Consider the following 71,519-nt stretch of genomic DNA (forward strand, 5'->3'; position numbering starts at 1 on the left):
GGATTTTACTAGAGAAGCCGATGGAGAAAACATAGGCCCTTAGCCCATTTCAAGAGACAAGAGAAACACTTACATGCATGAGCCCATTTTGTTATGTGGCCAAATATGGGCCACGGGCCTAATCTGTGAAGCATAAAAATATGCACTTTGAGTTCATTTCATGAAGTGAAGAAATATAAGCCATAAGTTCAACATGTGAAGTGAGAAAATAATGTGGGTTGTGAGAACCTTATTTATGTGATGTAAAGAAAATATAGGTTGTGAGTCCCTTTTGTGAAGTGAAGACAAAAATAATTGTATGAAAGTCAAGCAGCCGCCAAGGGCAGAAAAGGACTATATGTAATTAGAGAAATATACTATGTTTAAATCTGATTTATTGCATCTACATTGTTCTCAAGAAACTAAAATTTTTGTTGTGATGATAGAGGAAACCTCATAAAACTTTAGCTTCCTTCTTACTAGATGTCAACAAAACTACAAAAAGAAAATTATATTGTTATCTACTAGCTATTTCATTTTCCTTTCCTCTTTACTCTTCAAAGAATTAAACAAGGTTTTAAGCTTCAATTTGTTTCCTTGGTGGGGAATTAGTGATCCTGAAAACATGTTCCTCACCAGTACACTTATCTACTGCAACCACCCAACGGCTTCTTTTCTGGCCTCCATTACCATTAGCCACCATTCTAGTCACCAAAAGCCCCTCTCCAATGGGCAAAAAATGTGTCTTCAATTCAGACCACCAATAAGATCCCTTGTGGAGAGCATTGTACCCTACTATAAGTGCCTTCTTCTCATGCTTTGAACTCTTTTGTGCTGCTAAGAACACCCCCTTATGATCACTGACATCACAATCAATAAGCACAAAATCTGCTTCTTTATTATAATCATCTAACAAAAGGGTACATGCATCTCCTATGACAAACTCGACCCTGTTTGCATAGGAGCCTAGAGCATTCTTTGAAGCATGCAATTCATCAAGCTTGCTTAGAATGCATACAACATGGCCACCTGTTTGATGAGCTGCTGCTACTAATGCTAGAGTGGTTGATCCAGCAATGCTAGCACATACAATCACCATGAGTTTGGCATTGTTGCCAGCAGCAAGGGCAGATATGAATTCCGCCACATCAGGCTCCTTACCTCTTGTTCCCTATAAAAATAACACAAAAAAACTTGGTCATATATAAAGATAGAAAGCAAATTTTAATAAAAAGAATTAGAAAGAGAGATTAAATTATTATGGTTTGCTCTTTCTCACCATCTTTAGGGTGCGGAGATAGGCTTTTGTGGCATAATCAGCAGACCAACAAGACATCTTTTTTCTTTTACGTTTTGGAATCGGTATCTTTGAGATTTTTTTTTTTGGTGGTAGAAAAAGTTGTGATTGAGAGGTTGTGGGGCATTAGCTTTATATATAGAGGTTGTGGGGGCGGTGGGGCATGTGCCTTAGCCATTGATTTATTTGCATGGAAGCAACTGAGGAAGGTTTTAATTGAGAGAGGAGTAGATGAATGATTATTAAAATGTAACACCATACCTACTGGTTTGAAATTGTCATAAATATATTACCCCAAATTCCTAGTTGGGTTTAGTTACTTAATTGGACTGTTTTTAATGCAGAGGAAAAATTAATTTAGTTACCTTTTTAAGACTTTCTTTGGTATGAAGGAAAGTATATTCTTTCTCAACATAAAGGAAAGGAAGGTCTAATACAATAATACCTCCAATGAATATTAATTCCTTCGTAAAGAAGTAATACTAGTATCATGCTAGTGTAATTAAAAATATTCAATAATAAAATCATATATTATATTTAAAAAATGTGAATCTAACAAGGCATGATTGCACCAAAAGGATATTCTACTTAATTTCCACATTGTAGTGCCAAGTGGATATACTATATATTTAATTGCCACTGCTTTATCAAATTTTCGAATGGAAGTATTAGCTTAATTATTCTTATTAACTTTCTCTCCGTTGGTTATCAATTTTCTTTTTTGGAGAGACTTTTATGGCTGTTATCAACTTTTATATGAGATTTTAATTTTCAGGTTGTCCCCTCTACCCATTTTTCATTCATCAAAAAGAAAAAAAAAAATTACGAAACATGTGAAAGTAAAATATCTTCAAAGTACTTTATAACCGTAGTTTATTCCATAACAGATCTTTCCACAAAATCTTTACCACTTAAACTATTCTTCCTACCACAACAATGTGAATTATAATCCTAATTTATAAACTCAAATCAAATGATTAATATTTTACGAATTGCTTGTATATTATTCATAAATCTTCCGTGGTCTAGTTCTTACCTTCTTTAACATAGGCAACTCCATATCCATGGGCAACCATATCGATAATGAATTTTTCTTATACGGCTTTATTTTACATCGTTAAGAAGAGCGTTGGATGCTGATTTTATAAGTGTTTAACATTAAGCTATTTTGGGGTTTAAAGTTTTTATTTTGAGGTGGCCTTCAACTTACATATATAAAGTCTTCATTTATTTCTCTCTCGTCATTAAATATAGATATCATCATTTAGAATTGTAATTGTCTCACGCTAATAGTGGTCACACTCTTTACACGTGTATATCATATATAAAACGTATACACCATTGTTCACATTTTTCAAAAAAATGTCTACATGATGTATAAATAGTGTAAAGTATAATAATTTTCATAATAAGCTTCTATAAAAACACATTTGCTAAGCAATTCTTGGTTACTAGCTTCGGAGGTGCCTCTTGTTGTGCAAACTCAAAACACAATCTAATTCTTAAACCATATTGTTTTCTTTATACAGTAATTAAATCATTAATATAAAAACTAGCCGATAAAGTTTGGAAGCAATATTAATCAAACATGTCGCCAACTAGTCCCATGAAGGATCCTGCAATAGCCATAACGTTATTTTTCATGACCTTCTTAGATGCTACTGAAATTGTTATTTTAAGCAGTAAACAATAAGGTCATGAAAAATAACGTTATGGCTAAAGGGTGTAGAGATATATATATATATATATATATATTAAATTCTATTACAGAAAGATTTCTGGTTTCTACACAATTGCCAAAATATTCGCGTATTTAGCTGTGCTGTTCTCAACTAGGTAAACAATAAGGTACAGTATTAAAATGAAGGACGCATAAGGATAAAGGGTGTAGATATATTTGTGACATTTTTTGGGGACAAGCCAAATCATGCCAATGTTTATTTTGGTAAAAGGCCAACAATCTTAAATGCTACGATAAAACGAAGCGAATGTAGTGAAAACTTCATTTCCTTCTTATTTTCTTGATAGGAAAAGGAATAGAAGAACATTGTGAACATATTCTATTCTAATTTGTTTGGCTCAACTACCAACACAGAGATCTAATAAGTGGAATCACATTGCTCTCAATGCACTACATTGATTATTACAGCCGCCCTTTAATAATATAAGGTTTTTCTTGTCTCTCTTTCCCATTGGAAATATTGAAAACTAGGGGTTTCCTGTTCTGGTATTGTTTTCCTGTTTGTGGTTGTTGTTTCCTCTTAGATTGTGAGCAATTAATAATCGAAAAAATGGCGGGTAACTCTGCTTTTTCTGTGGGAGGAGCAATACAAGCTAGTAATTAAGGATACTCTTGGGGAAAATACATTGAAATAGGGGGCCTAATTGAAGTTCATTAATTGTGAGCTTAGTTTACACTCTAGTGAGTTGGTCTTAGTACGCTTTTGTGGGAAAGCTTACCTTGTTGGTTTAAGTGTAATAGATCTAGTAGTAGGACAATACTTTTACTTTTAAACTTTTTTCATAATTATGAATGTGCTTTGAACTATTCTAATCCGGGCTTAATATAAACTATAACAATTGTATTAATTTAAGTCCATATGAGAGTGGTGTGACCCCAATTATTACTTACCAATTTAACAAAATTGTTAAAATTAAATTGTTTTACATGGCTCATTTAAATATTTTGCCTTGTTTCCCTAAAAAAAGAAAAAGAAAAAAGAGTAATGCTATAAACATAAACTATTTTATAATACTTTTACAAACTGTTGATTTGACTTTACCATTTTGCAAATAGTTATTGTAAGTAAAAATGTGATATTAATGATGAGTCTATATTAGAACTAGTAAGAATTTACTATATCAACATTTGGTAAAAATGTCGTAAAATAGTTTTTGTTTGTAGTATTATTATAAAAAAAAATGCCTTGTGTCTTTGGCCCAATAAGAAATTATCACATTGATTATTTAGGTTAATTTGGATTTGGGCATATAGTCGGAAATTAGGCTTTAAATTTTGGCTTAATAAGGATTTGAAAACCTCTCATCTTATATTCCTTCATCCAACAAGAAGGAATTTCTTATCTTAAACTCTATATAACAAAGGACTGAAGGAGAGTTTTCTTTTCTTTTCTTTCTCCCTATAATGGAATTTCACTCGAGGCTTCTCAAGCCTTAACCAAAACTTCAAAGATAGCTTTTTCTCTTTCTTCCATGCTTAGTATGAAGAGGAAAGAATGGTATGGGAGAGGGAGAGGGAGAGGGAGAGGGAGAGGGTATGTAGAATGGTGAGTTAGTGAGATTTTTGGGGTGTTTTGTTGGTAGTTGTTTTTTTGGGGGGGGGGGGGGGAGGTAATTTCTGAGATTAGCTGTGATGGAAGTGTTTTTAAGGTAGCTATTTTGGAAGATTTTAAACGTAGGAGGGCTTTGGTGGCAATGGAGTTCTAAGAGTGAAGATGACTAGATGAGGTTTAAAGTTTGACAGTGGGTGAGAAATCCCTCGTCATGAAGGGGAAAAGGACTCAACACACTCAAGAAGGTAGAGGAACCATATAGGAAGAGAGCAGCTACATAATTTTTTAGGAATTTGGATAAATTTGGATCTAGTACAATAGCTAAGCAATTACCATATTGTTGGGAGAGGTAAACGTTGTCTAGTAGTCAAAAATGTTTGTGGTAGGCCTTTTTGCAACTTTGGTCTGGGTTTCCTCCTGTCGCGCTATGGCTCCATGGTTTTGGGTAGGAGAGTCAGGACCGGCTTGACTGCAACACACCCCAAACTAGCTTGTGCGCAAACTAAAGCCCCTTTGCTAGAACTTCAGTGACATGCCCATGGTAGAGGAAACTGTTACACAAGAGTTATGGCAAGCAGATATAATATAACAACAATAAAAGGAAATATGCTTACTGTCGGCCAAAATAGCAGGGAATACTAAATAAAATAAACGAAAGAGCGGTAGAACAATATAAATGCAGTATAAATAAGATGATGATAATACTAAAGGGAAATAACACCAATGCTTAATCGATAAAATGAAAGAAGGAATGGTTAGTCTTCCATGCTTGGTTGTCTTACGGAGTTAAGTCCAAGAAGGGAACCAATCTTCAATATGGGTAACCTCATAGGGGGATCCTGCCACGAAAATTACCCACTTTGAGAGAATGAGCCTAAATGGCTTATGCTCAAATTCCATAATCCTTACTAGAGGGTAGACTTTTAGAGGGAGAAAAGGGATTAGCCCATCGGTGCATGCCTACTATCACACTTTTGCCTACTCTGTTTTCTTTCTAAGTTTTCTACTCTGTTTTCTCTCTTTTTATTGTTCTCTTGCGGGGTTGTTATGTTCTCTCTTACCTTCCTGTTGTTCTTATTCCGTTGTTCCCCTTGTGCACGGTGGAGGACCCTTTTATACTGCTTCTCGTGATGGATTTTTACTATTTTACCCTTTGATTGCTTTTGTTTGGGTGTGGGTGTGGGTGTGGGTATGGGTGTGGGTGTCCTTCCAGACCACCCACTGGTCTGTCAGCTACTCAGCCAGCACCACTTACCTGTGCTGGTTGTGCCACGCACCATTACTAGACAAAGAGTCTTATTTTGTTTGCTTTCTCACTGTGGTATTCCCATCCGGATAAGGGTGGGCATTCTCTCTCACTATTCCTCATGGCATGCACCTAGTGATTCCAACTCATCTTTCCCACTTTTGGGTGGTATGTCATCCCAGCAGGACATTTCCCCCAAAAGAGTTTGAGCGGGAACCCCAGTATAGACTCTCCCTTTCTCCTCACTGCCAGACCATACCATCTCTTACCTCTGACTCATGATCCACCACTCTTGTATTGGCTAGGTACATGTTGGTGGTGCCTGAGCCTTGTGCGTGCTCCACTTCCATGTGTGTCCATGGCTTGTCTGCTGCTCATACGTTTGCCATGACTTGAAGGCTCGCCTGTACATTCTGCTGCTCGTTCTTGACCTCTTGTGGTGTGAATGGTTCTTTGAGCCTTTTGTTCTTTATGTCTTACTTCCTTCCTGGGCTGTGTCTTGCTTGATTATGGGCTATACCTTCTCTAATCCATTCTTTGCCCTTTTTGCGGATCCACTAACACTTCTGCCATGCCATTCTGTCATTCCTGTTGTGCTATGTTTGACCTATGCTTCTTGAGCCTCTTTTGAGCCTGTTGTATATTTTCTCTTTGCTTAATTCTAGTGGCATAATATTATCATTGGGCTAGTATTCATACTATTTCGGGCTTCGTTGGCCCATTCCATTGCTCCTGGGCTTCCTTGGCCCATCTCATTCTTTTGGGCATCCTTGGCCCATGCCAATTCTTTACTTCGATAGACCTTTGCTAAGTCTTTTAGGTTTCCCCGGCCCAAATTTCCATATCCTTTGCTTTTAGGGTTTATGGGCTTTCCATCAACCCCTTACTCACTTAATTCATTACTTCGGGCCTCTTTGACTCATTCTTGCTTGCTTTCTATTTCTCATAATGCCCATGAGTTTACTACTTCTCTAGGCTTCTTTAGGCCCGCTTGCTTTTTTTGAGGTCCATTTGCTATTTTCTAGGCCTATGATACATTATTCCTACTATTCGGGCTTAATGGTTTTCTTCTCAATTTACTAACTATTTTCCTCCCATATTGTTGGGCTTCTTCCTGCTATTAGGCCTCCTTGCTAAAGTGGGCATCAACATTCAGCCCCCTGAGCATATGAAGTGCTTCTGCAGTTCATATGCGAACAAAAAAGACTCTTCTGCTTCTCTCTATCTTTTCTTCTTCTTTTTTTCTTTTTCTTCGTGGGGTTTTTCAAACAATGGACCTCGATTTATTTTTTCTTTCTTTCTTACTATGAACAGTGTTGTCTCTTCGAATTTTTCAGTTTAGCAGTTATTCTGAAACACAACTTCTGCTTCATTAATTCCATGCCTTATCCGATGGGTGACCCATTGCATCCTTTCATGTCAGGGTTAATGACATTAGTACTTAAGGAGATTCCTTTCACATCACCGACACAAAACACTCTTTCCCTTTCCCTTTCCCTTTCCCTTTCTTCACCGCATCTTTTCCCTCAAACACTTTCACCCATTTACTCCGATTAATCATTCCACCATGACGTCGACGAAAGGCCAAGGTTCTTCCCCCCATAAGGGAAAAAAGATTGCCTCTGATGATCCTGCCACAAAAAACATAAGCGAAGAGGCTCCTCACTCCGAATCAGAACGTTCCGATGAGGAAGAAGGACGCTGCGACTTGGATAGTGAGTGCGCTCCTCTCATCGATCCTTGGTATGATATCCATGCCCATTTCCCGAAAGTGTTTGGCGAGTACTTGCCTCTGCTGTTGGGTCGTGTATGGCTTCCCCTTTGCCATCGCAATACAGAGATATCTTGGGCTCCGTTGGCTTCTTCAATCCCCGATCTTGTCATCCGCCAAGGTACTTCATTCCCTGTGCCCATTCTCTTTGAATATGGGTCGAATGCTACTTTGGGTTGGAAGGAATGGGTAGACGACGAGTTGTCCGACAAGAGCTTCATGATGGCGTTACAGCGGGTTAGCGTGTTAAAGGCCATTGTTTCATCACGTTGCTTGTCCAACTACAGGGACTTGTTCAATCTCCACCATTTGGTCCGTCGGTGGTACACTGCTACTTACACCTTCTTTCCTTCCTGCGGTGAGATCAACGTGACCTTGGAAGATATAGCAAACCAACTACTTTTGCCCATTCTTGGTGTTGTTGACCTCGGTATTTTGGAGCTCTCTTTGGAGGAGGAGGCCATGGAGGCTGAGTTGAGGAAGGGGATGAGTGGAAACACGAAGTTTTCACATTGGGTCGGGGCTTTTTCCAAGGTTTTCGTTGCTGCTCGTCGTGTGGCCTTCGTCACATTCTGACTCTGTAAGTTCATCTTTGGCTTTCATCCTCATTATGCTGTGAAGCCTTTGTATTTCTGATTAGTTATCAAGATATCTGCTGGGATGAGTCTGCCGTTGGCCACCATGTTCCTGGGTGATCTGTACGTGTAGTTAGATATTTTGCAGAGTGATGAGAAGCAGCGGGTTCTTGCCATATACTTACTAGTTCTGCCTATAGCACTATTTTGCAACATCTGTTATGGGAGCGTTGTGCTAGGCATTGGGCAAAGTGTAGGCATGTCCGCTTCACTAAGAAGAGGTATGTGTCCGAAGGTTATTACTGATTTCTGTGGGCAGTTTGCATCTGATTTTTCGTTGTCTTTCCGTTGGGTCGAATTAAAGCCATTTGGGCATCCTGTTGTTGAGTTCTTTGACAAGGGAGTTGGTTTTTGTTGGAGAGCATATAGGAGTTTTGGTACTGGTTATACATGTGTTGATTCTGTCATGAGTTCTTTTGTTGATGCTGCTGGGACTACCACCTCATTGATTGGTTTTGATGAGAGGGGTATTACATACTTGGCAGCCACCAATGTTGGGTGGTTGCCTTATTTGGCCGATGAGGGGATTCGGTTTATGCACTATTCTACTGATAGGGTGAGGAGGCAATTTGGGTTGGATCAAGACATTCTTGATGACTTTTCAGCTATTATGGAGTCTCTCACTTCTGTTCGGCCATTCCTACAACACAGTGCCTTTGAGTTTTGGAGCAAGCGTTTTACATCAGTCACCATTCCGAGTTCAAAGAGGGAGAGTATTTGTACTGCAGCTATGCACGGGTACTGGCAAGCCGTGATGATCTCATTTAAGCAGGAGTTGTTGGGCAACCGTGGGTTTTCTCTTATTCCTCCTGATGGCCTTCATGCAGTCATTTCTGCCAACCTTTGACTGCTTCTTCCCACCAAGTTTGTTGTGGCATATGCTAGGAAGTAAAGTCAGTCTGCTATATTTGAGTGGGATGCGGAGGAGAAGGGGTAGTTCTGGTATACTGTTGATTTCCCCATGGGTTGGGAGAAGAGAGTGAAGGTGACGAACCTTCCATACCCGCGAAGAAGGGCTCCGCGTCTTGGTCCGCCAAGCCTAAGACTGCCAAGAAGGTTGATGACTCCTTTGAGACTTATTCCGATATGTGTCCCCTTTGAAGGCGGCCTTCCTCTTATAGGTAATATAGTCTTGGAGAGTTCTCCTCCTCCTTTTGCTTGTACCCGTTCTAGCAGGCACCTTACTGCAAGCAAGTCTAGGCACGTTGCTCCGCGACCATCTGTTGATGCTCCTCCTTCTAGCAAGACCCGAGGCAGCAAGAGGAAGACATCTCCCCCTCCTTCGTCTACCATCACTGAGAAGAGAGTATGTTATCTCTAATTTTACTTCCTCTCTATTTTTCTTATTTATAGGGCTTTTCTGTGGCTAACCTTATATACATGTTTATTTATTTCTTCCTTTTGTCCCCCCCCCCTTTTTTTTTGCAGTCTAAGCACAAGGAGGATACTTCTGCCACCTGCCCCATATTGCTTAATGAGCTCGATGTGGAGGTATGTCTTTCTCTCCCGCCTTTTGCATGTGCTCTCATTGCCATGTGTCATCATGTGCCTTATTTCTCTCTCTCCTTTTCTTTTTGTGTGTGTGTATATATATATATATATATATATATATATATATATATATATATATGTATGCATCTCCACTTATCATGCGTTCCTTTCTCTCTATTTTTGTGTTCTTCAGGCTGAGCCCGAGACCATCTCCATCTATCACCCCACAACTGAGGAGGTTCCTATTGCCATTGGCACACCAATGAAGGGTTTCTTCGATGGGGCCGATGTGGTGGTTGAGGCCATGACTTTTGCTGCTCCTGCTACTACACAGGGGGTTCTTGACGAGACCTCTATCCCTTCCACTGAACCTGGACCTATGGTTCCCAGACCGAGAGGGTCAATAAGCCTGCTTCCATTCCTGTCAAGACTCATACTCCCTAGAAGGGAGTTACTCCTCCGGTTGCTTCCCAGACTGAGATTGCCTCCCCTGCTACACCTCTTGTTATCTTGACCAGCGATCCTTTTGTGGCTTTATCTCAGGCCGTGAAGGATAGCTCTTCTCTAATGGTTACTCCCTCATCCATTCCTAGCTCTGCCACTCGTGGGCTTGATGCAGACTTGTCTTCTAATGAGGGATTTGAGGAAGTTCTTAAGGATTCTGATGATGAGCCTACCATGAAGAAGAGGGTCTCTGATTCTGACGAGGAGGATAGTAATGAGCACGAGACCGAGGCTATGGGTACTTATCCCTTACACTTGTTAGGTTTTCTCTCCATCCTTTATCGTTGCCATCTTTTTTCTTTTTCTTTTATCGTTGCCATCTTTTTTCTTTTTCTTTTATCGTTGCCATCCTTTATAGCTGCATGACTTTCTAATGCAATCTTTATTTATTTTGCATCTTCATTCTTCTGATTACAAAAATTCCTGAAGAGCCTGAGACTGCAGTAGACACAACGATGCCTACAGCCCTCATTCCTACCACACCTGCAGCACCTATTTCTGCCACACCTACGGCACCTGTTTCTGCCACTCCTACAGCACCTGCTTCTGCCACACCTATAACACCTATTTCTGCCACACCCATAACCTCTATTTCTATGGGTCCTGCTATGTTTTCTTTCTTCCATCTCCTTCCTTATCTTTATTGCAAATTCGTTCCATTTATTTTTTATCCATTCCTTATACCGCGTTCCATATCTTCTTTTAGGTCCGATTCTTATTGCACCTTCTCAGTTTGAGGTGGGCAGCAGTTCTGCTACAGTTCCAGATACTGTGAGCGAGGTTATGGCCTTCTTCACTCGCTTTGACTAGCCCGAGGTTAATGATATTGATCCTGCAGACTTCTAGGGTGCTGGATCTCCTTATGTTGACTTTCGCGACTTCAAGGTTCCTGGAGAGTGTGCTTCTCATTTGGAGGTAGTCTATAAGAGTCGTGGGGACTTCATGCATGGATTTCTTCTTGGTCGTTCTGCAAGGGAGCATTTCTTGAAGTTGTTGGGGAGTGTGATGAATGACATTGGGCACAACTTCATCGATATTGTTTCCGTCAAGAGGATCTTGCAGTGGAGGGTTGCGGTCCAAGAGTTTATCAGAGTGGGCTTTGCTGTAGAGTTCATGTTGGACCACTGGTGTGAGATTGCCCAAGCCTTCTTCACGAGGAAGGTTCAGCCTGCTATGGATGCCATTGATACACACATTGAGGCTTTGAAGAAGGAGGTGGCAGACTTGGAAGGACGTCGCGAGTGCCTTCTTTTTAGTGTTGCTAGATCCAATCGTTTTGGAGATCAGACTCATTTCTGGACTTCGTTGAGATTATGTAGTTTCCCATTTGTTTCCTTTCCCTTATTTCCCTATCTAGCACACTTTTTATTTCTTATAGTACTTATTTAGCAAGTCTACCATGACTGTTATAGTTTGGGTTTGTAAACTTTAATACTACATTTGCTACTGCTTTTGCTACAAGTACTGCTATGACTATGATACAATGTGCTTTCTTTTGCTAATACTTCGTAGTTTTTTTTTTTTTTTTCATTACATTCTGAATAGAAGCATGCTACAATATCTTCTTGTGACATGGTCCCTTGGAGGAAAGGAAAAAAATGAAAATAAGCAACTAACTAAAAAAGAGACAACTACATAATGCTTTTCTTTCTCAAGCATAATATCGTTTTAGCCATTTGTCATTGATGGGGTCCATTAAATCCTTGCCATCCACCTGGGCCAATTGATAATACCCACTTGCGTGTGCTTCTCTTATCATAAGGGGTCCCTCCCATTTTGGTGATAACTTAAATGGTCCTGCCATACCTCGCCTGAGATGGTCTGTTGCCTTTAATACGAGTTGCCCTTTTGAAAACACTTTTTCTCTAGTTATCCTGCCATATGCTTCAATCATTCTTTGTCTGTATCTGCGGCTGAGTTCTTGAGCCTTTTCCCTTTTCTCGTCTAGCCCCTCTAGGTCTTCACACCTTTCTGCCGCAATAACTTCTTTCTTCTTTTCTTTTTTCCGCATTTGCATGACTCTCAAAGAGGGAGTCATTACTTCTGCTAGACTCATCACCTCTGTTTCGTAGACAAAAGAAAAGGGTGAAAACCCTGTGGCTAACTTTAGTGAGTTTTGGTAAGCCCAAAGGGCGTCTAGCAAGTGCGTCGCCAATCCCCTAGTGTATTCTTGGCTAATCTTGCTGATAATATTTATGAGGGTCTTATTTGTTGTCTTTGCCTGCCCATTCCCTTAAGGGTAATAGGGCGATGACCGGTGGTGTTGGATTTGGTAAAACTCTAGCATCTTTCTCACCTCGCTATTGACAAAGGGCGAGCCATTGTCGCTGATGATCCTGTGGGGTACTCCGAAGCTAACAATTATGTTTTCCTTGATAAAATTTGTCACTGTCCCCCTGTGGCCTTACGGAGTGGTATCACTTCTGCCCATTTGGTAAAATACTCCGTAGCCACTAGGATCTATATGTACCCACGCGATGATGGATTAACTAGTCCCACCAAATCAAGCCCCTAAGTGTGGAAGGGCTATGGTGTAACCATGCTATGTAAGTTCTGTAGGTGAATGTGAATTAAGTTGGCTTGTACTTGGCAGTTGTGACACTTCTTCACAAATTTTGTTGTGTCTTTTTTCATGGTGGGCCAGTAATAACCTATCTGTAGCAGGCATCTGTACAACTTTTTCTTTCCTTGGTGCTTTTCGCATTCTCCTACATGTATCTCCTTTATCATTTCCCTTGCTTCTTTGGGACCCAAATATCGTAACGGGTCTTCATCAAACCCTTTCTTGAAAAGGACTCCATCATGCAAAAGCTAGCGTGTTGCCAACCTTTTAAGCTTATACCTTTCACCATGTTTCTGCAGTAGGATGCCCTCTGCCAAGTACTGCACAAACAGGTTCCTCCAATCCTCACTAATGAAAACAACATAACTTTCCTCCCTTTTTGCTGTAAGCTGACAGGCCTTGCATTGGGTTTGAACTTGGTCAGCGTCCTTACCCATGCTTAGCCAATAGAAACCCGCCCTTTAGAGTCTGCAGTAAAGGCTGACTTCTCCGCAGAACCCACAAGTTCTGTTATGTACTTCCCTCAACTTTCTTTGGGCCTCCTCTTGCCCCACACATCTCGACAAGATTCCTCTTAGCATCCTGCGGTACAGTTCTCTTTTCACCAGGGCGTAATCTTTCAAATCCTTCAATTTTGCTGTGGGTGCCCGAGGACTGAAGGTGAAGTTGAAGAGTCGTAATGTGGGGTAGGAATGCCACGAGCTATGGGCCCGAATAGGAGGGTTGCTCGGGGAAGCGAAGAGATAAGTCAAAAGGACTCTGAGGCGTACCAAGTGGGAATCAGAGATCATGAGGGAAGTTTCTAATTTGAGGTAGCCTGTAGCCTCTGCATTGAATACTCTACATCTAACCTCTTGACCGCATTAAATGGTGGGCAACAGTTTTATCAGCTGTATTGATGAGGAAGTGACCTGAACATTGCAAGTCACAGCTAAGCAGACTCCTTCCACCACCTTCTTCATATTAAGAAAGGGATAAGTGTCATGAGAGGAGGCTGGTTAGAAAGGGATGGATGGTCAAGATGTGAAGTAGGGGAGAGTATATAAGGAAAAGAAGATTTTCAAAGAAGGGATTCAAAAAAAGAAAGAAAAGACCATTGAGAGAAGAACCTGAATAATATATTTCTCTATGTAGTTTTGGCCTTCTCGGGCAAGCCTGTATTAATACACTAACCTACATATTTTATGAAACGAGGCCTTTTTCCCTTATTCTCATCCTTGGGTTAAGCCCTCTCTCGTTGTTTGATTCCCTCTCTAACAAATTAATTGATTTGGGCCTAAGTTGAACCCTACAAGCTCACCATTCTAAGTGGGCTTGGGTTGATAGAATTTTTGGTCCTTACATCTGCCATATCTTCTTCTTTCACCAAGGCCTCCTTTACGGGAATCCTCCAATCTTCTTCACATCTTTCTTCTTGGAATCACTCCTTTAGCATATCAATAATGGACTCCTTCCGCTTGCTGACTTCTATCATGGTGTTCCTTCCTTTGAATGCTATTTGTGACCCCAATGTTGTCAATGCGTCTGTGTACCGATTTTCTCTCCTCAAAGTATGCTTTAAGTCAAATGTTGAGAATTTTTCCTCCATCTTCTAGGACATTGTCCTGTACGGGGCTAAGCTGGGCTCCTTCAAAGAGAAGCTTCCTTTGGTCTGGCAAACCACTAGGTTGGAGTCTCTTATCACTTTTAAATGCTTAACTCCCATTTCGAGGGCTATAGCTAGCCCAATAAGATAAGCCTTATATTCTGCGGTATTGTTTGAGCAAGGAAATTCCAATGTGAATGAGTGTTATGGCCTCGTCCCCTTCCTGATATCGGACTATTCCCGTGTCTCTTGAATGAGCAGTCAATGATTCGTCGATATAGTAGACTGGTTGCTCAACACCGCTTCCATCCTCTTGGGCGATCAATGCGCCTATTGAATACGAGCTAGTGGCTAAGTAGAGCAGTAGTGGCATTTTACGGATTGGGGCTTGCACTGTGGGAAAGTTCGTCATAATCTATTGTAACCTCTTGAAGGTTGTATGCTATGCTTTTCCCCATTCGAAACTTTGACCTTTCTTGAGTAACTTAATGAAGGCCAAAGTGATTGATGCTAAACGAAGGATAAACCTTTGAATGTATGAGACTTTCCCAAAAAAACTCTTCAGTTCTTTCACCGTAGCAAGCAGTTTCATGGTTGTTGTGACTGTGGCTTTGGCTAGGTCCACATCTATTCCCTTGCTGTGGACCAGGAAACCCAAAAATTTCCCAGAAGATACCCTAAAGGCACATTTGAGGGGATTCATTCTTAACTTGAAGGTCCGACACCTTTCAAACACCTTTCTCAATATTCGGACATGATCTTCTCTTCTTTTTGACTTCATAACTATGTCATCCATAGTCTTCTAGCTCTTAGTGCATCATGTCATGGAATATGACTGTCATGGTGCGTTGGTAGGTTGTGCCTGCATTTTTCAACCCGAAAGGCAACATAGTATAGTAGAAATTGTCTATGGGTGTCCTAAAAGCAATTTTCTCCGTGTCCTTCAGCGCCATTCGGATTTGATTGTATCCGCTGAACTCGTCCATGAATGAAAACATGGCGTTTCCTGCTGCAGAGTCTATCAACAAGTCCATGTTCGGCAACGGGAATTTATATTTTGGGCAAGCTCTATTGAGATTTCTGAAATCTACACAACACCTTATCTACTCATTTTTATTTTTTACTGGCACAATGTTGGACAACCAGCGTAGATGCTGGATAGGCTAAATGAAACCTACGGCCAGCAACTTCTGCACCTCCTTTACTATTTGCTCTTCAATGTCAGTGTGGAACACTCTGGCAGGCTAAGCCAAGGATCCACATTTAGCATATGCACCACTAGTCCGAGGTCCAACCCAGGTATCTCGCTATAATCCCACGCAAAAACATCCTTGAATTCTTTCAGCAAAGATATTAATTCTGACTTTTCTTCCTTTGATAATTTTGAACTAATTGAGAAGAGCCTTAGCTCCTATGGAGTAGTTCCTAGATCAACTTCTTCCAACCTTTCTTCTATTGCTACTTGCGTTTCCTAGTCTGCTGTAATTTCCTCCTCTTTCTCCATATTACTCCCTTCTTCCGAACTTTCTTGAGCCACGTAGCACACTGAGCTTTTATGTTGTGGTCCTTGTCTAGGGCCCTCTTATATATCATACGTGGGCACTACGCACCTTCATAACTTGTAAGACGATTTTGCCATCAAGGTCCAAACCCTGGCACATTGCAGTGCATCATTTGATTCCAAAGCGGGTACTTCTTTCCTTTTCTTCTTCTGCATCAATAGTCAACTTAGATCGGGCTCTGGGTTGTCTTGAACGTCTTCCCACCTAGGCACAAAGGTGCCTTGTGATTTTGACACTAATATTTCTCCCTGTGGCACCCACTCATCGTAGAACGTAGTCTCTACCAGATGAGCCTTCACTTGCTCAAAGAGCAATGGGTTCGCCGCTATTCGTATCATCCTGCCTTTCAACCTTCCGTTTATGCACTGATGATAAATGGATGGAACCAATTGGTGCTTGTGCAACCATGGTCTTCCCAATGGCACGTGGTACAAGACCTCCGTTTTCACCATGTGGAAGCAGGCCAAAGAGGCTATTCGTCCCACTTACAACCACAATTGAATGTGGCTTGTGGTGTATTCGCCTCTTCCCCCACATCTTGTTACTTCCATTGGGCATCCCTGAATCTTTCTTTCTGAAATTCTTGCTACTCGTAAGGTATTCAGCGGGACTAGGTTTACAAAAGCCTCCGTGCCCACCAATGCTCTCCTGATGGGGATTTGATTTATGGATGCTGCTAAGTAAATGGGCCTTCTATGATCCAAGTACCCTACTTCTATATCTTCATCACTGAAAGTGATCTCATTTGCCTCCTGTAAGAGGGCTCTATCATTTGTGACTTCTGCTGTCAAACATTTTATTCCTGCCCTAGAGGCAATGCCTACCAAGGCCTCTATAGCTATCCTTTGCTCATTTAGTGTGAGCCCTAACTGATCAAACAAGTTCTTGAACTTGGAACTTTTTTGCAAGGTGGTAATTGATGCGGCAAGCAGAACCAGCCTTTTCTTCTCATCTTTTCCTAGGTTTGCGCAAATGACGACCACTGCTACACCTTTCCCCTTGTGGTTTAGGAGCAGGTTTCTTTGTAATTCTGGCTGGGATAGCTCTAGAGTCCCTTTTTGATTCTTCGATGCACCAGTATTTTGCGGTAGGATATTGCACATAATTATGCAAACGGCAGAAACGCGGGTCTCTCCATTCTTCGGTGGGCTCTCCGGAAACTTAGTTAAGCTTAAAAACTCCATCTGCGCTCCATTTATCTAGGAGCACATCCAGCTCCTTTGGAGTATATGGTAGCGGCGGAGGAGTATCGTACTCCCTCCCATCGAACTGCCTATTTCTTTCATCAATGGATACTACCATAGCTTATTGAGTGTTTTTCTATTAGAACTTGGCCTCACTGATTGAGCGGTCTATTGGGCTTTTTGCAACAACTATGCAAACTAGGAGATTTCTAGGTTTTCCAGAACAGCTCTGTACTCCCTGATCATGTTTCCCATACAAATTTCTACTAACATCTTTTCTTCGTAATGGTCATTGCAATCAAGTGCTATGTCTCTGAACCTTTTGATGTATTCCATCAAATCTTCGCTGCTTCTTTGCTTGGTTGCTTGCAAAGTTGCGAGTGTCACTATTTCTTCTTCGTGAAATTATTTAGTACAAAATACGTCCACCATGTCATCCCATGTTGTGATTGATCTAGGTTTCAAACTGGTGTACGCACGGTCACTCAGTAATTTGGAAAATTCTCGAAGACACAGGTCCTCGTCTTGCTCACATGCTCGACGACTCTTCCTTTTCTGCCATCGTATTATGCAAAAACTTATGGCTCATACCTCTCGAGGAATGGCTTGCTGAGTATTCTTAGTGGGTAAGGAGGTCTTCTCGCGTAAAACCTCTCCTTAGGCGCTCTGGCCCTTTCTTGCTCTAGGAGCACTGCAACTTTGGCCATAGTCATAAAACGCTATTCTGTATTCTGCAAAGCACCTCCGCCTGGGGTCTCTTCTTTGTCTACTGCATGCTTTGGTTCATGCTGGCTTCCTTTTTCCTTCATCTTGTTTGCCTTCATTTGACGAATTTCTTCAATCATCTGCTACTGTGAATTTTGCAATAACCGCAACACTTCGATAAAAATGTTGGCCTTATCAGTGGGGGCCCTCTACTATTGCTGAGGTTCAGCCCTTGCTTTATTGACACCTTCCACTTGGTTGGGCTAGTGTTGGTGAGGCGTTGTTGGCCTTGACTCTACCTGTGAGGGCACAACACTCATGTTTTGTGTTGTTTTTTTTATCTAAGGAGCATAGCTTGCAAGGGCTTTTGTCTACTTTCCCTGTCTTTTTCCTAACTCCTTAGTGAAGTCGCCAATTTAAATGTGGTGAGCCTTTTTGCAACTTTGGTCTGGGCTTTCTCCTGTCGCATTATAGCCCAATGGTTCTAGGTAGGAGAGTCAGGACCAGCTTGACTGCAACACACCCTAAACTGGCTTGTGCACAAACTAAAACCCCTTTACTAGAACTTCGGTGACATGCCTATGGCAGAGGAAGCTGTTATACAAGAGCTATGGCAGGCAGGTATAATATAACAACAATAAAAGGAAATATGCTTACTGTTAGCCAGAAAAGCAAGGAATACTAAATGAAATAAACGAAAGAACGGTACAACAATATAAATGCAGTATAAATAAGATGATAATAATAAAAGGAAAATAACATCAATGCTTAATCGATAAAATGAAAGAAGGAATGGTCATTCTGCCATGCTTGGTTATCTTATGGAGTTAAGTCCAAGAGGGGAACCACTTCTTCAATGTGGGCAACCTCACAAGGGGGATCCTGCCACCCACTTTGAAAAAATGGGCCTAAATGGCTTATGCTCAAATCCTTTAATCTTTACTAGAGGGTAGGCTTTCAGAGGAAGAGAAGGGATTAGCCTATTTTCTCTCTTTTTGTTGTTCTCTTATGGGGTTGTTATGTTCTCTCCAGCCTTCCTGTTGTTCTTGTTCCGTTGTTCCCCCTGTGCATAGTGGAGGATCCTTTTATACTCCCTGTCGTAATGAGTTTTTACTATTTTATCCCTTAACTGCTTTTGTCTAGATGTGGGTGTCCTTTCAGACCACCCATTGGTCTGTCAACTGCCCAGCCAACACCACTTACCTGTGCTGGCCATGCCACACCCCATTACCAAACAAGGAGTCTTATTTTGTTTACTTGCTCACCGTGGCATTCCCATTCGGATAAGGGTGAGCATTCTCTCTCACTATCCCTTATGGCATGCACCTAGTAATTCCAACTCATCTTTCCCTCTTTTGGGTGGTATGTCATCTTAGCAGGACATTTCCCCCAAAAGAGTTTGAGCAAAAACCCCAGAATAGGCTCTCTCCTTCTCCCTACCGTCAGACCATAACCTCTCTTACCTCTAACCCATGACCCACCACTCCTGTATTGTCTGGGTACAGGTTAGTGGTGCCTAAGTTTTATGCGTGCTCCACTTTTATGTGTGCATGGCTTGTCTATTGCTCATGCATTTGTCATGACTTGAAGGCTCGTCTGTACATTCTACTACTCGTTCTTGACCTTTTGTGGCGTGAATGGTTTCCTAAGACTTCGTCCTTTATGTCTTACTTCCTTCTTGGGCCTTGCTTAATTATAGGTTTTTCCTTTTCTAATCCATTCTTTGCCCCTTCCGCGGATTCGCTAGCACTTTTGCCATGCCATTCTATCATTCCTATTATGCTATTGTTTGACCCATGCTAGCTGGGCCTCTTTTGGGCCAACTATATGCTTTTCCTTTGCCTAATTCCAGTGGCCCAGTATTATCATTGGGCTAGTATTCATGCTATTTTAGGCTTCCTTGGCCCATTCCATTGCTTCCGGACTCATTCTTTCGAGCATCCTCGGCCCATTTCCTTTCCTTGGACATTCTCGATCCATTCCAATTCTTTACTCCCATGGGTTTTTGCTAAGTCTTTTGAGCTTCCCCAACCCAAATTTTCATATCTTTTACTTTTGGAGTTTATAGGCTTTCCACCAACCCCTTACTCACTTGATTCATTACTTCGGGCCTCTTGGCCCATTCTTGTTTGCTTTTTATTTCTCATAATTCCCATGAGTTTACTACTTTTTCTGAGCTCCTTTAGGCCTGCTTACTTTCTTTGAAGCCCATTTGCTATTTTCTAGGCCTGTGATTCATTATTCTTGTCATTCAAGCTTAATGGTTTTCTTCTCAATTTACTAACTATTTTTCTACTATATTGTTGGGCTTCTTCCTACTATTGGGCCTCCTTGCCAAAGTAGACATCAACAATGTCAAAATTTAAAAGGTTAAAAAAAGTTCTTGATATAAGAGTCAAGATTAAAAATGAACTTTTCAACTTTCAATCTCAACCCTTAAAAGTGATATTGTATCAGATCTCAATTCCCATTTTACACAACTCAACTTGTCTAATAAAGGATAATCACTTGGCACAAAGAAAGTATGATCATTAGACACAACTCGATAATAATCTAATTCATAACCAATACCACCATATACATTGGTTTTCATCTAAAGTCAATCCCAGTAAAGGTAAGAATCAACTCAAAACAAAAGGAAAGATTGTTCTTTGCATGAACGCAAGCATGCACTTACACAGTTACAATTTCACAATGAATATTTTAGAACTTCAATATAAATCTTGTCACAAAAGTAAATTAACCAACAACTTTTAGACACGACTATTCTTACCCAAACACATCATTGCTAACACAATAACACAGGTAACATGCAGAAACACTGGGGGTGGTCAGCACAAAGTTCAACTCTCGTTTTTGTAGGTATGTATAAGTGAAACTAATCCAACATTACCTAGTAAAGCAATTTACTCTATATTGATTCTGACAACTTTTTTTGTTCTCCTTGCAGAAGAATTGCTTCTGGCTTCACTGTTCGGTCCTGTTCCTTCGGCTTTCCACGGCTGTTCTATGGATGGGAGGGCCCAACCTCCCCAAACATCTTTCTCCTGTTTGCGGCTACTAGAACCTAAAATATACAAAAAATTGTATCTCTGTAATATTTTACATCTTCATGCACCATACACATAAAATCTAAGAAGACTAAAAAAAGAAAGGGTTTTGGATGTGTTACTCTCTAATCTCCAGCTTTATATGCCTCAATATTCATGATACCAAATGGAATGCATGAGCACATAGTTTGGTTCGCAATTTTGCATAAAACACAAAATTACCGTGTAATAACCAAGAGTTTAGCATTCATCATTGGCTTTTATAATAGTTGTATCTTGTACCTAAAGATAATTAAAATAAACAAAAGGACCCTCAACATTACCGAAAATTATATCTTGCACCCGGCATATATGCCGGGTGTGAGACACAGGGGCGGGCCCCACAGTGTGTGGGGCCCGCCCCTGTGTGAGACACCCAGCATATATGCCGGGTGCAGGATATACCGCCTCCAACATTACACAGTGACAAGCATGCAGTCCTAGATTCCAGACAATTATGACCTCCTATGTTTCACAGTTTAGACAGCTTAAACTTTCTTGACATAAGTAGAAATAGGTCCTCTGGTGTATGCTACTACCCGAAAGCCCCCAATTGAAATGGAATTAATTTTGAATATACACTAGGGTAGAATCTAGTAGTAAAGACCGGTGGTTAAGACATACCAATGATTGCTGCTCCCAATTATTTTTATCAATCATCTATTTAAGTATGGCCAAGTTATTCAGAAGTACCTATAAAACTAAATGAAATTTTTTTACATTTCCAGCTATAATTACAATTAGTTGGGCTTAAAGGCTCAGTTAAATTGAGCCACATTTCCAGAACAGCACAGTAATGCATACCTGAAGCAACCTATTGAGGTGGATGACGGGTGAAAGTGTGATGCAATAAAAAATTAGAGTGATTAAAGACCTAAAAATTCCCTCTCCCTATAGCGTGTGTAATCAAACACTAGATTTCAAACAATGAAATCTCTAAAAAGCTTAGATTTTGTTTTGTGGCTATAAATATCATCTAACTGCAACAAATTTACAATGAGAAACAAAGACAATATTTACCTGCATTGCCATGCATATTAAATCCATATTCCCAGCCAGGAAAATTCCCCTTAACATTACCTTTCCATGCTTCTTCAAAACCAGCAAGCTCGTCTGAAATAAGCATCCAAACATTAGTCCTATGGCTGAACAATGGCATAAAACACAATCTGTCTCTAAATAATCATGAAAGATAGAAGGAACAAACCTTCATTTAAATTGTGTAAAGTTTGCAACGTATCCACCTTACCATCTGAATTAAGCTTCTTTGTAACCGAGTGACCCTGCATAAGCAATGCAACCATCTTAATCAACATGGCTACATTTCCATGTCTAATAATATAGAGACCATTTCCTTATGCTTTCATCCATCAACTTTTATCCACAAGGGCTTAAAGAAGGAAATTAAGTGACTGTGAACCACATGAGGTCAAGTTATATATTAAATGGATCAACTAAGGACAGTATGATAAAACATATATAGCTCAATCACATCTTGATCAAAAATTGTGCAGGTGAATGGTTGTTATAAATTTCAGGGAATTTATTCTTGGGTTTTAAATCTCCCAAGTCAAAATAATGAGAATATACATGTAGGGGAAAGAATAATTGAGGACCAAGTGCACTAACACACACTGCACCAGACACCAGCAATGGATAAAGGGATGGGTTATCCATTAGAAATATTCTCTTTTTATTTATCATTTATTCCAAAAGCTTGATGAACCTAAAATTGAGATTTTTGGAATAGAACTGTCGTAATCATGGTCCTCCAATTAACTGTGTAACCCCAGCTACCTTATCATGAATTCCTCTAGAGATCCTGTGTGAAGCTTGACCTGTTGTTCTATCTGCTTCCTTGGTTTCCTCAACCACCACCTGATTCAAAATCACAGCATTAAACCGAGAAATAAATAAATAAATAAAATAAACAGTGGATCAACTAGCCCTTCAAAAAGTTACTTACTCCATCAGCACCTGTCCGTGTAGTTCTTGTAGAAGAGTAATATGCTCCATCAACGCCACCATATGTGACTCTACGAGTCTGCATGCTGACCTTGCTGGCGTCCGAATGTGCTCCTTCAACCTTGTTACTGTCATTCCAAGAAGTCACACCCTTGCTCTTTGTCTCTACGAAATCTACCACAGCAGTCATTATCAATTAGTATTAAACAAAAAAAAAAAAAAAAAAAAATCCCAAGATAAAATAGAGAATTCACAATGTCCCAGTAAACAAAACAAATACGTTCAATTACCATCAGCATCATCATCATCTGGAAGCTCAACAGAAGGTTCAATGCCTGACCGGGAATGCTTTTGACGATCATCTTTCTCAGCCCCAGTGCCTGCATCTTCCTCATTCTGTTCCTCATCATCAGAGTTTAATTCTTCTATTGTTATTCCCTTGGCTCTATTGATCTGATCTTTACCATTGGCTGGATCACTTGAACCAAACATGCCAGAATCAAACAAACTTCCAAAGGGGCGAGTGAAAAAGGGATCATCAAACGGATCCCTATCTCCAAAAAGGCTCGGCATCATACTTCTACGGGATCCAAAGCCCTGGAAACCACCCAATAGGTCATCCGGCTGAAAGAAACTATCTTCACCTTCTCTTCCCCTCTGCATATCGTATTGTGCCAATGCCTCTAAAAAAAAAAAAACCAGAATAAGAAACAACTAACATTCAAAAAAAAACTCTGCCTTTCAAGTACAAATCTGCCTGGTTGGCAAACCAAGTTAAGAATTGGTGAAAAATAACATATTCTGTGCTAATTTCATTTCTAAAAAATTAACAAAACAATTTACCAATGCTTGCAATTTGTGGCATATTGACCTTGAATCAAGGGGTTATTGTTCATGGAAGAACAAAAATATGAGAGATATAGTATTAAAATAAAGAAAAATAATCAATTACAAATGATCATGAAACCAGCCAAATCAGGTGTTTGCAAAAAGAATGACTTTTCAATAAGCAGAATCTTTAAGATCGCCTTTTAAGCTCTATTTGATTTCTGAGACAGAGCTCTGAATTTTATTTATCATCAAACTGACAAAATCGAATGCTAAAGACAAAAATATTCAACATAAATAAACAAATGATTGTGCTATTATGCTAAGTTTCACTTTCACTGCTGAGAAAAAGTGTGAAAAAGAAAAGAATGATACAAGAACCCAACCCCAGATAATCAAAAGACATAATTGGCTGACACATCATCAACAAATGAGGATAACAAAAGTGATTATCAAAGTTAATTAATAAACTAACAAATCAAAAACAGCCAAATTCAAGAAACATTTTTTTTTATTACTGTACTACAGGTCCTTCTCTTTGTAACAAGCATTATATACAGAGACTTATGGAAATGTGTTATTGCTATGTTTGATAAAAAAAAATAACCGTGAGAGAAAACAGTAAGAAACAATGTTATCATCCAAAATCTACGTGATGCTCTCTATGGTAATTAGTAAGTTTCTCGAAAATGTAGGAAAAGAAAATAAGTTATGTTTTTGAATTCAAAGGAAGAAAGGAATTAAACTTACGAGAACCCAGCACTGCTACAGACACACGCACAGAGAGAGAGAGAGAGAGAGAGAGAGAGAGTTACCTTGGAAGACGATTGAATGAATGAATGAAGAATGTGAGAGAGAGAAGAAGGAACGAGAATGGCCTAGTTTCTGGTTTCTAGTTTGTTCTGATGAATGGGAAATGAAATGTATATATAGCTGTTGTTTTGAGAGTGGCAGAACGACACGTGTAGTCGAATCTTGACTTTCATAAGCTAGAATGTTCGGTTATATTTCTGTGTTTTTTTTTTTCCTTCTTCGGAGGCAATGTGGATTAGAAACTTCAAACATTATCGTATTTTCCTAATAAATAAATATATATATATATATTTTTAATAAAAAATTTTAAAAAAAATTCCTTTTTTAAGGTAACAAAAAAAAAATAGATACCTCATATTCAGATCTTTTATTTAACTATAAGAAAATTTATCAATTGAGCTATCTAGAATCTACTAGTATAAAATTATTATTCTGCCGCATATTATAAAATATGAACTAAAATTCTTTAGAGTTTTTGAGGAATTTTTGTTATCAAAATTTAAAAATGCTGTTGTCCATTTATTTTTAATTTGATTGAAAGGAGTTAAAATAATTGTTAAAATAATCCTAAAATTTATTTTTAGAAGATCCTAATATGAAAATTAGTATCTTTTTGTTTCAAAGTTAGGGGTTGATTTAGTAAATGATGTCCTTTTAGAAATTGATATTTTAAAGATTAAATTATTTTGAAAAAGGAAACAAATATTGTAGCTTAGCATTTTGTAAGCAAAACATCAAGATTTTTTTTGTTTATAAATAAAAAAAATAGTGATATTAAAATGTTATCCATTAAAACGTTATCCGACAACAAGGTACAAGTAGGCTAGCATTCTTCTAAAAATAGAGAAAAGAATAGAACTCATAATAAAAATAGAAAATAATAGAAAACCAACATGTTTTATGGCTACTCAATTTGGAATTACTTAAGGCTCTTTCTCTCTCTTAAAAACAAAGTAATAAGTGAATTAAAAGTTGTTCATTGTCCATCTTTGCCTACCTAAGATCATTTTGTGGCAACCAATGACTTTCTACACCAATGAAATCTTCAGAGTCACGTACCATTCACCCAATGATCCTAGCTAAGGCTATTCATGGGCCAGTCGAAATTAGATAGGTAGTAAACTCACCATTAAACCCAAACATTTCAGGTGGGGGAGAAACCTATTGCCTTTCAAACTAATTGAACCACTCAAGTTTTCAGAACAATGGTTGGATACAGTAGTTTTGATGGGTGGGGGTTAACAGTCGAATGACAAGGAAGATAGGTAAAGGAAGAAGGGAGGAAAAATGGAAGCTTGAGAGAGAGAGAGAAAGAGGTGTCAACAGTTGCAAATTTGTGAGACTCCAAAAGAAGGGAGGAAAAATGGAGGCTTGGAATGAGGGAGATGAACCACTAGAGGAAGGGTGAGGGTGGCGGTGGCAGTGGCGGAGGGAGATATATTGGCAACTCAAGCTTACCAACCGCCTGATAATGGTCTGGTTTGAAGGTTGAAAATCTGTGGGCAACTATCAATCTTGTCGAAACCATCATTTACTTACCATATGGTTGAGTACTGGGTCAAGTTGACTTATTTGAAAACATCATTTGTTCTCTACAGGAAACTTTAACAAACATTCACCAATAATGAAAATACTATCTTTAAAAAAAAAAAAAAAAAAAAAAAACCTCTTTCTCATTAAGCTCGATGCAAGTTGCTGAGTATGAATGCCATCAAAATACATTTCTGCCAGTGTCCACACATTTGAAAGAACTTATAACACATGGGTGTAAACGGCACAATCTTCATGCCATTAGCAACATCCATATATCAAAGAACAAAGGAAGCATAAATATGGTATGAAATTAGATATTTCACGAGAATGTAAAACAAGCATACACTGGAACGGCCATCTCTAACATGTGTTGAAGCCACTGACATTGATTCTATATTTCCAATCAACCATCATACCACCACATAAAAAACTTGCAGCCCTTATCTTTCTGTTCCCAAACTTCCCAAAAGATATGATAAAAAATATGAAATAAACATTATCTAACGTGTTGAAGCCACTGACATTGATTCGGCTGTCCTCGTGCTTTTCCTTCGATTGGCCCCCTTGATACAATTCTTTTCCTCTCCTCTTTCTCTTTACCCCCTTTGTTACACTACAACAAGATGCCCGTGGGAATGAATGTGTTAGGAGCCCGATTAGTTGTAAGCTGTCCAATTAATTAAGATGTTAAGGAACAGTTCGGGAGGCTCCATATCTATTGTTACAAGGGTGAATAGTGGATTTCTTGCGATACTGCACCAATGTTTCTTAGAACTCCTGGGAATCAAAGTCAGGCTTTGATGGATACTCAAGCCCCTGCAGTGCAGGCATCCGTCGAATATCTTCTTCCGAATAAGAAGGGATGAGCCAATATCGTTGGTCTGTCCCAAAAACCTAATGCACAAACAGAAAATTGAATGTTTAAGAGTAAAGTCATATGGTTCCTATTACATCAAAGAATAATATACAAATGCACTAAGAATCATTAGATGCCTAGGGTGATAATGGAACAAGAGGTGGTGAAGAAACAGAAGTACCCACATCCATCATCTTCAAATTTTGGAAGGAGGGTCCAAGATTAAGTTCTTACCATTAATTCCAAATTTTGACAGTACTTACCATGTGAGTTCATTTTAGAAAAATGCAAGTGTAAAGATGTATTATGCGTGACTATTAATACTACACCCCACTGTCCTATTTCTAAAGAAACATATCCTGATGCCATGTAATCACAGATTCATATCCCAAGGAAAATCATTATCATGTTTTGCTACAAGTCAATTACGCAAAGATTACATGAATTGGGAGTCTCTAAGAAGTTTGGCCATACTGTCAAAATTTTCCTGCTTTGAGGATTGTTGTCCTAATCATTTGGCAACTCAATTACTTCAATAACTAATGGGAAATTCCCTTTATTTTCCCCCTTTTAGAGGGTAGTAAGGCTGTCCTGTTTTTCCATTCATTCGTTCATAATCAATCCCAATATAATTCAGAAATTTCTGGCATTCAAAACATAGTAATTCTAACAAATATAACACATCAATGCTAGCTTTATAGTACTTAGAACTGTGAGTTACAACCAAATTTGAGAAGAAATTGCCATATAATTTAACATTTGATTAAGTTTTATGAAGATGTTAAACAGAATGTCAATATGTTGTAAACTGTACCAACCTGTTCAAAATTCCTCTTTCGACCAAGGTCATAGCGCCATTTTGGAGAGGTTTTCTTCTCATATGCCTGATCACATTGCAAAAAATCCATTAGCATCACAGTACACATCTGCTGCAGCCTCTCCTTAAGGAAGAGCATTGCTTAATAAGGGGCTTCAGAATGGTATCTTAGTACAATTTGTTTTTGATAAGAGAATAATTTATTAGAGAGAAGGATCACTCAAATGCAAGCGCCCTTAAAGAATTACAAATGGACTCTCATGAGGTCCAAAAATCAATAATACAACTACAAAGACACCAACCCCCACCACAACCCCCCCCCCCCACAACAAAAAATTGATGCACAATATTCAAGCATAGATCTCAAATAGCTATTTTTAATATCTTGCATAGATTGCTCTTTATTCTCAAAAGTCCAGCAATTCCTCTCTCTATTTATGGTCCACATAATGCAATGCAAAGTAGCTTGCCACACTATCCTGTTATGGTGATGTCCAACAACCCCTCTCCAAATAGTCAACAAATCAATTACCTAGCCTTGCATTACTCAAGGTACCATAAAAGCCTTGAATGCAAAAGACCACATCTCCCTAGCAATAGTAAACTGCAACAGCAAGTGCTATACTTCCCTTACACATTACACATCTATTAACAACCACTGACTTCCATTTAACAAGCTCTCAAAACAAAAACAAAACAAAAAACCCTTCTGTCCAACAAGTCTAGATTTCAAAACTGCTATCCAAACAAAAAAAGCTACCTGAAGTGGAACCTTGCTGCCCCAAACACCTTCCCAAGGGAATACAGAAAAAGGTGCACGTCACAAACATAAAGGACCAAACACTGAATTTCACCTTCTCATGGTTCTCATTTCTTTCTACAACCTATCCAGAGTAAAGCAAATCCATCAGATCATTCTCCCCTTCTAGCTCCCAATCATGGAAACCCCTAAGAAATCTATGGTTGCAACACCCACTTCTACCATCCTCTCCAAACATAATCAACGAATGCACAGATAGTCCTTCTCCACTGCAGTGGAATATAAGTCTACAAACAATATGTGTAAAGATTGATCTCCACACCATACATTATGCCAAAACTGGATTCTCCTGCCATTCCCCACCCTAATAGACACAAAATCAGAAAATCCATCCCAACCAGCCCAAATGCCTTTCCACGAGCTACAACCATGAGGTCTATTCATGATCACCGTAGACCAATCACCCCACTGCTCCCCATATTTAGCCTTCATGACACCATGCCAAAGTTGCTCTTGTTCAACAAAGGCCACACCATGTAATTAAGGTTTTTTCCAAATGCCCACAAGATCACTACTAAATGTGTAACTTTGCTCTAACAGCTTGACTAAGTCCATAGTCTTTTGGCATCTCCAGCAAGTAGCATAAAAGCACAGCCCAATTAAAAAATTAAAAGGGAAAAAGATTGTGTAATGTATCTATAAAGGTAAGGAAAATAAAGCACCTCAATTGTTGTGGTGTTGGCGGACACCAATGATATGTGCATGATCAGAAACCCCAAAACACTCAACGCAAAAGCTAGATTTAGGACTGCAAATAAAGCAAAAACAGTTAAATAGAAATACAGAGAATTAATTAAACAAGTCAGACATATAGGTTACTTAGACCTTACCAAAGGCAAGGAAAGTGGTCGCAAGGGTGCTAGGAGTTCCAGGTATTTCTCCATCACTAAAGAATGCTATAAAATGTGGAAGTAATGACAGTGTTACAAGACTTGTCTCGAGAAACGTGTAGAACTGCATTGACATTTTGCAAATGAAAAGTGATCAAATTCATATTTTTAATTAGAGTGTCAAGAAAACATGAGTCATGCAGTCACACAAACAAAATAAACATAACTTCAGATTTGTATTATTATTATATGAAAATGGCATTTTCCAAAGCTGAGCAAAAACCATTCAATTTTTTTTTTTTTTTTTTTTATTATTTTTTTTTATATATATATGTAGATTTTCCTATTAGTAATTACACATGCACCCAATTAACATCCTGTTGATAATCTTAGGGACCATGGAGTAGAGAAACATACCAAGAAAAGAAGGAAATACTTGTAATTTAGTGCCCCAACACAATTAACAACCCACACACAATGATGGTCCATCTTCAACACACATCGTCCACCTGATCAAACAAACCAATATCACTTCATATGCCATGATACATATAAATCATAAGAAGAAATTCTATGTAGTAGGGACTCACAAACAGAGCAATGATGACATCGAGGTGGTTTGAGCTGGTTGCACTTCCTACAGAACCGGATTCTCTGATTCGTAGGATCTGCAGGCAAGTTAATGAATTCCGACCCATTCAACGGGTCGGCCTCCCCTCTCTCCTCATCAATAGCAGGCCTCCAATTAGGAGGAACACTACCCGGATCCGTCAGAACAACAGAAAAGTAACTCCATAATAGCATCGCCAACTGCATTAAGCATTACAAAGTTTCCATTTTTAGCGTCGGTTCCTTCCATTTCCATATAGCTATAATCCTAATCATACACCATTTTTTTTTTTACAACTCTAAAACCATAAATGCACTAAAAAAAAAAAAAAAAACAGCCATCAGATTTAATGACATTCAATTAGCAAATACCATGTAACTTCCTAGAAAGCTAAATTCCAAACAAAATATTTCATTTTTTGTCAAAACAAATGTTCAATCAAGAAACAATTTTGAAAGCACAAATGTTACAAAACCCATCAACCCCAGAAACAAAAAAGATTCAAAATTTACAAAAATTGGAAGCTCAATAGTGATCAGTAATTGAGGACTCACCAAGCAATGGAACAAGATCAAAATGGAAACAGCAATGAGAGAATCGAGGCCACCCTCATACGAAACAGGGCCATAAGTAGTCAAAACGACAGCGTAGTAGGTGACACCCACCACCCCAAGAACCAAAAGGATCATGATCGAGCCCAGTCCGCGCAGAGCCGTACAGAACTTGAACACGTTCCACGCCATCGTAGCTCCAGATCTATGCATACTCGAACAAAACCCAAAAAAAAAAAAAAAGTACAATTCGAAACACAAATAGTACTTTTTCTTTTTGCTTTCCGTGATTTTTTTTTATTTTTTTCTGTGATTTCCAAAAGCAAAAGGCCGCGATCTACACGCAATCACTGAGCTAGAAATTCGGTATGTGCATTTTCCAGAAAAACAGAGCAATAAATTTTAAGGTGGAAAGTAAAAAATAATAATAATAATAATAATAATTAAGGTTGTCTCAACCTTTACTCTACCTGTTTTTTTTTTTTCCTTGGGTGAATGAATCTAAGGGTTTATGGAGGTTGTTAGGTGGGTTTGAAAATTGGAATCCATGAGTGTTATAAAAGAGAGAGAGAGAGAGAGAGAGTGAAAATTAAGTTTTTATTTTTTATTTTTTATGTATTATTTTTTTGTTTTGGAATTGAAATGTTGTGGGAATAAGATATTGGATTTGGCCATTTGGGTTTTATTTTAATTGAGATCATAGTTGGAAATAGAAAGTGTCAGTATTCCAAAATTTCCAACTATGGGAATAGTGTCAATGTATCATTGTTTGAATAAACTATTGGAATAGTCATCCTTTGTTTTTTTTTGTTTTTTTTGGGTTAAATTAGTCATCCTTTGTTGTTTCGAGGAAAATAATAATAATAATATTCATTGGTATTACTTATTAGCAATCTAGAAGGTAGTCGTTATCTGGCAAAGTCAAAAATAAAGAATAAAAAAAAATTGAAACACATGATAGATGAGGTTAGTTTTCTTGTTTGAATTTTTTTGTTTTTTTTTGTTTGTATACTATGATAAAATCAAAATGCTAATGTGTGGTTTTAAACCATTTTAGTTTTTGGTCAAAACTTCGGGATGGTTGACATTCCACAATCAATGTCTTTCTTTGGCAACAAATTTTAGCATTTAGGTTTTTTTTTTTTCTTAATTTTAATTTTTGTCACATCTTTAATTTAAAAGCTATTAAATTTTTTTTTATCATATTTAACTAAAAAGCTATAGAAAATTATTAGATAACCAAATAGACATAATTATTTTGTAGAGAGCTAGTTATCATCAGGCCAAGACATTAATTAAATTTTGACGTAAGCGGAAGGTTGAACTCAAATCTCTTATTTAACTATTAAATATTGTATTAATTATACTAACTGAAACCCATGGACATAAATTTCTATTAGGTACATCAAGGAAATTTAAGGTTTTATTTGTCATTCATAAATGATTCTTCTAGAAAAAATATACAAAATTTAAGTCAATAACCTTTGGCCCAAAAAATGGTACTTCCAAGTTCCGTCCTTATTAACTTGAAGTATGGGGTATTGCTTTGACAAAAGAGTTTTGAATTTTCAATCAACTTCCGCACCATGCAAATCGTGTTACTTGTTGTAAGATGGTTTCTTTTACGGATCTATGCCTTTTTTTTTTTTTTTTCTTTTTTCTTTTTTATGGATTACGGATCTATGCCTAGTGTCATAAGAACAAATGATATTAATTACTTCTATTACTAATATTTATCATCACTAATTATTGTTTAGAAAAGAATACTTTTAAGAAAAGTGAAAATAATGAAAGTTTCCCAGGAAGCAAATGATATAACTATAAGTGTAAGTGCACATTGCACTGACCCAAGAACAGATGCTGCAGCCTTAAACAATAAGAATTTGTAGAGTGCCAAACCTGGGTTAGAAGTTTGTGAGGATTAAATGACAAACTAAAGATTGCAAGTAATTGAAAACAACAAGGATTATTGTAACTGCCTCTCTGGACGTAAGCCGAGCTGTTCTTATATTATATCTTTCTCTTTTTCTTTTGTTTTCTTTTTAGGTTACAAAAAGTCCATCTTTATTTCTGTTCTAGGTCCTTCCTTAAATACTCTTCTTCTTAATACTTTATACACGTGTTGCCCCAACTCCTCCCTTAGCATAGATATTTCTTTTTTTAGTGCCTTTGAACAGTAACTAGAAGTTTCCCTTCCACTGTTCAAGTGTCACCTCCCCATTAATGCGGCTGGTAGAAAGGCAGGTCTTTAATGTGGAGGTAGCAGCCTTTACCTTTGACACTTTCCCAACATCGGCGCTTCTAGGACATTCAAGGGTTCACCCCCTTTAACCACTGGTCTTGACCGTGTCATTCCCTAACCTGTACCATGAAGTCCCGGGTTCTCTAGTGTCAGTCCGAGGGGAAAAACATCCTCGGCTGGATCCTCGGATCCTCGGCGTATGGGCCGACCTAAAGTACCAACAAGCCCTAAACCCAAGAGCAGGTCGACCTTCCTTAGCAAGGCCCAACGGCCCCTATCCCTATTAAGATCTTTTTACTCCCCACAATAAGTATACTATCATACGAATAGTTGTGATGACAATTAATGAGGAATCTAATATTGATAAAATTATAAATGTTGGAAAAAAAGACATGTTCCATTATTAGAATGAATTATACATACAACTCAAAATGTGTTGAATGAATGTCCCAATTATTAATTACTAAGGCCTCTCTCACCGTGAGGACAATCACATGTTTCACCATTATTTGGTAGTAAATGATTAAGAGAAATATTATAACCATAATACATTTTTACAAATACTTCTATCATAAATCTTATGTGATAAATTGTTTTTAATCGTTGCTATTAGGTAAAAAATAATTTTTAATGATAAATTAAAATTAAAATTAATAATGACTATTTATAATTTATTGTAAAAATGTTGTAAAGGTAAAGATATTTGAGTTTACATTTTGCAGAATACTACTGTGACTTGTTGGATTTGGACGAGGATGATTAATGATTATATTGTCTTGTCTTGTCTGATCCAAAACAAAAAAAGCAAAAAAGGAACGTTAATCAGATATTTTGATGTGAAGCTAAACCCAGCCCGAGTCACTCTTATGGCCAATATCATGTGACAAAGCCCATCCAAAGATTGGGCCCAAAAAAAAGTATTAGTGTATTTTCCTACTTTTCCCATTGTCTGTCAAATAGAGACGTATAATAGAGCTTTTTGCCGACTCTTGTCGGTTTTGTTTTTTTGTTTTTTTTTTTTGCTTCTTATTAAGTTAAAAGATGCAAATTTATTTTTTATTTTTTGATAAACAAAGATGCAAATTTATTAGCCCAAAACTTAAGCCAGTTGGACTGGGTTTCGTACTGATTTGGGGGCCATGAACATGGAGGACATGTGGAGAGAGTTTCATTTTTGTCATTATGCATGACTTGACTTCTGTTTCAATATCAACACTAAAGGCCCAATATTCTGCTGAAACCATACTTGATTGACGTTTGACGTATTAGCCTTATCAAGGAATGTAATCTTTTAGATATGTAATATGTTGGCTTTCAAATAAGATTCCTAGTCATGTACGTGTTAATAGAGTAGGGTGATTTAAAAATAAATGAATAAAAGTTTTAGGGGGTTATTGCTCAATTTTATAGTGTAGGGGTGAATTGTACCGACAAAGTTATGTTACAAATTTCAACTATAACCAACAATAAAAAGATGATATATGTAATGTATATAACTTATAAAATCACACTTAAATGATTGTTTATAGTGGATTTCAATTGGATCAATCGGTAAACTCTCTAATAATCAAATAAAACAAAGTAAAATTTTATTGTATCTATAAACAAAAACCGCTCAACTATTGCATCTCAAGTAAGGAACTTTCGAAATCCGAAGCCAAAATATATATATTTTAAAGCCAGCCATGCATCTACAATGTGCAAATTCTGAAGCAAAATTATATTATGTTTGCAAAACCAAAAATAAAACCTAGTAGCTTTCGAAGGTTTTCATCATTTAATCAGACAGATTGGCACTCAGCTGGGCCAGCTCATTTCGAATAGAATAGAAGCAAACGACAATAAAAATAGACTCATGAAAGTTCATGAAATGAGGGTTGACTCTTTCATTTTTTTTAAAATAAATAAATTATGAGGAAAATGCCTCCTCAATATTGATCATATAGCCCTCTAGCTACTAGGATGAAAATGACTAATAATTTGGGGTCCCCTACGCCTAAGGCCACCATGAAATTATAATGATTAAAACGAAACTTTTGTCTTTTGAGAACAAATGAAAACAAATCTTGCTTTCAATAATTGTAATCTTTGGGGGGAAAAAAGTTATGTAATTTCTTTCAATAAAGGTTAGCGAATAATTTTGCCATTTGGATTGATTTATCATGAAGCAATTACAATTAGAACGAGTTCTTTTCATTCTTTTTATTTTTATTTTTTATTTTTTTGGCTGAGTTGACTACATTTTAGATTGAGTTTTTATTGTGGGTTCCAATTAATTCAAATGGTAAAGTCTCTGATGAATAAGAAATCTAGGGTTCAGTCCCCGCCTACACTAAAAACTGATTGATGTCTTGGTCTGATGATAAAAGCTATCATATCATCAGGAGCGGACGCCGTAGGTTAAAACTCTCTAAAAAAAATTGAGTTTTTATTTATTTATTTCTTTTTAATTTGATAATTACAATAATGGTAAAGGAATGATTTGCTTCTTTTTTTTGAAAAAAAAAATTAGCAAATTATATGTCATTAAATACGAAACTCTTAAACTATATATTAATTATTTGCTCTGCTTTTAGATTTAGTAAATAATAGATGTAGAATGAATATATGAATTAAACTCATAAATATGCACATTTCAAAAAAAAAAAAAACCTCATACATATGCAAAACCAGTGGCGCGCGTCCAACTCTAACGGCGCAACGGGCGTTACAGGAAGGTTATAGAGTTAAAGCCTACGATTAATTTACGCTAGCTTCATCATATTTGATCAAATAAAATAAAAGGATAGGTTATAAACAAAGCATGCTAGCTAGCTGTCATATTGTATTATTTTCAACTCGATTACTTTGTAATTAATGAATGTTGAAACTTGAAAGGGACACTCGGGTGATATTATTACCCTTTTTTTAAAATATATTATTACCTTTTGATAGTTTTGCATTAGTAGATTTATTTGTTTTAGAAAATTTGGGTGAGAGTCAAACGGAGCCAATACCTTCTTCCACCGTCTGCAAAAAGAGAAGAGTAATACTACGATCACAAACCATTTTATAATATTTTTATAAATTGTTGATGTGACCAATTTTTTATTGGTTTTCATCTAACCTCACTATTAATATTACATTTTTATTTATTAATAATCATTAATCACATCAAAATTTGTAAAATTTTTTGTAAAATAGTTTATATTTCTAATATTATTCAAAAGGGAAAGAGAGATTTTGGTGGAGAAAGCACGCTCAGATGATCAAGTCAAAATTATAACTTCAACACGCAATAATTAAGTAATCAATTCTTCTTTAGGTTTCTAGAGTTTTTTTTGTGTACCTTTCCTTGATTTGTCTGATTTCCTTTTATAGGGGCTGGATCATATAGGCTGCTGTTATTATGTCATCAATTAACCAGGCTTTATTGCCTTTTGTAACGTATCAATTGTTTTGGCTAACATCTTTAATGATCAGCAGTTACAAAACCTGTAACGTTCTTCCATTTCTAATGTACGTACATTAGTTTTAATGCTCATTTATCACTGTTTGGACGATATATTTTCTGGTTTATCATTTTGCATTAGTACATATATAATAAATAAGAATTCAAACAATGAGGCATATTATAGAGCCCATAGGTATATATATAAAGTATAAACACAATTATGCTAGAAAGCGGCATCACTCAGCTTAACGTGGATTTTAGCAAGATAAGTATTGTAACAGATTAACACGAATAAATTCACATTATAGAAACGTAAACGCTATGTCATATACGAAAAAACAAAAAAAAGGGTTTAATAAACAATGTGCACATGTTGGTGTATGATATTTTTTTAATAGCTAGATGACACCTAGTCGTAGATTATGACAGGTTTTTTTAGAAATAATTTAATAAATATAATTATTAAGAATTTGAACCTTTGATATCTCAATTAGAAACATTAAGAAATTGAGTAATTTTGAGGTACTATCGAGCACGAAGAATGATATTATCTCCTCTTACATTCATGATGAGATTCACACATTAAATTCATAGTAGGGTTCACCATGAATGTGAGGGAATGAAATACCATTTATCCATACTCCAAAAGTACTTAAGAATTTTCCAATAAAATGTGTCTTGAATTTCACATAGACCATGACATAATCTTTGATATCTCATTTAAAAACATCAAGAAATGTGTCTTGAACTACAAGATTCTTCACATAGACCATGAGAGAGAGAGAGAGAGCATGTCACGTACTGATATAATTGCATAGTAAAGAAATTTACAAAGTAATGATGAAAATGTGTCATATTTTAAATTAAAAGAAATGTAATAATACACGTATATATAAGAACCACATGACCCCTCAATAGGCAGCACAAAATTGGCCTTATTTGAGTGCTGGGAGGATGACATGAAGATAAATTAACACACACACACACAGAGATGGAAGAAGATAAAGGTACAGTTTGTGTAACAGGAGGAACGGGATATGTAGCATCGTGGCTGATCATGAGGCTTCTTCAGCATGGTTATTCCGTCCGAGCCACAGTTAGATCCGACCCAGCAAGTAAGATTCTTTTCTCTTATACCTAATGAACTTTGCTTTCTGTGATATATATATATGGGGTTTCCCTCTTGAGTTCAAGGTGATACACAGAAAATTGATGAACACCTTGAGCATCAAGATATTATACTTGGAAGAATGGTTTTTACTTTTTACATGTCGATGATGATTATTATAAAAGGTAAATAAAAATAAAATAAAAAACAGAAGAGGAACATGGTCGATCTCACTTGATTTCAGGATATATAAAGTATATAAGAGTCAAATGTTTATTGCCTTCCTTAATAAGTATCGTACTGTATATGCATGCGATAGAGTTAGTTCAACTGTATCAAGTTCTAGGTTTTTGTGAATTAGTCTTTTTAAATAGAAGACAATTATCAATGAATTAATATTTGGTGACTTTTATTAAGAGGAAAATCATGTTGTAGAGTCAATAACTCAGCCAACAGTCTAGTATCTGAAAGCCGAAATCAGTCGGCTATGGTGGATCGGAGTTAAGATTTTCCTGGAGAAATTAATTCTTCTTTTATATATTGATTTGGAATTTGTAACAAAAAAATACACATATATATGAGCATGTTTAGTCATTGTGACTTCTGGGAAATAGGAATAAGTATTATAGGAATTACAAGAAAATATAACTAAATAATTATGTATATGTTTGATGATACATGACAGATGAATAAAATTTTGAATATTTATTTTACAATTTGGTATAATATGATGTGATGATAAAATGGAATCATATAATTTCAATTAAGTTTCTAAAATACCCTTAAATAATTATATTGATAATTATTTTTATTATTTTTTGTTCAAAAAAAAAACTATCTACCTCAATTTTTAAAAATAAAAATATAAAAATCAAACAACACCACCCCTAAATATTAATTTCTAAGAAATGAAAATTCACTTGTTTTAATAAAATGTTGATAAGTAAAAAAAAAAAAGCTTGATATATATTTTAAATATATATATATATATATGTGCTTCATAAAAATGGTAATACATACTTTAAATTCAAATTAATATGTAAAAAATGAGTTTATAATTTGTTTGTTTGTTTTATTATATTTAATAACATAATATAAATTGATTGGACTTATATTTGTCCTCATTTAAATTTTTTATTTATTTCTTCCATGTAATGAAAATGTAACCAAACAATTAAATGAAAATTACAAAGAAAAAAATCATTCCATTCTTGCGTACTAAACATACCCTAAGTTTAATGTATTTTTATATGTACTCTGCATTCGGTTTATTGTAACACACAAATTTAGAAGAGTATAAAAGTATAGGGACTTTCCGTTGTGGACAATGGCTATTAAGTCAAATTAAAATACATTAATTTTCTTACTTCCGCTTTCTCTCTTGACATCATTCTTATGTTCTTTTCTAATTTAACAAAAAACTAAATACACTATGCTCTAATATGTTAAGAGTATCTGAAAGCTCGGATTTGTGCTAAAACACAAGAGCTCGTTCAGACCTCCAATTAAAAATTACGGCTAGATTGCTTTTACTCTAACTTATCTAAGCACAGAACAAGAGTAAATGAAACGTAATCACTAGATCTACTCTCTAAGGTATATGCAAGCAAACACCAATAAAAATAAAACTTAAAGAGAAAGGGAAGAGAGATGCAAATACAAGATAACACCAAGACTTGTTATCGAAGAAGAAACCGAAGAACCTGGCAAAAAATCTCTTTACGACCCTCAAAGTAGAAATTGATCCACTAGTAAATAAGTTGGAGTATACGAATAACAAAAGACCCTCCAAGCCTAATCTACCCAATGTTTATAAGTCCTCCAAGCTCCTACTACCAACAAACTTTTCGAAGTCTTGTCTTCACTAGCATTCTGAATCCGCCAAGCCTCACCGGCTTCTCTTGGCAAATCTCCAAAACTCCAAACACTCTCTACACTCAAATCTGAAGTGGGTTGCGTTTGGGTACAAATCTCCTCTCAAGATATAACAATGGGAGAGGGAAGGAAAAGAGGCAATGATTTCTCACTAAAAGTAAGTAGCTCTCTCTCTAAAAGTAAGTAGTTCTCTCTCTAAAAGATGAGTGTGTTGTGTTGTGTTGTAGAAAATCTATCTAGGGGTTTTTTTTTTTCTTTGAATAGTCTCTTTTACTTTTGTGGGTAATGAGAATATATATAGTATGAGTGAATGGTAAGAAAGTTACACTTAAAAACCTCTAGACAGAATGTTTCGAGGGTACCTCACGAGATGGCCTGTCTCGCGAAGTACTCGCGAAATGAAGCCTGACACTTGACTCTTCAACTTCCAGCATGTGCTTCTCACGTGACCTTTTCGCGGATTACTCTTCTCGCGAACTTCTTGCAAGTAGTCGCGAAACTGCACTAATCTTCATTTCATTCTCGATTCTTCACCAACTTAAAACTAAACCTAATACAATAAAATCCCACAAAATAAAAAAAATAAAAATTAATACAATTACAACACTTTTTGTCATAGAATAAAACCAATATAAAACATAGTTATTGTGGGAGTCACTTTTTCGAACAGCACCCAGGCCCAAGTTTAGACGAGGATCCCGGACTCCCTGATTATAGTTTGAGGGGATTGGGCTTGGTCTACCGTAGCTAAGTGGGCTACTTAAAGACCAAATGATGCACAGGGCGAGACTCCTACAATTCACTTACACTTGCATTCGAGAATATATGTATTGATTAACGAGAAAATCAACAGGGTAGACAAAATATAATAAAGGAAATAATGAAGTATTTGCTCAGGATCCTTAAATCTGTGGGAAATGTTTCATTAATTTTCTTAGTTATAGATCATAACGAGCTCACCAAGAATCAATGCAAGGTTCAAATAAGCTCAAAAATTACAGATTTAAATGACTCTTTTAGGTCTCCAAGACTTGCAAAGTTTGAATCATTTTGAATCCAAGCATGTGCTATAGTGGTTGTTCCTGGGATACTAGGAGGTATTCCCCTGTTTTCTTTGAGTTTTACAGAGCTTGTTACTGATTCTATTTGTTCTCTTGCTTGCCTAAATATATAATCCCTCTCAACGTTGGTTGCTCTCCCCCTTTTATAGTGTCACATTAGGGTTTTGAGGTACCATTGATTCTTCCCCTTTGGCCCCCTGGGTACAAGAGCCCCTCTGTTCATCTCAGCGACTACTCCCTTTTCTTATTTTTTCATAGCTTCTTTCTTTTGATGTTTCTTTCTTTGAAAGTGCCTCGCTGACTTTCTACTCTGAGACCATTTTGCCTTCCAAATCCCTTTTTTGTCTGTCTTCTCTTTTCAGGCTCAACCCCTTTTAGACGCCCATTCCTTTTGTCATTTTTCCCAGTAAGTGAAGTCTTCTTCTGGGAAAACCTTTGGTTTTCCCATCCATTTCCTTTTGTGGGTTTCTTTTTTTCTAGATTCCCAAGACACCGACTCCCTACTTCTAAGCCGTTGTTGTACAAATCTTCAGGTCTTGCACTGTATTACTGGTTGCTTCGAGAAGAAGGCCCATCTGTTTCTTGTTTCTTGGGGTCTTCTGAGTTGTCTTAATCCTTCTTTAGCCGTGCTGTACATCCAGAGATCTCAGGCAATCCCCAATGTCCTCAGGTCTTGGTGGGCTGAATTCTTTTCCTTCCCTTCTCCGTTTTTTTTTTTTTTCTATGGACTCCTTACCCTCTTTTTGGGCCTCAGGTCCATCGTCCTCCCTTTCTTTGTGGCTTCAATCTTTCTCTTCCTTTCCAATTCTTTTATTTCCCACAGATTTGGCCCAATGTACCATTTCCTTGGGCCTTTTATCATTTTTCCTATATATATATATTTGAGACCTCAACAGTTATAAATCACAATTTTACAATATCCAATCCAAATGTTTTAGCTAGTCAACCATCTTAATAACAATTCAACTTAACAATTCTAACAATTTAATAAGAATATCCAATCCAAATGTTGTCATATTATTTTCCAGTAATAAGAACCAATTGCAACATAATTATAAACACAAGCTATACATAAATTGACAAGTGGTGCCCCAAACTTGACGAGTAGTGCTTTATTGAACCTACAGCCACTAGTGATTCATCGAAATTGTTTCATACAAGAATGAAAGATGTATATTGTACATGATGGAAAATATAAAATAAATAAAAAATGGAATATACAATCTCTTTGGTTCCATGCTATTTATTAACTATTTTGGCTTGATTCAGAAAAACTTGTTTATATTTGTTTATATAACAAATAAGTCAAACTTAAACTTAAATTTAGATTTGACCATTAAATGAAATAAGTTCAAATATAATAATACGTTCAAAAACAAAGTTGTGAGTATGAGTTTTAATTTGCAGACATATATAATTTTATAAGTTTAAATGTGTAACATATAAATTATACTTACATAGATGTGAGATTGAATCATCTAAATTTTAAGACAAGTTCATAAGATGTCAACTTATTAATTTATAATTCACTAATTAATATAAATGTTCTATTTCTTAGCAAAGATTATGTATGATTTCTTACCCAACAAGGTCTGTAAATTTAACATTTATAAAATAATAAATGAAAATGATTATATCTTGTTAACTCTAATAATATAATTTCAATTATAAATTAGTTATTAATTATTAAAATAAATTGTGCATGGGTAGAAAGTTTTAGTCATGATATTTACTACATGTGGACAAGGAAGTATTTCTTCAGGTAGCTCATGAGTAAACTTAAACATGTTCGATAAGAAAATAAACTAAATTTTGACCACCTAAATATGTTATCTAGCACTTGGTAATGACTTTTAAAACTATGATCAGATTGCAAGAAAGACATTAGCTACCTCACAAATTTACCAGAAGCCTCAAAAAAGCTCCAATTTTTCCATGCTGATCTCAACAATCCAGACAGTTTCAACACAGCCATCGGAGGATGCATTGGAGTCTTTCATCTTGCCCATCCCATGGATGTTCATGGCAAAGAGCCGGAGGAAGCTGTGACCAAACGGGCTGTGGAAGGAACGCTAGGAATCTTGAGGGCGTGCCTGAATTCGAAGAGATCAGTGAAAAGAGTGATATACATCTCCAGTGCAGCCACAATATTGTACAACAACAAAGGTCTAAGTGTGACAGATGAAAGTACATGGAGTGACCTTGATATTTGTAGAAGTAGCAAGCTTGTAAATCCTTCTTACCTGCTTTCCAAGACCATAACCGAGAGGACAGCACTAGAGTTTGCGGCAAAAAATGGATTGGATCTTATAACATTGGTTCTTCCCCTAGTTGTTGGATCCTTCATATGTCCTACTACTCCCTCCTCAGTGTCTTTGGCACTTGCTATGATCTTGGGTTTGTTTCATTTCTCATTTCATACATTCTTTCAATTTCACCTTAGTTCTTTGAGATGTTAGAGCCATAGGAGATTAACTTCTTCTTTTTTCTTTTTTTTTTCCCCCATAATATAAAGAAGTAGTACCTTAGTTTTTGACCAGACTATTTCACGAGGAGAACGATAACTAATTAAAGAGCATTTGAATGCAGGTGAAGAGGTCCATTATGAATATCTTATGCACTCATATATGGTGCACATAGATGATGTAGCTAGTGCACAAATCTACCTTCTTGAATATCCTAATGCACAAGGGAGATATATTTGTTCCTCGGCCGAAATGACTATGCATCAGATGTATGAATTTCTTTTGGCAAGATACCCGGAATTTCAATTACCAAATATGGAAGAGTGAGTATTTCTCTTATTTATTTGCTTCATAATTTCAGTTTCCACATTGACTCAAAACACAATTTCCATATGATAGTACTCTTTTTAGCTTCTTACTTCTCTCTCTCTTGACAGCCACTTTAAAAACTCTACAAGTTATGGACATTCAAGTCTCTCATCGATGAAGCTCTTAAGTACTGGGTTCAAGTTTAAGTATGGCGTCCAAGAAATGTTTGATGGAGCTATCCGGCGCTGCAAAGAAAAGGGTTTTCTTTAATCCATGCATCTTTGGCAAAAAGTTCTCGAGAAAACCATGATAATTACAGTAAAAGGACAAATGGTAACAAGACTATCGAATGATTGCATGTTCACAATTGCTTGCCATTTAATCTAGTGTAAATTAAGCTTTTAGTTGACTTTTAATAATTTTTTTTAGGATCAATCAAAATTAATTAAATTTAATTCCATGCATGTATCATGTATGACTATTGTAAGGCCATTCTTTGTCTAATGGAAATCATATATAAATATATATATTTGTATCATGTTGGTCTAAACCTTGATTTTAACTTAGAAAATACCATTATGGCATCACGTTCCTAGTGTATTGTGGATTTTAGCTTCGGATCACTTACAGAATTTTTTAAACATGTTGAATGGTCATTTGGCCCCTGGGACCAATTTGCTCAAAAGAAAGAGAATATATTGCAAAATAAGGTGGAGCTTACAAAAGTGAGAGAACACTGCTAAGAAAAGATCGCACATTTTGTGATTGCGGAGTATTTTATCATCAATCAAAAACAAGTTGTGGAATAATGTTTTCTGTGACACGGAAGTCTGGAACTATTTACGGTGTAATTCAAGGTAAATTCTAACCACAAATTAATGTGTAATTTATGGTGAATTTTAATGGCAAAGGGTATAATTCATGGTGAATTTCAATCATACATGTGGAATTCAAGATGACTTTCAACCGCAAAGGTGTAATTTGAGGGTGAATTTTAATCACACGAGAAATTTTGGGTGAATTTTTACAACAAGAGTGTAATTGGAGGTGAATTTTAACCATAAAGATGTAATTTGAGATGAACTTTAGTCACACAGGTGTGATTCATGATGAATATTATTAACCACAAGTAGTGTAATTATGAGAGAATAATTTTAACAATAAATGTGTAAGTCAGATGAATTTTAATCATAAAAAGTGTAATTTAGGATGAATTTAATCACCAATATATAATCCAGGATGAATTATAACCAAAAAAGTGTAATTTGGGCTGAATTGCAAAAAATGTAATTTGGAGTATATTTTTATCGCAAATGGTGGAATTTGGGATAAATTTTAATCACAAAATTGTGTAATTTGGGGTGAATTTTAACCACAACAAGTGTAATTTGTAATTTAGTATGAATTGGGCTTGAGAGAAATTAATAGAAGTTGTACTTTCATTTAAAATTGAGGTTACGTTCGTTATTTTAAGGAAGAGGGGGAGGAGAGGAGGGGGGGGGGGGGACGTATTATAGACTACCAGCCGTGGAATATAAATAAAATTTTGGTTCCTCTTTTTTCAAAGGGCTTGGTTAATGGGTATTCTTAGAGTATTTGTTAACAGACAATTATACCACTTTTATGGAAAATATAGAATATCGTTAAAAAATAAATTTTTTACTATTAAAAAATTTAAAAAATATTTCATAAACCAATGTACTTAGTTATTGATTAACTTTTCATTTTTTTCTAACAGGTTCTAGGAAAGAATTGTGATATAGTCTACGAAATTTTTCAAAGCACTATTTTGTTCCCTTTTTATTTTCAATTATTACTAAATGAAATTGTTTTTGGCTTTTAGATAAAAGTTCAATTATTACTAAATGAAATTGTTTTTGGCTTTTAGATAAAAGAGAAATCAAAATGACGTTTTTCAAGGGGGGATATTGAAACGGAGAAAGAATTGTAATATAGTCATATATAAGTAGTTTGTTAGGATTTTAATGTCCCATATAAATTAAATGTAAGTTTAACTATGGGTTTATAAGCTCTTGAGCTTCCTCCTTTTACAAGCCAACCATCTGAATTTCAAATATCAGTTTTACCTATAAGTTTTCTAAGAGTTCTACTTATGACTCCTTAAGAGCGTTAGCATTCCAGTTTATCAGTTCTACCTATTTTATCTATTTTTTTTACCACGCACATGCCCAGCAAGGTAGACAAAACCACCACACACCCCAGCAAGGCAGCAACCACCATCACCCCACCATTACACACACCCCACCAAGGCAGAAACCACCAACAAAACAGGAAAAAAAAAAAAACAGCACCCAAATACCAATCATTAAGCACAACCACCACCCAAACACCAAACCACCACCAATCTGACCAACCAAACAACAAAACCACTAATCCGGCCACCCAATCACCATACCAAAACCGATTCGGCCACCTAAAAACCAACCCACAGCCCATCCCACACCCACCAAGATCCACCAAAACCCACAGCCATCCGACCCACAATCCCCATACCGCCACCATCGCATCGCCCATGACCACCAGAAACCCACAGATCTCGTCTCCACCACAGCCCCATTTGACCCACAACCCACAACCCACGTCTCCACCACATCCCCACTTGACCCACAACTAAGAAAAAATACCTCCAAATCGAGAGAGAAAGATGAAAAAAAGAAAAGAGAAGAGAGAAGAATACTTGGAGAAGAAAAGACAGGGATCAGAGACAAAAAGTGAGAGTTATTGAAAAAGAAAAGAAGAAGAGAGAGAGGAGAGAGATAGTCAGAGATTGAGAAGAAAGAGAGGAGAGAGATAGTGAGGTTGTATATATCCATACTTAGAGAGATAGTGAGGTTGTATATATCCATGCTTAGCCTCAGCGTGGATAGAACTTATAGCTAAAAAGTGAAAATATTATAATAAAATAATTTTTAAGTGTGTAAATAGTACCGTAAAACTTATTTTTAATAAAAAGTTTGCTAAAAAATAAAGTTTGTGGGTCCTATAAACAGGGCACGGGTACATTATTTACGGAAAAAAAGTCAACAACTGCAGCTAAAAAAAAAATTTAAAAAAAAATGCAGCTGTGAATAAGTTGGATTCAAACCATCACTTATTGGAGTAGGTTGCAAAACTTTTTTAAGTTTTAGTGTGTATAATAGCAACTGGAGGTGTTTTTAAACCCAACGCTAATGCTCTAACATAGTTTGTAAACATACAATACAAATTTTGTTCCTATAACTATTGTTCGATGTGATAGATAATGGATCCCATTATTTTGTTTCTTTTTCTCATGATAAATGTATGACCTACCTAACGCACTGCTTGGAATATTGCTTTCATGTGTGTGAGAGTCATTACCTACTCTAGCACCAGGCTAGTGAGAGTCTCTTCAACTATTTTGAATGTTTGACTACAAGTAAGGTGTGCAGAAATTGTGAAGAATGCTAATAACGTAGGAGACTGAGGAAAGATCTCCTTTTCTTGACTTTTCAACTCCTTGATTTCAATAATTGCACCTTTGTAGAATGGTTTTACGCTACTATAGAAAGGTGAGTTTAGAGTAATTGTGAACAAATTATTTATAAAAAAAAAATTGACACAAGTTTTATAAGAAATAAAAAAACTCTTAAAATATTAATTGTTTTTTTTCTTTCTAAATAATTTACTAAATCCTTAATTTTATTTTCTTTTAGGTATTTAATGCCTTGTTTTCTTGTTTGCTTTGTAAGTTCTACATAGCTTCTTTGATTATATTTATCCAATAAAAATATTGTATCCAATATCCAATAAATGATATAGCTATCATAAGAAGTGTAGTGAGATAGCAAATAATTAAGTGGTATGAAATAAATAGCGAGTGAAATAGTGAAGAGTGGTGTGTGTAGCAAAATGTGTTTAATGAATTAAGCACCAATAAAAATTTTATTTTATTGAGAACTCTTTTGCATATTCTATTTAAGTGTGATAAAATTTATCTCAAATTATTTGAAAAAATACTTTTCTTTTCAGATTTATCTCAAAGTACTTGAAAAAATTACTTCTTTTTTTTATTGTCAAATTTATTTTGGTCATTTTTTAGGTTTAGGGGGTATTTTGGTCAATTTTTAGGTTTTGGAGTTGTTTTGTTCATTTTTAGGTTTCAGAGGTATTTCATTCATTTTTTAGGTTTAGGTGGTATTTTGGTTTCGGGGTATTTTGGCATTTTTTTAGGTTTATGGGGTATTTTAGTAATTTTTAGGTTTTAGGGGTATTTTGGTCATTTTTTAGGTTTAAGGGGTATTTTGGTGATTTTTAGGTTTCGGGGGTGTTTTGGTTATTTTATTAGGTCTAGGGTGTATTTTGGTCAATTTTTAGGTTTTGGGGGTATTTTTGTCATTTTTTTTAGGTTTAGGGGTAATTTGGTCAATTTTTAGGTTTTGAGGATATTTTGGTCATTTTTTAGATTTTTGGGGTATTTTGGTAATTTTTAGGTTTAGGGATATTTTGGTCATTTTTTAGGTTTAAGGGTATTTTGGTCAATTTTTAGGTTTTTTGGGTATTTCGGTCATTTTTCAGATTTCGAAGGTATTTTGGTCTTTTTTTAAAGGTTTTTGGGGTAGTTTGGTCATTTTTAGATTTAGGGGGTATTTTGGTCAATTTTTAGATTTTGGAAGTTTTTTGGTTATTTTTTGGTTTAGGAATATTTTGGTCAATTCTTAGGTTTTGAGGGTATTTTGGTCCTTTTATTTAGGTTTTAGGGGTATTTTGGTCAATTTTAGTAGTTTTGGGTATTTAGAGTTTGGTGATTTGTAGAAATGATATTTGTATCACAATTAGGTCTAATTGGGTTAATACACATTTAACCTAATTAATAATTGAGTGGGTTTGGGTCTCATTCAAGTGGGTGGAAAAATGGGTTTCAGTTAATTTTGCCACCTTTGGTTCATATTATATCATGAAAAAAAATTAGAAAATAACACCAACCTCCAAACAATATCATTAATTAGCAATGTTTTCAAACTATTTACTAAACTAGTATCTCAAGTTTAAGAGACTCAATTTTGCCCCTAAAACTCGAGCTAAGAGACATGATTCCAGTGTTTTGATGTAGATGACGTGATTTTGGAGATTGGTGTTATTTTCCAATTTTTTCCTCATACCACAAAAGTGAAAGTTATCTTAAAAACGTCAAGCCTCCAAGTATTTTTGTGATTCTTCTAGAGAGAGAGAGAGAGAGAGATATGGAGGGACATAAGGGTGCAGTATGTGTCACAGGTGGTACTGGGTACATAGGATCATGGCTGATCATGAGGCTCCTTGATCAAGGTTACCATGTTCGAACCACCGTTAGGTCCGACCCAGGTAAGCCACATCTCTGCCAAGGCTATCTAGCTAGCTCTTGCTCTTTCAATGTCTTCATGGAATATTCATAAGATCAAGATGATCTTGGAGGGTATCTTGTTTAACTTCTGTAATTTTTTTATTAGTCTTTGGTTTTGGAACTTGTCTGTATCTCTTCAGACAAGATCCATGTAAATGACATTTTTAATTTCAGCTACAGGTCAAATATATCATCTTTCTTTCTTTCTTCTTGTTATTATAAGTCGCTGAATAATGAATATAGAAAGAATTTCTGTGTTCTGGTTATTAGTTAAAACAGGTCGTTAGTTGATATTAATTAAAGACTAACATATCAAAACAAATGTATTCACTGAAACTAATAACTATCGGCCTCTTTGATGGCTGTTAGGAATTGTATTCTTTATTTATTTTATGAACAAATTACATTTTGTCCATGTATGGTTTGTCCGAAAAACATTTTGGTATTTGTAGTTTAAAAATTGACACTTAATTTATTCACTTGAGATAAGTTTTGTTTTTCTTTACTTAAGATAAATTTTGTTTGTCTCTAGTTACCCACTTCTGTTAAAAATAGTGATAAATTTATATTTTTACTACTCTCTAATGTCTTTTTTCTTTTAAAACATAAAAAACTAAAAAATTAGGAGAAAAAAAAAAGATATAAAAGCTAGATTTTATAAAAATTAAAAACATTCAACGAAAACAATTAATCATCCAACCAAAATTAAGAACATTCAACCAATCTTGATAACTCCATTTTCTTCTCATCATTAGCACAATAAAAATAATCCAACCTAATGATACATCTTTGCTTTGTGTGTGAAAATGCAAGAAGCAAGATGAGATCTCTTTTAATAGTTCGGCCTAGTTAGAGTAAAGAGAGAGTGAAGAGGCATGTCTTTTTCATTTAATTCTAAGGTTTCCAACCATATGCTCTAATACCCTGGACAGTTTCTCACAATTTACCCTTTTGGTCCCTGACAATAGATGCCCAAGGCGTAAGATGGAAAGTGGCAAGCCCCCACATCTTCCTACTACTTTTTCTGCAATTTTTTTTTTTTTCACTTTTTGCATTTCAACGTCTGGAGAGATTTCAGGTTGAGATGTTTCAGGCAGAAACAAATCCCAGCTCTCATCTTTGGTTTGTAGTCGCAGTTGGTGTGAGAAGCTATTTTGGTCGACATGTGAAGCTACATCCATGTATCGTGTGCACAACTCTGCTCCCATTTGTGCTCTTCGGGAATGCTGATTTTAGAGTATCCCATTCTTCCTTTGTCGAGATGTTGTCCAGAACTACAAGATACTTTGTATCCCACAAGAAATCGTGCACCTCCTGGATCCAGTAATATTGATCTTTTGCATTCGGCTCCACTGTAGTCGACATGATCTGGCTTCGAAAAATATTCTCAGAGTTCATTGTCATTTGCCACTTCATCAGGTAGAGACACCCAGGTTCGGAATTCAAAGTGGTGATGAATAGCTCTATGGTTATGAACTGTCTTCCCCAGAGTTATCAGTTGTCTTACCTATGCCCTTCATATATCCCCACAATGCAAAGAGTAGAGCAATTCTCACCGTGGTTGGTCAGTTGTGAGGTCACTTCATGTGTGTCTTCTTCCGAGCCTACCACCAAGTTTGTCTCTTCCCCTAGCTCAATGCGACATACCTTTACGCATATATATCTCAAGAAGCTCAAGGCGTTATTGAGTTGACCAATTTCTTGAGAAAAATTCTTCCGAAAATTTTAAATTTTATAAAATTTAACTTTTATATCTATTTTCTCTGGATATTTTTAGTTTTTTTTTTTTTTTTGTTATGAGAGGAGACAAATATAAAAGAGTAGTAAAAATACAAGCTTACCCTTATTTTTATTAGAAGTAAATAAAGAAATAGAGCTTACCAAAGGTGGGTAATGTGCCAATTTTTAAACCACATATAAGTAAAGTAATTTTTGAACAAATCACAAATGGGCAAAATGTAATTTTCCCTTATTTTATTGATAATTCGATCACTTAGGCTAAAAAATTTGAACTTAAACATCTTTTTTGGAAATATGAAGAAGTATTGATTAAACTACAAGATTTTTTAAATGATTTGTGTTATTTAAATATAGTTATTCTATTACATTCAAGGGGATAAAAATAAATAATTTTTCTTGAGAAATGCTGGATGACCAACTTTAGCTTAATAGAAATCTCATCTTGACTTTTGAGTTCAGTTTTTGGGTCCAATTTATGTTTAAACACTTCTCACCCAAAAAAAAAGAAAAAAAGAAAAAGAAAAAGAAAAAGAGACTAATAGAATTTCACATATATGACCAGAGCACAAGAAAGACACTGGCTTCCTTACAAGTCTACCAGGAGCATCAGAGAAACTCCAAATCTTCAAAGCAGATCTCAGCGATCCAGAGAGTTTCAATGCACCCATTGAAGGATGTATTGGCGTACTTCATGTTGCCACTCCTGTTGATTTTGAAGACAAAGAACCTGAAGATATAGTAACCAAAAGATCAATCAATGGAGCACTAGGCATCTTAAAGGCATGCTTGAACTCCAAGACTGTGAAGCGAGTTGTGTACACTTCTAGTGCATCAACAGTTTTGTATAGTGGCAATGATGAAGATGAAATGGATGAGAGCTTTTGGAGTGAAGTAGATACCATTAAAGCTATAAAGCCACTTGGAGGTTCCTACGTATATTCCAAGACATTAACAGAAAGGGCAGTAGTTGAATTTGGAGAAAAACATGGATTGGACGTGGTGACAATAATTCCTTCCTTTGTTGTTGGACCCTTCATTTGTCCCAAGTTTCCTAGCTCAGTTCGCACAACATTGGCTATGATTTTGGGTATGTTTTTGTTCACTTGTTTGACATTTATGTTTCAAATAGTTGCATCTGATGTGAATTGTTTTCAATGATATAATTGTCTATTTATTTTAGCGAAATGTGAAATAATGATTTAGGCTAATTAAAATGCATTTTACACCTTTTAAATTAGGGGTTACCTCTAAATCAATTTCTCAACTTTTAAAACTTATAATTTGCACCCTTAATGATGTTAATGTGCTCCTTTTATTATGGCTCATCATATTTTTTCCATTAATCTGCCTAAAAACAACTTTTTTTTTCTTTCTATTTTTCTCTTAAAACAATGTCAATTTTGTATGAGTTGATGATAAGATTCTTTCGGATGTTTATAGAAGGGAATACATAGATATATATTGTTCTAATACTGAAGAGTTAATTGATGGATCAATTTAGAAGCAACCTCAAATTCAAAGGGTATAAATAGTATGTTAGTTCATTATTATATTGCCTGACGTATTGTGAAAGTGATAAATACTAGAATAATTACAACTAAGTAAGTTGAAAGTACTTGACAAAAAATTCGTATCAAACCTATGCATGTTGGTTAGATAATTGCAACATGAAATTTAATTTCAATTGCATGGAAAAAGGTTTATCAAGAAAAAGAAAAATTTTGAAAAGAAAATGCTATAACATTTTACCTTGAAGTTTCTCATACGGTAAATGATGTGATCGGAAAAATAAAATGAATTTTGGTGTTAATTGAAGGCCTTAATTAGTTGTCATGTGGAAATGCAAACAACCAAATCTTTAATTTATATATGAATACATATATATATATATATATATATATTTTCCTCTATAACTTTCTGGAAGAAAACTACTTTTAATTCAAATATCATTGCAGGTGACAATGATCAATATAAATATCTTATGAATACACCTATGGTTCACGTTGATGACGTGGCAAGAGCACATATTTTTCTCCTTGAATGTTCTACTGCGGAAGGAAGGAACATTTGTTCATCAGAGATCATGACACTTGAAAGGATGTCTGAATTTCTTTCTGAAAGATACCCAGAATTTCAAATACCAACATTAGAGTAAGTTTAATTATTCTCTTCCTTTAATCTCAAAGACTTAAGTTAAGAAGAAGAAGTTCCCTTATTATTATTATTATTATTTTTTCTCATTCTTATGTAGTTATTTAAAGGAAATTAGAGGTTATAAAACAGCGGGTCTGTCATCAAAGAAGCTCTTAGATTCTGGCTTCAAGTACAAGTATGGGCTCAATGAAATGTTTGATGAAGCTATTCAATGCTGCAAAGAAAAGGGTTTTCTCTAGTTCATGAATGCTCAATGAATTTTGGATTCTGCCAAATGTATGTGTATAGAAGACGAAGAAGTATATTTTACTATTTTCAATATTTATAAAAGGATTATGTTAATAAATCATTTTAAGAAACTTTTTAATAGTTAAATGAATAAGTGACTAAGTGAAATATATGTAAGGTGTGCCTTTCTCTTACTATGGCATTGATTTATTTTGTCTCTCTCTTTTTTTTCATGCATAAGTTATTTTGCTAATCATTGCTAGCTTCAGTGTTTGTTAAGTGGCTATACACAGATTGGTGGCGTGGAAGATGGCTCATGAGTCATGACCTTATCAAATGCTTATTAAATGTGAGATTATCGAATCCGTGCTGTATTGGATAAGAGCATTCACAACAATGCACCTAAAATAGCTTTTTAGTTATTTTATAGATCTAAAAAAAAAAAAAAAAAAACACCCTACAGCAATGTTGCTAAACATAAAATATTTTACCAACTTGCTACAGTGAACTGTTAGTAGTAGCAACTCACTGTAGCAAGTTGTTACAAATATTAAATTATTTTATCTTTCTTCTCTCATTATTAAATTAGTTTCTCTTACTTCTTTGTATTCTAGTTGTCCTTTGTCTTTTAGCCTTTTACCTTAGTTTCGTCACTTTCTCTTACTTCTTCGTCCCTTTCTCCCTATAATTGGTATCAGAGCATACATGCAATTTTCCATGCAACACAAAACTGCTAAAGCCTTGAACTCAGTTTCACTCTCCTTTGATTAGTAGACTTGAATTATTGTCCTGATTAGTATGCTCTGTGATTAACAGTTGCCACTTATTGTGGATTCTCTGTGATAATCACATCAGAAAACGGGATTTGATAATCAAGTAAAAAACTAAGAAGTTGTACTAAAAGTGTCAAATAATTATTTTTCCTGAGTAATCTAGTGGACGTGAGCCTAGGAGTGGCGTTTTAGTTCTGTCAGATCTTAGGAAAATTGTTCTTCATTTTAGAAACAGCCATGGCCAGTTCCAGTTCATCATCCTCAACAGTTACATCCTCAGCAGTCACTGATACCATTATTACTTCTTGTGACATTTCCCTTAGAAAATCTACTGCAAATAGATTAGAATACTTATATGAAATATCCCATATCCCTAAAGATAGTAAAATACCTATTACAGATTTTCCAATTGTAAATCCTTATACAGTGTTTGATAAACCTCAAAAAACCTTCAAAAAATCCATAAAAAATTTTTTAGGTCCCTCTCAACCCTCTAGTGTCAAAGAATATGTCCAAGCTTCAAAATTTGACTAGTTTAATATTCCAGCCAGTGAGAAAGAAAATTTCATCACTCTTGCCCTTCCCAGAGAGTTTGTCATCCCATGGCAAAGACAAGGTTATACTCACCTCCATTTTGGTGCAGTAAGACTCGCACTCACTTTTCATGGCAGAAAAGGACTCCCTATAGCTTCTAGAATTGCTCTTCTTGATTCTAGATTTATGGAATACCACAATGCAGTTATAGAAACTGTCCAAACCACACTTAATGCAGGAACAATCTTTGTCACCCTTTTCCCCAATTTCAACATGTCCCTCAAAGACGCTCACCTTTATGATGCTCTTAAAGTCCAAGTTCAAATTACAGGAGCCTCCCAAGTACCTGATACTTTTGCAGCCACACTCCACTATTAGCTTGCCTACAGACTCCAAAACCATGCTTTTGATGTAGTTATACCAGAGATAGCCCAGTCCAATGATGCTCTTTTGATCCAAGTTGATCGAGACATGACGCCTATGTGCACATTTGTTCCAAGACAGTTGAACAAAGAACAGATGAAAAAACTCTTTCCAGAGTCATGGATTACAAAATATGAGACTCTCCATCAGGCATCTCAGCCAATCCAGTCCAACACTCCTTTCTTCATCAGAAATCAAAATGGTGATGTTGAAGTTAGGTTCATGACAGCCACACCAGAAAAAGAAGAAGTGACAGTCTTTCCAACAGCTATGATCCAGCCAGTTTCATATGAAGGTCTTGATGGTCTTCAGATCAAAGCGTTCCAAGAAAATGGAAAACCTGTTTATGAAGGAAAATCACCCATAGGCCATATATGGTGGGATGTTTGTGATTGTGAGGAATGCAGAGAAGAAGAAATATTTGAAGAAGAGAAGAAAAGAAGAAAGAAAAAGTCTTCCTAGCAGATTCTCAAAGAAAGATATGAAGTAGGAGACCCAAAAGTTGACCTCCTTGGAGAACCTTCAGGAAGGTTTGATTACTATGTCCTCTACCCCAGATCCAGAAAACAAAACCCTCCATCCCTTTCCCCATGCAAAGAAAGTCATGATCAAAACCAACAAAACCAGAAACCACCTTTAATCCCATATTACCAGAAAGTCCTTCCCCAAATACAAAAATGTCAACCCAAGCCTCCTAGTCAAACACACACACAAAAGCCCTTACCCTGTTACATGTTTGACCATGCATCACCCTCATACTCACAAAAGTTTCCTCCTTTAGAAAGTTTTGACCACCCACAAGTCAATGTAAAACATGTTTGGAAGATAAAAAACCTTGTTGGAACCGATCCAGATGGAAGTAAAAAACAGGTCTCATCAGCTGAAGCAGCCCTTAATTGGCAGGCAGAAAATGCTGTAGCACAGAATCAAGTCCTTTAAAAAATTCTTGACAACCAACAAAAGTTGACTGAAGCGGTAACCAATACCTTTTCATCCTCAAATTCTCTCATTGAAGATTTGAAGAAGAAGATAAAGTCAATTGAACAAGAATTGGAGACAATTGTTTCTACAGTAAAGGATTTGTCTGTATCTTTTCCCCTCATTGGGCAAAAAGAAAAAGAAAAAAAGCAGTTGTTGATGCAACTCCAGTCTCTGGAGAACTCACAAAAAGCAGCTACTCAAGCTCTTCCAATGCAAGTTTACTTGCCATACCAACCTCGTCAATCATTGTATAAAGATCTGTCCATACCAGTACCCTCACCATTCTCCCCAGTTTCCCCATACCAAAACCTCCAACCACTAAACATGACACATCTAGCTCAAAACCCTTTCAAACCATGTGGAATTTTTCCCAACATACCAAACCCAACACCACTACCTCCACTAGAACCCCAACCCAGACCTGAACCTCCAACCAAACCACAAAATGAACCTCCTCCCATCAAAAAAGACAAGGAACCATTATATCAACCACTAGATCCAACCATTGGTGCTTCCTCCAGACCCCCAGATATGAACCTGTTAGCCATAAATTCTGATCCTCCAAACCCAATATCATCATTTCTCAGAACTTTAACTCTTCAAGAACCGACAGAACCCTTTGTTCTTCCAGTCATTGATGAAGCAGATCCAGACTTGCCTGATCTTGACTTAGATGAAGTCTTTATGACTGATCCAAAAGTAGAAGAAGAAGATGATGTCCTTCACCCTAAACAACCTCCACCACCACCACCAATATTTCCTACACCACCTGTCATCTCTGATCACCACACAAGATTAACCTACTCATCAATCACAGATTCAAAACACTTGTTCACCCTTGATAACAGTCCTCCTTCAAAATGGCATAACGAGATTTTCAACATGTATTCATGGTGTACAACTGAACTTCAAGCCCCAAACAATACAGTTGCCTAGATAATTTTCAAATTTGTAGCAAGACTCACAGGTAGACTGAGACAATGGTGGATAAACCTTGGAGAATACAGGCAAAGACAAGCAGCCCAGAGTAACACACTCGAGGATTTTTTCACGATCCTCCATAATGAATTTCTTGGTTCATTAGCTCATTACACTGAAGTAGCCAGAGATGAGTTCCTACTGATGAAATGCTGTTCTTTTGAAAGAAAAGATTTGGAGAAACACTTTGACAGAATGTCAAGCAGATATTATGCCTTTAATGGCATGGATGATGTCAATTCCAAGCACACATTTTTGAATTCTTTCCCAGAACCACTTGGTGATGAAACTCTTCGCATGATGAATCTTCAAAAAATCACCTTGCAGCAAGCCTCTCTTGGAGAAATCTATCAGCATGTCCTCATTGCTTTGGAAAAACTATGCAATCAAAGAAAGTTTCTTTCAGAGATTGACAAGATCCATAGCAAGCTCAAAGACAATTGCAAAAGGAAAGATTTGCAGATTAAGTGTTATGACAAAACTTGTTCTTGTCCAACCAAGAGAAGAGATCATTACAGAAAGTATTTTTGGAAGAAGAAGCATTCCCATCCAAAGAAGAAGTTTTTCAGAAAAAAGAAATGGAAGTTTCTCAGAAGAAAAAAATTCAAAGGCAAAACTTCAAAAGTTTATTTTATATGTAGAAAGCCCAATCATTTTGCAAAAAATTGTCCAAAGAAAGCAAAAGCAGCAAAGCTTTTGGAACAAGCCCAGATTCATGCAGATGATACCCCATTTTCAGATGTTGAATCACTTTTTTCACTTGATGATGATTATTCTCCCCAAACCTTGGCAGTCATGGCTTATTCAAACTCAGAAGATGAATCAGATTCAAGCATTACTAATGATTTAGACCCAGAAATCCAAACCATATACACATCTCAGCCTCTTATAGCCCCAGTAATTGGCCCCACACCAATAGCCTAAGTTCACATCCTCCTTGATACCTACTCCAAACCCATCCCAGTGATAGCCTTGTTTGACACAGGAGCAGCAGCAACAATTCTTCATCCTAAGATTTTACCAAAAGATTTTTGGATACCCCATCAACAGATGTTCAGAGCAGCCAATGGAGAAACATTCCTGATTACCCAGAAAAGTAAACCCATTCACATTAGAATATTCCCAACCCTTACCATTAAACACTAAGTCCTTGGATCCCCCTCACAGGCAGAGATCTCATCGTAGGATTTGACCTCCTTCACCAAATACCCAGCCTCAGATAGTCCTCAAAAGGCCTCTTGCATAAACAACACCTTCTTACATGGACCTAGGTACCACATTTGTTTTCAATAAACCCCTTTGACTCCTTGAAAGCCCAGATCATTAATGAATGTTGTGCAGCCACCCACTCAGAATTCCTCCTCAAAAACCCAAAACCACTATGGAAAAACCCAGCCTTTTTCATAACCCTTCCCTTCAAAAAGAATGAAGATGTTAACCCTACAAAAGCTAGTCATAGAGGTATGAATCCAAAACACTTGTCCCTAGCTAAGTAGGAGTTAGCTACCCTTCTCTCAAAAAACCTCATTGAACCCACAACTTCTCCATGGGTATGTGAAGCCTCCTATGTTAACAAGCATGCAGAACAAGTTCGAGGAAAGCTCAGATTGGTAATCAACTACCAAGATCTTAATCATTTCCTTGCTAATGACAAGTTTCCACTGCCAAATAAAAGTGCTCTTTTCCAGCATCTTTTCAATGCCAAAGTATTTTCAAAGTTTGATCTCAAAGCAGGATTTTGGCAACTTGGAATCCATCCAGAAGAAAGATACAAGACAACATTTTGCATTCCAGACCACCATTATCAATGGACGGTAACGCCTTTTGGCCTCAAAAATTCTCCATACCAATTCCAAAAAGCAATGGTAACTCTTTTCCAACCACTGTTGTCAAATGCACTGATCTATGTAGATGATATCCTCCTATTCTCAAAAGATGCAGAATCCCATGAAAAATTGCTTACTGAATTCTACAATTTAGTAAAAGCTCAAGGGATAATGCTTTCAGAAAAGAAAATGGTCATTGGAGTATCCTCTATTGATTTCCTAGGAGTAAACATTTCAGATGGAAAGTACACTCTGCAGCCTCACATAGCGGTCTCTCTTAGTGAATTTCCAGATACACTCACCAGCACCAAACAGATCCAGCAGTTTCTTGGAATTGTTAACTACATGTTAGACTTCATTCCAAAAATCTCCAGACACAGAGATTGTTTGTCCAAGTTGTTGAAAAAATCTCCTCCAACATGGAATTCAGTTCATACAGAAGCAGTTCAACAGTTGAAAAAATTAGCAGAAAAGCTTCCCCCTTTGCAAATCCCAGGAATAGGAAAAAGGATTTTACAGACAGATGCAAGTGATGAGTATTGGGCAGCAGCTCTCTTTGTCTTGTCTTTGATGTTAGGTATATTTTACAATACACCTAACATCAAAGATTTTATTTTAACAAACAAACACATTATTATCTTTCTTCTCTCATTATTAAATTATTTTATCTTTCTTCTCTCATTATTAAATTAGTTTCTCTCTCTCTTTCAAGTCTGTCGACTTGCTACAAATATTAAATTATTTTATCTTTCTTCTCTCATTATTAAATTAGTTTCTCTCTCTCTCTCTCTCTCTCTCTCTCTCTCTCTCTCTCTCAAGTCTGTCCATGCGTAGTGTTTATTATATTTATTTTATTTGTTTGTTTATATTATTTTAATGTGTTTGTTTGTTAAAATAAAATCTTTGATGTTAGGTGTATTGTAAAGTCAATTGTTAGAATAGATAAAATAGGTTTTTGAGTTGCTAAAAACTATTTTTTTTTAGAATCTTGCTATGAATGCTTAAGCAAAGTTAAAGCTCATATTCAACCCCCCAGAAAAAGTACATGCTAGATTTGGGGGAAAATGGCTAAATAGTCTTATTTTTTAAATTATGCAGCTAAATAACTATTTTTTTTCAAATTATCTAGCAAAATACTACTCTTTTGGAACTAAATGTTACTGATGAGACTGGAACTCGGCAATATTGAATTCTATGCTTATTTTTAAGTGTCAAGTTTTGCACAAAATTTTAAAAAATATTTAAATGGCAAAATACACATAGAACTTGACATTGTTAATATCGAGTTCTACTGGAGACATCAACAATGTCGAGCTCCAAAATAATGCTATCTTGCTAAATAGTTTGAAAATTGGGTTGTTTAACTATATAGTTTAAAAATTAAAGTTATATAGCCATTTTTGCCCTAGATTTGCATATGCGAAGAATGTGAATATGGTGTGCCGTTTGATTTTTTTAACAATGTTGTCAAGCTCGATTTTATTTGTGCAATTTCTGGGTTTTCTAGTTTTGGTTTTACTTTTTGAAAGACTTTATGTACCGAGGTCCCAAAGGGACGAAATCATAATTTCAACTTTCGGGCTAAAGCGTGAACTAAATTTTTTTTTAGAATTCAAGAATGAGAAATATAATAAGATTCAAGAGACTACATATAATATACTCTATTGTTTTCAGTATAATTTTTTTTTCCAAAATGACTAGAATACTAAAAACATAGAGCTAGTATCCATTAAAAAAATAAAAATAAAACCCCAGAATAGCTATTTCTCAATAAATATTGTGTGCACACTACAAATCTACTAATATCCCATTTTTATAAAGAACAAAAAAAGAAAAAAAAAACTATTGTAAAAATAGTGATTAAAAAAAGGAAGCATGCACAAACACACACATACAAAAGTAAACAATTAGATTACAATAGAAATAAAAGAGTAATCTTACTTGAAAGCCCTTAGGCCTTGTTTGGATTTTGCCAAACTCAGTTAACAAAACTGAGTTTTGTTAACTCATAACCCAAAAACCGTGGGCCCCACATGTATAAAGTCTGTTTGGCAGGTTTTTGGATCAGTTAACTCAGTTATCAAAACTGAGTTTTGTGGGAGATGAGTTACCAGTTTCGGAAACAGCCAACACACATTTTCAAGTTATGAGTTTATTAACTCAGTGGCAATTTTCGTAATTTTTTAGCCACATTGGGTCCCACAGCAGTGTGTAGTTCCATCACTGCAGGCTGCCAAAATCCAACGGGTATTTTCTCATAACTTTTCCAACTACCCATGCTTGCAATTCATCTCACTTTCCCTTTTCCTTCTCCCAAACCCACAGCACACTTCAACCACTGAAATAAGCTCCAGAAAACGCCGATCAGCACAAGGCCAATCTCTTCTTCATCAGATGAAATTAGAAAAGTTCAAATAGTAAAAATTTACAAATTGTAAGAATTTCATTCCATTCAAGGATAGTAAAATGCACTGAACTAATGTAACAAACAATTTGTCGCAATTCTCACTAATTCAAAATCAAACAGGAACTCCATACTCCGCAATTGTCACAGATAATCCCTAATACTGAATCAAACATGTCATGTAAGTTTACAACCCAAGCAAAACAAAACAACCATCCAAAGTACAAACACACACAAAACAAAACCCCAATCCACCCAACACCCAAATGAAAGCAACCTAAAATCCATCACCTCCTCCGCCTCTAATCTGTGGCGTACTGCGACAGCGGCGAGTTTCGACAAACTGGGCACGACCCATTTAGCTTCAACCAAGCATCAATGCACAACAAGTGAAAGTAGTGGCAGAGGACGGCGTTGTAGCTTCGTCTGAGAGGTAATTGCAAGATGTTGGGTTTGCTGTCAGGGACGACGAAGGGGGAAGTTGACGTACGTGGGGCCCATGGAGGCGACGTAGAGAAAAGAGGATGGAGGAGTTTTGAATAGTAGTGGTCGGCGAGTTTGGGAGTTGAGAGCAATGGTGTGAAAGGGAATGAGGTGCCTTGAGTTTTGTGGTTGGGACTTTTTTTTTTTTTTTGAGAAATTGTGGTTGGGACTTGGGGGAGGGAAGTGCACAGCAAATAGAAATAGGGTTCCATACGCGGGTAACCTAACTGTGTGTACTGCACAGTGGTCAGCTCTAGGTCCCACAAAAAGGAAGGTTTTTGTGAGTTTTTAGGCAGAAAACAGAAGTGGGTTTGGTTGCCAAACAAGGGTGGGAGTATTTTCAGATTTTTTGAGTGATGAGAAATGAATGATAGGGTGATGAGTGATGAGTGATGAGATTTGAGTGATAAGTGATGAGTGATGAGTTAACACCCACTCAGCAACCAAACAGGGCCTTAGTCACTTATTCTAGTACCCAAAAAAAATCATATCTAAGTTATTTTAATCTTTTTCTAGTACAAAGAATTAAAGAATATATATATATATATATATATATATGTAAGATACAAGATTTACATTGACAAGCTTTTGGAACAATAATACTATAAACACAACAAATTCTGCAACTATTTCACAACATTTGAGATAACAAATTTTGATTGGTATAATATCATTTTTGCATAGAGCTACCCCTAATATCACCTCAAATTCAAGATGGAAGCTTAAAGACAACTTTAGTTTGGAATGAAGGCATGTATAAAGTCAAACGTGCCAATGATTGAGACTTGAATGATGAGTAAAATACATATTATACCTGTGGAGGCTACTAATTTGTTAGAGAGCATGCTGCATTGTATTGTATAGCATTTTTACTGGATTTGAGCATGTGCTGAATTGTAATTAGACATGTGCTAATTGTAATTAGACATGTGCTAAGCATTGTATTAAGCATGTACTATAGTCCTTGGTAGTTAGGCAGTTAGTTAGTTGCTTGGTATCAATCAGTTAGCTACTTGGTAGTTAGTTAGAAGGCAATGCATGAATGTATAAAAGAGCATTGTAATGGGAAGCAAGGTATTGATGAATAATATGAACATTCTTAGTTCTTAATCATTCTTTATCTCCCACCTTTCTTAAGGAGGCCCGGTTGTCCTTGAAATCAACCAAAAAATTCATTTCTTAGTGTTAACCATTGATAGCTTAAAGAGTCTTAACAATTGGTATCAGAGCAATTACTGATCCATGGCAGAGACAAGAGCTACCACTAATGGTGAGAAGATTGCAGCATTGGCTGCCAAGTTTGAGGGGCATGATCTAACCTTGATCGAGATGAAGCAACAATTGAGTGTAATTTCTCAGTTCATGCAGAGGGTTGATCAGAGACCGCGTGTGATGAGAATGCAAATTATCATATTTTTTTCTCCCTTAATGTTTAGTCTTTTATACTTATTTGGTGCCTAAATGCACTCATTATTCTTATATTTTGATTTAGGATGCAAATGGAGGCATTAAGTGCAACACGCAACTAATTGGGTGATTCAAGACAACTTTGACACCACTTCGTAATCTGGGCACAACTCTCTCATCTGAGCTCCGATTAAGATGATTCAAGATGCTATGGAATTCCAAGACAAAGCTCTACAACTTTCATGTTTTGAAGTTGCTGCACCTGCAATGCTAACGTTATGGAACATTCCTTAGCTTGCAATTCTAATACGCAGATCTAATGCGGTTTATTTTCAAAAGCTTCCAAATCTGGTGCACGAAAATTTCAGCTGAAAAACACCATTTTCCTAGTTATATTAGGATTTTGTTTTATTTTTAATATTTTTCCTTAATTAGTTAGATTTGGATATAATTATTTAGAATGTTTTTAGGAGATTTTGTAGGCTTGGAAAAGGGGGAATTAACGTGTAAAAGAGGGGAGGAGAAATCAGATTGGACACACACGCCTCTCTCTCCCCTCTTCTCTAATTTTCTCCTTTGAGTTTTCATCATGGCCCGGCTTGGCTAAACTTTTATACTTGTCCGAAGGAAACGGAAGGCTCGAAATCAATAAAACTGAGATCTAATTTGTTTTAATTGTTCAATTTATGCTTTGAATATCAGATGTTCTTCTATGCCTACTAGTTTATTATTCATTGCAATCTACTGCTAGGTTAGATATCAAATCTGTAATTTTTTGATCCCTCTAATTTGTGAAGCAACCAAGATTTAATAATGTGCTGCGTCAGAAATTATTAGATTTTAGGAAAAACACTCGAATAAATTAAATACAACTGCTTGTGCTTGTGTTGTTTAGTTTCATCGATCTCTCTAATCCTTAAGGTTGCTACTAGATTAAACCTTTAGCGCTTGTCTTAGGTTGTTTAGTAGTTAGGGTTTATTAGATCGCTTGTTTTCTAATTAATTGCAACTAAGGAGAGATAGGAAAATTGTTCCAACAGTGAATATTCAAAGTGTGAATTGATATATACTTGCATCGATGATCAGCTGTAAAATTCCAGTGGTGGATGTTGACTTAGACCAAGGTTTGTTCTTTTGATTGAATTTGATACTTTAATATTAATTGTTCCTTAGTTGTTTTTCTTAAAATTGTTTTCATTATACTCAAACCCCCCCTCATTGTTCACGTAGCATAAAACTAGGCTAGATACTCTCCGTGGGAACGATCTTTACTTGCACTACTACATATATTTTTGGGAGTATAGGTTTTATTTTTGGTTGCTTGCGATAGCACACCAAAGTGATATAGAGGTATGAGTTCAAGAAGAAAACTAGAGAGGGACTTAGAATGTGGAAAACGCTATTGTTGTGCCAGGTGCCAAGCTCTTGAGATTAGAGTTTCCTCATTTCTCTGGGTAAGATTCAGCTTCATGGATTTACAAATCCAATTAGTTCTTTGCTTATTACAACACCCCTAAGCATCAAAAGGTTTTAATGGTATCATATCACATGGAAGGGGAAGCCTTAATTTGGTTTCAAGATGCTGAAAACTCTGGTTTGTTCATTGATTGGGAGGCATTTGTTAAGGTAGTGCATGTGAGATTTGGTGCAACTTCTTATGATGATCCAATGGAATCACTCACAAGGTTGAAGCATACCTCTTTTGATCTTGCTTATAAAGGGCAATTTGAGACTATTTCTAATAGGGTTTGAAGTTTGTCTAAGCCTCATAAACTAAGTTGTTTCCTCAGTGGGCTTAAAGATGAAGTGAGGCTCTTAGGGAGGATGTTGGGTCCTAAGACTCTCAATGAAGCCTTTGGGCTTGCCAAGATGCAAGAAGAGTACCTTTGGAGTTGTAGAAAGTCTAGCAAGATCCCTCATGAAGGTTCAAGACCATCCATTCGTGGAATTCCTAAGCTTGAGAATAACAACTCTATACCAAAATCAAGAACTAGGGTGCCTCTACAGAGATTGACAACTACTCAAATGGAGGAAAGGAGGAAGAAGGGTCTATGTTATCATTGTGGTGAGAAGTGGCAGAATGGACATTAATGTAAGAGAGCAAGAATTTTCCTTTTAGAAGGAGTATCTTTTTCTCAAGAAGTACCTTCCTCTGGTCCACAACTTGTGGAAAAAGATGTAGATGAGTCTGTTATGTTGCTAGAAGGTTAAGACTTGCTACAAGACACCCCTGAGATCACATTATATGCATTAATGGGCAGGCCTTACCAAGCACAATGAGAATTGAAGATAAAATTCAAAGGCAATGCTTGGTGATTCTTACTGACACTGGCAGTAACCATAATTTTTTGGATGTTGGGTTGTGTTCAAGCTTGAAGTTGGCATTTGATCCAGCTTTAGCTTTTGATGTCAAGATAGCCAATGGGGCCACAGTGAGGACACTAGGTGCTTGTCAAGACTTGCAAGTTCAAGTGCAGGGTCATCATTTTTGTATAGATCTCAATGTGCTTCCTTTGGGAGGGTGTTATTTAGTTTTGGGCACTCAATGGCTCAAAACACTAGGGTTAATACAGTGGGATTTCAGTCTTCTCACTATGGCATTTCAATGGCTTGGCAAGTCAGTGCTCCTTAAAGGATTGAGGCCATCTCATTCTTCCCTTCAAGATGCAGACCTATTCTTCAAGAAACTTGCTAGGAAAGGCCTTTTGTTGCAGATCACAGCCCAACTCTTCACTATAGAACCTAACTTACCTATGCTTGAAGTGGAATCCTTACTGGCAGAATTTGCAGCTGTGTTTGAGATTCCTCAAGGTTTGCCTCCTTCTCGGGGACATAAGCACAACATTACACTCAAAGAGGGCATTAAACCAGTGTGTGGAAGGCCTTACAGGTATCCCTATTTCCAGAAAACTAAGATTGAAAAAATTGTTAGGGAGCTTTTAGAAGTTGGTTCTATTAGACCTAGCCAAAGTCCTTTTTCATCACCTGTTCTGTTAGTTAGGAAAGCTGATGGATCTTGGCGAATGTGCATAGATTATAGGGCTCTAAACTAAATCACTATCAAGGATAAGTTTCCCATTCCAGTAATGGATGAATTACTTGATGAATTGTGTGGTTCTATGATCTTTTCTAAGCTGGATTTAAGGTCTAGCTATCATCAAATTAGAATGAAAGCTGAGGATGTGCCTAAAATTGCATTTAGGACTCATGAGGGTCACTATGGATTCTTAGTTATGCCCTTTGGTCTCACAAATGCTCCTTCCACTTTCCAAGCCCTTATGAATGATATCTTTAAACCTTTTTTAAGGAAGTTTGTTCTAGTTTTTTTTATTATAATACATTGGTCTATAGCAAGTCCTTAGCAAACCATTTGGATCACTTGAGGGTTGTGCTTAGTGTTTTGCTTCAAAACCAACTTTATGCTAAGAGAAGCAAGTGTACCTTTAGCTGCTCTGAGGTAGAGTATTTGGGGTACATTGTGTTAAGTAAGGGCGTCAAAACTGATCCTAAAAAGGCCTTGGCTATGCAGCAACGACCCACTCCTACTTGTGTGAAAGCTTTAAGGGGATTTTTTGGGCCCATCGGTTACTACAAGAAGTTAATCAAACACTATGGCCTCATAGCTACACCTTTAACTAATTTGCTCAAAAAGGCCTTTAAGTGGACTGTTGAGGTTGATTCTGTCTTTCAGCATCTCAAGGTTGCTGTAATGAACCCCCTATCTTAACTTTACCTGACTTCTCTAAACCCTTTGTTACTGAGTGTGATGCCTCAGGTGTGGGTATAGGTGTTGTTCTGATGCAAGGGTAGAGGCCTATAGCCTTCCACAGCCAAGCCTTGAAGGGCAGAAGCTTGCATCTCTCTACTTATGAAAATAAGTTCTTGGCCTTAATTACAGCTATCAAAAGGTGGAGACCTTATCTTCTTGGCAAGCCATTCATCATTAAAATTGATCATCAGAGCTTAAAATTCTTGTTGGATTAGAAAATAGGCACTCCAGCTCAACAAAAATGGATTTCTAAGGTTTTGGGCTATGCTTTTGTAGTGGAGTACAAGAAGGGTCAAGATAACAAGGTTGATGATGCCTTGTCCCAATTGGGGTGTTCAATTGAGAAGGTGGCAAACCCTAATGCTCACTTACTTCTCATTTCCTTTCCAAGCATTACTTGGATTGAGAAATTACAACAATGTTATCTCCATGATGAGGTGTCACATCAACTCTTGTCTGCTCTAAAGCAAGGCATTGGTTCTAAGCATTATACCTTGCATAATGGATTGATTCTTTATAAAGGGAGGATTTTCTTGGGACCATCTTGTTGTTTAAAACCTAAGGTGTTGTCTCATGTTCATGACAGCCTCTTAGGTGGCCATTCTAGGTACTTGAAGTCCTTTCACAGACTAAAACAAGACTTTTGGTGGCATGGTATGAAGTCTTAATTGAAGAATTATATCAATGAGTGTGTTGTCTGTCAACAGATGAAGCATGAGACTTGTAGACTAGCTGGATTGTTGCAGCCACTTCCCATTCCTTGTAAGCCTTGGTCTAATATAAGTATGGACTTTATGGAAGGTCTTCCAAGATCTCAAAAAATGGATGTGGTTTTTGTGGTAGTCGACAGACTTACTAAATATGTCCACTTTATTGTTTTGTCTCATCCTTATTCAGCTTCCAAGGTTGCTGCCCTATTTGTTCAACATATGTTCAAATTGCATGGTATGCCCAATTCTATTGTAAGTAATAGGGATCCTGCCTTTACATCACTTTTCTAGTCTGAGCTTATGAGGCTACAGGGTGTTCAATTGGCCATGTCTTCCTCCTATCACCCCCAGACTGATGGCCAAACTAAGGTGGTGAATATGAGCCTTGAGCAGTACCTTAGGTCCTTCACTAGTGACAGGCCAGCTGAATGGGTTGAGTGGTTACCATTGTGTGAGTATTGGTTCAATACTAACTATCATGCCTCAACTAAATGCACTCCCTTTGAGGCTTTATATGGAGTTCCTCTCCCAAAACTCCTTGATTATATCCCTGGTACCACTAAGGTTGAGGTTGTGGATAGCATGTTGCAATCTAGGCAAGAGCTAATTGTTATTTTGAAGCACAATTGGTGCAAGCTTAGAATGCTATGAAACTACAAGTTAACTAGCATAGATCAGATAGAGTCTTTGAAGTTGGTGACTGGGTTTACTTGAGGTTGCAACCCTATAAGCAGCAATCCATTGCTCACAAGGCTTCTCATAAGTTGTCTCCTAGATTCTATGGTCCCTACCAGGTTCTTTAGAGGATTGGAGCTGCTGCTTGCAAGTTGCAGTTGCCTCCTGAGTCCAGAATTCATTCAATTTTCCATGTTTCTTGTCTTAAGAAGCAATTGGGGCAACATATCCTTCCAATTCCTACTTTACCAACTGTGAATGAGGTAGGAGTTCTCAACCTTGAACCAGTAGCTATCTTGGACAAAAGGGAGCTCAATCTTCAATCAAGGGTCATCACTGAGTTGTTTGTTTAGTGGCAAGGTGGTTCCGTAGAAGATGCTACTTGGGAGCCACTGCATTCCCTTTCCAAGCAGTCCTCTCACCTTGTGGGCAAGGTGTTTTAAAGGGAGGGTATTGTTAGACAGCATGCTGCATTGTGTTGTATAGCATTTGTATTGGATTTAAGCATGTGCTGGATTGTAATTAGACATGTGCTAAGCATTGTATTAAGCATGTGCTATAGTCCTTGGCAGTTAGGCAGTTAGTTAGTTGCTTGGTATTGATCAGTTAGTTACTTGGTATTTAGTTAAAAGGCAAGGCATGAGTGTATAAAAGAGCATTGTAATGGGAAGCAAGGTATTGATGAATAATATGAACATTCTTAGTTCTTAATCATTCCTTATCTCCCACCTTTCTTGAGGAGGCCCAGTTGTCCCTGAAATCAACTAGAAAATTCATTTCTTAGGGTTAAACCTAGCTTAAAGTGTCTTAACATAATTTAGAGGCGTGGTCTAAAAAAATGTGCTTGGAGATGATAAAGAGATATGACCAAAAAGAAATTAGGTAAATTAGGTGCACAAAAAATATGCATGTGCACATTGATTGTAGTAAAAATTACCAAGATAGTCTTGTGAGAAAATATTAGATTTGCGAAATACACATATGAGATTGTCCATATGTTGTCTATGGTGGGGAATAAATTAGGATGATCCTTGCAAAGTGGTTAGAGAGAGAATACCTTCATCTAGAGATTATAAATATATGAATTAATATATGCCACAAAAAAAAAAAAAAGCCTAACATCATTCGAAAATAAAAGGAGAAAAACAAAATAATGTTAATAGACAAAATGGAAGCAAGAGAAAGAAATGGAATTCACATGATACAACTTAACTGTTTAGGTCCACGACATGAAGCCTTTAATAGTTACATTTTTTTTTATTATTGAGCACGATATGATAATGAACCCATTGATAAGTAATTATACCAAGCTAAATCCTATGCTAACTAGAGTTACAAGACTTACAATACAAGTAGCAAGAATTATGATTTCTTTAGCTTACACACCAAGTAGTATTGGACTTGGACTATCGGACATGATTTTGATTGGGGCTTAATGTCTTTATGTATTGATTTTGAAAAGACTATCTCAAACTAGAAAATCTTGTAGAAATTAGAGGATTCCTTTATCTATATTAATTTGAGCTTTACTTTGAGTTTTTACTTTCATGTGTATGATTTATCCAAAAATAAATAGGAAAAAGAAACTTTCATGTGTATATGGTTTTAAGTGTTTACTGTCTACGTCGTGGCTACTTATTTTGTATGAGTAACCAAAAATAAAAATTTATTTCATAAAAAAAATAATAATAAAGAAGATTAAGTATAATAAATATATTTTACCTATGAAAAATAAGGTACATTAAAAAAATTATTATTACCCCCAAGAATTGAAGAAGAAAAACTCAATAATCAATTGATCTTGATTCTTTTTAAAAGAAAAAGAAAAAAAACCTTGTCTTCTTTGAGAAAGAGGGAGAGATTTTCCACGTGTAATGGATGGTATTGGGCTATTAGCGACATAATTTCATGGGCCATTGATCATGACTTATGAGGCTGCTTCATTATGGTTTCTTTTCAGCCGAAACACAGCTAGATCCAACGATTACCCAGTTTTATTGCGTTCGGCTTAGGGCTGTCCACGGGTCGGTCCGGGTCGGGTTTGTGCCCAACCCGGAACCGACCCGCCAGAATCGGGTGGAGAAAAATCGCACCCGCCGCCGACCCGCCGGAGTAATCGGGTCGGACGGTTCAGATCATCAATGGGTGGCGGACGGGTCGGTCGGAATCATAAATCTGAGAAGATGACGAGAAATCGTTGAAAAAACACATAGATCCGGCGAAGTTTTCCAGATTCCGGCGAAGTTTTCCAGATTCCGGCGAAGTTTTCCAGATACCGGCGATATTTTTCTTAGATCCGGTGAGATTTCGCAAGATCCGGCGAAAATCTCACCGGATTTGATGAGATTTCGCCAGATCCAGTCAAAATCTCACCGGATCTAAGGAAATATTTTGCCGAAATCTGGGATTTTTGCCGGATTCTGGAAAAAAGTCGCCGGTTTCTGGAAAAAACTTGCCGGATTCTGGAAAAGATTGCCGGATTCTGGAAATCTCGCCGGGATCTGGGAATCTCTCGGTCGGTTCGGTTTTTTCGGGTTTTAGGGGAGGAAAACCGAAACCGACCCGCCGGAAGTCGGTTTCTGGTGGTGAAGACCCGCCGCCGACCCGCCGGAGCAATCGGGTCGGCCGGATTCGGGTCGGATCTGGTCGGATCTTCGGGTGGGTCGGGTTGCCGGATCTTTCTGGACAGCCCTAGTTCGGCTAACCAAAAATCACTATTTCAATTATAAGTGTAGACCACAGTCAAGATCTAGAGGCCCAAGGCTTTCATTGTCTTTTTCTTCAGTTTAAATCACTATACCACACAAATTTAACTTTTTTTTAAAAAAAATTATTTTTTATATTTATAATTTGATAGTTACAATAAAGATATAAAAAATTATTTTTTACGCATCACGCACCACTCTTGCTTCTAATTTCACTTGCACTTGCGTTTGAGTTTTCACTTTTCATACTATTACGATAAGCGAGAAGTTATATATAAAATATGAGAAAAGTTAATGGATGTTCTAAGAGCATTAATTTATGAAATATTTTTAAAAAAAATTTATGGAATTTTTTTAAAAATTTTTTTTAAGTGATGTTAGAGAAAGGAAAAAAATTAAAAGGGTACATACACAACTAGATGATGGATGTGATAGATCCCATTAATCTGCTTCTCTTTGTGATGATAATTATTTTTGACCTACTTAACTAAATGATTAGAGTATTGCTTTCATGTGGTAATTAAGAATACTCATATTGGTTGGTGATCATATCATAATTCATACCACAAAAGTCAAGCTATATTGAGAAGGGGTTAAAGATAGTTAAGGCACAAAGTATTTTGTGATCCATTTTGAGAGAGAGAGAGAGAGAGAGAGATAGATGGAAGGAGATAAGGGTACAGTATGTGTTACAGGTGGTACAGGGTACATAGGATCATGGTTGATCATGAGGCTTCTTGATCAAGGTTACCATGTTAGAACCACAATTCGGTCTGACCCAGGTAAGCCACATCTCTGCCAAGGCTATATGCATAAAACTCACGTATGCTAGTCCTGATTATCAAGGAGTATTCATATATAAGAGTAAAATGAGCTTGAAGGGTATCTTCATATTATATATATTGCTTCAGTTCTGTAATTTTTTTGTTTTTTTCGAAACTTGTCCACATCTCTTCAGAAGATCCATGAGAATAATATTTAATTTCAGCCACATGTCAAATTTCATCTTTATGTTTTCTCATTACTTGCTGAATATAGAAAGAATTCCTTTGTTCTAGTTACTCCTATTAGTTATTAGAGTCAAATTAAAATTATATAAATGAATGAAACCCCACACACACGAACCTAAAATTGGAATAAAGTGTAATCATTGGATAGAAAGGAAGCTTAACCCCTATTTTATATGATATCAATTACAGATCAAACTTATTAAAAATGTACTTATTACTAAATAAACTATATGCTTCTTTGATGGCTGTGTAGGAATTATAAAGTACAGTTTTTCTATCACAAATAAAAATGCCGGATGGCCCAGTTTCGCTTATATGCCTCTTTGGGTCCAGTTTT

At 36.5% G+C, this 71,519-nt stretch overlaps 6 protein-coding genes across 6 annotated transcripts in view; 3 read left to right on the forward strand and 3 right to left on the reverse strand.

The window, feature by feature from the left end:
- Positions 1-495: 495 nt before the first annotated feature.
- Positions 496-1,366, reverse strand: LOC142641531 (uncharacterized). The gene is made up of 2 exons (XM_075815969.1): positions 1,259-1,366; positions 496-1,150 (listed from the first exon to the last, which is right to left on the reverse strand). The coding sequence occupies exons 1-2, from the start codon at positions 1,313-1,315 to the stop codon at positions 557-559; spliced, it is 651 nt and encodes a 216-aa protein (XP_075672084.1). The 5' UTR covers positions 1,316-1,366; the 3' UTR covers positions 496-556.
- Positions 1,367-20,401: 19,035 nt separating this feature from the next.
- Positions 20,402-24,592, reverse strand: LOC142638708 (uncharacterized). Its single transcript, XM_075812770.1, has 7 exons — positions 24,513-24,592; positions 23,160-23,552; positions 22,871-23,043; positions 22,702-22,782; positions 22,112-22,187; positions 21,925-22,017; positions 20,402-20,882 (listed from the first exon to the last, which is right to left on the reverse strand). Exons 2-7 carry the CDS (start codon positions 23,530-23,532, stop codon positions 20,722-20,724), a joined length of 957 nt encoding a protein of 318 aa, XP_075668885.1. The 5' UTR covers positions 23,533-23,552; positions 24,513-24,592; the 3' UTR covers positions 20,402-20,721.
- A 1,610-nt stretch (positions 24,593-26,202) lies between these two features.
- On the reverse strand, positions 26,203-31,160 carry LOC142641317 (putative protein S-acyltransferase 14). Its single transcript, XM_075815725.1, has 7 exons — positions 30,531-31,160; positions 29,957-30,176; positions 29,784-29,875; positions 29,367-29,490; positions 29,199-29,284; positions 27,718-27,783; positions 26,203-26,937 (listed from the first exon to the last, which is right to left on the reverse strand). Exons 1-7 carry the CDS (start codon positions 30,738-30,740, stop codon positions 26,812-26,814), a joined length of 924 nt encoding a protein of 307 aa, XP_075671840.1. The 5' UTR covers positions 30,741-31,160; the 3' UTR covers positions 26,203-26,811.
- Positions 31,161-37,112: 5,952 nt separating this feature from the next.
- LOC142640899 (protein BRI1-5 ENHANCED 1-like) lies at positions 37,113-43,589 on the forward strand. The gene is made up of 4 exons (XM_075815215.1): positions 37,113-37,317; positions 42,116-42,643; positions 42,836-43,034; positions 43,149-43,589. Exons 1-4 carry the CDS (start codon positions 37,194-37,196, stop codon positions 43,288-43,290), a joined length of 993 nt encoding a protein of 330 aa, XP_075671330.1. The 5' UTR covers positions 37,113-37,193; the 3' UTR covers positions 43,291-43,589.
- A 4,653-nt stretch (positions 43,590-48,242) lies between these two features.
- On the forward strand, positions 48,243-52,655 carry LOC142641533 (vestitone reductase-like). The gene is made up of 4 exons (XM_075815970.1): positions 48,243-48,363; positions 50,685-51,209; positions 52,078-52,273; positions 52,374-52,655. Exons 1-4 carry the CDS (start codon positions 48,243-48,245, stop codon positions 52,513-52,515), a joined length of 984 nt encoding a protein of 327 aa, XP_075672085.1. The 3' UTR covers positions 52,516-52,655.
- An 18,159-nt stretch (positions 52,656-70,814) lies between these two features.
- LOC142641489 (vestitone reductase-like) overlaps positions 70,815-71,519 on the forward strand; it is a 2,285-nt gene continuing 1,580 nt past the window's right edge. The window contains exon 1 of the mRNA XM_075815929.1: positions 70,815-70,954. Coding sequence (XP_075672044.1) covers positions 70,834-70,954 — 121 coding nt within the window. The 5' untranslated portion in view covers positions 70,815-70,833. The remainder of the gene's footprint in view (positions 70,955-71,519) is intronic.

Source organism: Castanea sativa, chromosome 6, assembly GCF_040712315.1.
Source record: "Castanea sativa cultivar Marrone di Chiusa Pesio chromosome 6, ASM4071231v1".
Classification (NCBI taxonomy): domain Eukaryota; kingdom Viridiplantae; phylum Streptophyta; class Magnoliopsida; order Fagales; family Fagaceae; genus Castanea; species Castanea sativa.

Bases quoted from the DNA above. Each gene is read 5' to 3' on its own strand.
- LOC142641531 (XM_075815969.1), bottom strand. From the start codon at position 1,315: ATGTCTTGTTGGTCTGCTGATTATGCCACAAAAGCCTATCTCCGCACC. The intron at 1,151-1,258 runs GTGAGAAAGAGC...TTATTTTTATAG, and splicing joins ATCTCCGCACCCTAAAGATG to GGAACAAGAGGTAAGGAGCC.
- LOC142638708 (XM_075812770.1), bottom strand. From the start codon at position 23,532: ATGCAGAGGGGAAGAGAAGGTGAAGATAGTTTCTTTCAGCCGGATGAC. The intron at 23,044-23,159 runs GTAATTGAACGT...CTGCTGTGGTAG, and splicing joins AGATGATGATGATGCTGATG to ATTTCGTAGAGACAAAGAGC. The intron at 20,883-21,924 runs GTAAATATTGTC...TGTATATTTTAG, and splicing joins TAATATGCATGGCAATGCAG to GTTCTAGTAGCCGCAAACAG.
- LOC142641317 (XM_075815725.1), bottom strand. From the start codon at position 30,740: ATGCATAGATCTGGAGCTACGATGGCGTGGAACGTGTTCAAGTTCTGT. The intron at 29,876-29,956 runs GTGAGTCCCTAC...TTGTTTGATCAG, and splicing joins ATGTCATCATTGCTCTGTTT to GTGGACGATGTGTGTTGAAG. The intron at 29,491-29,783 runs GTATGTTTCTCT...ATGTCAATGCAG, and splicing joins AGTATTTCCTTCTTTTCTTG to TTCTACACGTTTCTCGAGAC.
- LOC142640899 (XM_075815215.1), top strand. From the start codon at position 37,194: ATGGAAGAAGATAAAGGTACAGTTTGTGTAACAGGAGGAACGGGATAT. The intron at 42,644-42,835 runs GTTTGTTTCATT...ATTTGAATGCAG, and splicing joins GGCACTTGCTATGATCTTGG to GTGAAGAGGTCCATTATGAA. The intron at 43,035-43,148 runs GTGAGTATTTCT...CTCTCTTGACAG, and splicing joins CAATTACCAAATATGGAAGA to CCACTTTAAAAACTCTACAA.
- LOC142641533 (XM_075815970.1), top strand. From the start codon at position 48,243: ATGGAGGGACATAAGGGTGCAGTATGTGTCACAGGTGGTACTGGGTAC. The intron at 48,364-50,684 runs GTAAGCCACATC...ATATATGACCAG, and splicing joins CACCGTTAGGTCCGACCCAG to AGCACAAGAAAGACACTGGC. The intron at 51,210-52,077 runs GTATGTTTTTGT...ATATCATTGCAG, and splicing joins AACATTGGCTATGATTTTGG to GTGACAATGATCAATATAAA.